This window comes from Rhipicephalus microplus, chromosome X, assembly GCF_043290135.1.
Source record: "Rhipicephalus microplus isolate Deutch F79 chromosome X, USDA_Rmic, whole genome shotgun sequence".
In the NCBI taxonomy this organism is placed as follows: Eukaryota; Metazoa; Arthropoda; class Arachnida; order Ixodida; family Ixodidae; genus Rhipicephalus; species Rhipicephalus microplus.
The window spans coordinates 192,562,418-192,634,506 of NC_134710.1; the positions used below are offsets into that span (position 1 = coordinate 192,562,418).

General features: G+C 44.0%; 7 non-coding genes across 7 annotated transcripts; 3 read left to right on the top strand and 4 right to left on the bottom strand.

Annotated features, from left to right (window-relative positions):
- Positions 1–43,220: 43,220 nt before the first annotated feature.
- Positions 43,221–43,293, bottom strand: TRNAT-CGU (transfer RNA threonine (anticodon CGU)). The gene has a single exon. It is a non-coding gene; the product is annotated as a tRNA-Thr (tRNA).
- A 384-nt stretch (positions 43,294–43,677) lies between these two features.
- Positions 43,678–43,750, bottom strand: TRNAT-CGU (transfer RNA threonine (anticodon CGU)). The gene has a single exon. It is a non-coding gene; the product is annotated as a tRNA-Thr (tRNA).
- Positions 43,751–44,134: 384 nt separating this feature from the next.
- TRNAT-CGU (transfer RNA threonine (anticodon CGU)) lies at positions 44,135–44,207 on the bottom strand. Its single transcript has one exon. It is a non-coding gene; the product is annotated as a tRNA-Thr (tRNA).
- A 384-nt stretch (positions 44,208–44,591) lies between these two features.
- TRNAT-CGU (transfer RNA threonine (anticodon CGU)) lies at positions 44,592–44,664 on the bottom strand. Its single transcript has one exon. It is a non-coding gene; the product is annotated as a tRNA-Thr (tRNA).
- A 148-nt stretch (positions 44,665–44,812) lies between these two features.
- TRNAT-CGU (transfer RNA threonine (anticodon CGU)) lies at positions 44,813–44,885 on the top strand. Its single transcript has one exon. It is a non-coding gene; the product is annotated as a tRNA-Thr (tRNA).
- Positions 44,886–45,269: 384 nt separating this feature from the next.
- TRNAT-CGU (transfer RNA threonine (anticodon CGU)) lies at positions 45,270–45,342 on the top strand. The gene has a single exon. It is a non-coding gene; the product is annotated as a tRNA-Thr (tRNA).
- A 384-nt stretch (positions 45,343–45,726) lies between these two features.
- On the top strand, positions 45,727–45,799 carry TRNAT-CGU (transfer RNA threonine (anticodon CGU)). The gene has a single exon. It is a non-coding gene; the product is annotated as a tRNA-Thr (tRNA).
- Positions 45,800–72,089: the final 26,290 nt, after the last annotated feature.

Below are 72,089 nucleotides of genomic sequence, written 5' to 3' on the forward strand. Positions count from 1 at the left end.
CTCGTAAGAACTATGTTAAACATTACCTTGCAAATAAAATTAGTATGACACATTTTTGGGAATGATGGCCAGCATGATGCCTTAGCCGAACTCTACATTACGTAAGCAGCCCTTTGTCTTGCAGCCGCGTAATATTTAAAACTGCTTCCATATATATATATATATATATATATATATATATATATATATATATATATATATATATATATATATATCCTTTCAACGCGAAAAATGTGGTGCATTTACTTATATTTTGCGACGTCAAACTGCACATATCAATTATCAATCATTTGCTTATAAAATACCCATGCCTAAACGTGTATCCACCAAGATATTTTCGGCCATGTGAAAATGACATGATTGTATCATTAATATTATTATTTATATTGTTGTGGATGTAGTTGTTTTCATTGTGTCTCGCGAAACGTCCAACGTTTGAATTCCAAACTCTGTCAATACTGTGTCGTCATGTAAGGTTTATGAGATCAGTTATATTTGTGTTTTTTTATAAGATGCAAAATTTTTTCCACTCGCAATAAATGTGCTGCGATGTGAGGCCTTCGTTCGCTCTCTCTTGACAGAATATCTCTCGACAATCCAGTTCTCCTATAGCCTTCCACAAATTGTACACCACAATATGCCGTTCTCAACTTGAGTAAATGTGCATATCTGATTTGGAATGGCCTTGATAAGTTCAGCAGTAACGCCTCTGAACGAGTCCGGAAAAAATTCACTAGAATTTACACCGATCGTTTCACTCGACTCTTTTCAACACTGTTATTATGCGGCCTTTGCCATCACTTAATGGCCGACAAATTCACGTTGAGCTGCTATTTCTTTAAAGGTAGTTCAGGGTAAGTTATTCTGCCCTTCTTGGTTGTAATAATTTTCAAATTCTGCGTAAGATATCCAGAGACAATCGACCGTTGCATGTACCTGCCAGCTTCTTCCCACACTCTATCCTTCACAGAATAGCGAGTATCTCTAACGTCAACTTTCATGATTCGTTTTCTTTTTCATAGTCCCCAGTCATCTTTTGATCAGAGAGGTTTGCCCTGTCTTAATGTAGATTTGTAGATGTACAGATTTTTCCCTTTTCTGTCTTTGAGGAAGCCTTGCGCACAGTTGTGTATATTTCGCCTTATTTTTCATTCTCGTTCCATGAATATATATTTTTTTATTTATTTATCCCAATGTGCGTAAATTTTTTTTTCGTCTGCGCGTGTCTGCTTTTTTTATTTATTTGATTTTCTGTAGACAGTTGTGTAATGTATTGTTTCTTATTATGATTTTAGTTTTGCGTGCGCTAGCCCGAAAGTCCCTATAGTCGTTCCTGCAGACGTTAAATCAATGATTGATTGATGATTGGTTGATTACATATTATTATTAAAATTATAAATGCTTGAGAACTAAGATGAAAATCTGGCTGGAACGCGTCTTGGTAGCCAGCGTACGTGAAAAAGTGACCGCAGCTTCCCCGAATGGCTGTCTCAAAGATCATACACCTGCACCTTTCTGGGTCCGCAAGGGGAAGCTGAGCTCCATTATCTCAAAAAACTTCCCTGACTGCACTGCATCTGTTTGCAAGTTTTCAAAGGATGCGCGCAGTAAGGAATGTGAAAGGGAGCCAGTCGGAGGGGTGAAATTGCGGGGAACGTTTTCTGCACACAGTAGTCGGTCAACACAGCAGACAAGAAAATGCCGCGGCCCATTTTCAGTAGTGACGAAAAAAATAGTTTGTGCAACTATTCATTTATATGGCCGTTAATTGTGAAAAGTGAAACTTCGTTCGCCAATAAGCTTAGGAAAATTTAGTTCCAGTGAAAAGCGCGTAACTGCTTGATCTCATGGGTAATGTAGGTTACACTGTCAAGCATGCCGTGCATCCATCCGTGGCATTGTTTCTTCGCTCACCGAAGTCATGCGTGTGGTGCAGAACATGCCACTTTTCATTCGTCTTGCTCTGATTTTGTGTTCAACTACTGCTGCAATTTACACAAAATAATTACGCAGCTCTCAGGAATCTACTTCGCTGTACGTGGTGCAATTGTGGATGGACGTGGAAGTGTTCTTGTGTGCTTGTGCGTGTAGGCTGCTGGATTAGCGATCGTCAACTTTTCAAGCGAAAAAAAAATGGACACCCGTGCTTAGGGGCAAGCTTTCTTTCACAACTTTTTCCAAAAGCAGTACGAATGGACGTGGTGGCCTTAAGGTGTGAATAGGTTATCTGTATTAACAGGCGCCGTGAAAGACGAGTTCCAGTTAAACGTTAAAGTAAGTTCATTTTCGGTACCGTCGCACGTTGTTCGCAAAAACGCCCCGCCGCGGTGGTCTAGTGGCTAAGGTATTCGGCTGCTGACCCGCAGGGCGCGGGTTCAAATTCCGGCTGCGGCGGCTGCATTTCTGATGGAGGCGGAAATGTAGGCCCGTGTGCTCAGATTTGGGTGCACGTTAAAAAACCCCAGGTGGTCTAAATTTCCGGAGCCCTCCACTACGGCGTCTCTCATAATCATATAGTGGTTTTGGGACGTTAAACCCCACATATCAATCAATCAATCAATCAATCAATCAATCATCGTTGTTTGCAAATATTATGATAACTCAGAAAACATAGCGCAATGCATGCTTCGTGAGTAAATATAGCTTCATAGTAAACGTGATTTTGTGATTATGCAGTTTTGTTTAAGCGATACGACATAACTTTCTTTTTCTATTTCTTCCAGACAGGATTCTATTTATACGGAAAGTCTAACCATGCAAAATTTGGGTTTGTTGCTATTACAGTTTTAGTAAAAAACATTGATGTAAATATATTTCTTTTGTATTTTTCTCGTTTCAACGCTTGAAGAAGTACCAAGGATAAATTAGTACTTGCGCAATCATAAACGAAAAACGATTGGATATCCCCAACTTCAAGGGTGTCATGAAATTGATGAGCCCGCGTTTTAATTTGTCTTTTTTTTCGCGTACTTTCTCCTTGTTTTTAAAATTACGCGTGTTTTGATAAGGACACTTAGTGAAAATGTTTTGCTAGTTTGGATCTTCAAAGCAGGGTGCATAGCTCTCGGATCGAAATGGGACAACTTAGATAATCACCCATAATTTTATTTCTATCATCTGCAGCTCGGGTCACATAAGTGTAATTTCGACTTGAATGCGTACATCACTTCCAACGATATAGTTACAGATGTCGCAACAACACGTGGTTATTTGGAGGAACTGCGCATACCTGTATACATAGTTACACAAAATAATGTAATGTCACGTTTTAATCCGTAAGCACTGCACCTTAATTTACGCAATCCGACAAATAAACTTGTTTGATTCATTAATGCTAGCTACTGTGTAAAAAATTAGGGGGCCCAATAAGCTCCGTTTTTCAGAGTTCAACGTGATTGCAATATTGTGTCTCTTGTGCGTAATTCAACCACTCCGCGTGTACTTTTTGTTGTATGATGCTACTTGAATAATTTTAATTGTGGAATAATACTGTGTAATTGAGAAGCTTGAAAGTGTTTTGTCTCAATGAAGGTTTCGCACTATGCGTTCTTTGTAAAGAAGGGTAGCACAGTTTAAACCACGAGCAATATTATGTTATATCAACTGAGTTGTGCGAAAAAATTGAAGTACAAAAGGAAGACACCTGGACACAGCACACACTAACAACTGAACTTTATCGGAGAAAACAGACATATATGTGCGGTTACGAGAACACGTGCGGTGAAAGAAAATGATTAGATGAGCAGACAGATTGTATTAATGCTGCGCTCCCAGAAAAGCTACCTCAGCAGCAAGCAACACAACCAAGGGTTGCGCGACACAAGAATCACCAGCTTTGTTGATAGCATACGCCTCTTCGATTTCTTGTGCTACCTTCAAACAAAGGCGCACAGCCGAACTCCCTGCATTGTGATGATAGGTTAGAGCATAATTGTCCTTTTATAAAAGCTTTGTGATCCATAATTATAATGGTGAATCCCAAAATATTACTTCCCACACGACAGCGGAGTGCCATACACCGCACGATGTCTGCACGGCAAAAGAAAATGATTAGATGTCTGCTCATCTAATTGTTTCTTTTACCTCACGTTTTCTCGTGACCGCATATATATGTCTGTTTTCTCCAATAAAGTTTCAGTTGTTAGTGTGTGCTGTGTCTAGGTGTCTTCTCTGTGTACTTTAAATTTTTCGCGCAACTTTGTTAAAATGAAAACCAATGCGCTCAGCAGATCGTGCTTCTCATTAATATTGTGCACCTACTACGCAGTCTTTAGGTAATACGCGCAGTAACGTGTGTGTCTTTTGTAATGGTTTCCTGTCTTTAAACTGCAAAGTTGTGTTGGTAATGACGTGTTGTTATGCCCGATGGCAATTAAATGTACGCTTGTATTATGCAATATTGCTGCGATATTACATGTAGTGCTTTGAAACCTGTATACACAATGCGTGTGTTTGTTAAACATGACAGTTATTTTTCCAGCATTTTCAACCAGAGAAAGTTATTCATACTTTATTTACAAGCAGACGCATAGGTGTGTGGTACAGCACTTGCTTGTCATGCAAAAGGCCTGCATGGTTTTGATCATCACTCGGACCTGAAAATTTTTAATATTTGTTTTACTTGCATTTTTCTCAAGTTTCGCTCACGGACAAGATGATTTTTCACTCAGAACCACCGACGCCTACACCGGAATTTCCGCGGAACGAGATCTTTACCGCTGTTGCGTTAATGATGCATTAGGACGCAAAGTGAGTTACGTGTACAAAAGACATTTGCTAGTGACCCGTTGGCAATAAATATCGCTAATAGCCTCTGATTTCACGCGCACAGAGACCTATAGACACCAGTTTTAGCAGTCACACTATAGGCCATTCCTAGTCGCAATACTTGTTCATGACAACCTTCCATGCATACCAATTGCTTTTGCCCGAACTCCATAAAAGTTCATTATTAAGTCCTTTAAACTATTCAATGTACACACAGTTCATACATTCAACAGCGAGCCAATATTTCTATGTGACTCACTGTGAACGCTCAACTGACATGCCAGAAAAGTTTCAAATGAAAACTCTGAAAAATGTCTTTACGAAACTCGAATTGCGATTGAAGTTTGTTCATGCTATTTATCATTGAGAAGTCGAAATCGATAAAGCGAAATATTTACTTCCACTGTACTATGTCTCAAACCGCGTTGACCATAGGTTCAAGATAAGAGCAATCGCATGCAAAACTTGCGTATTTCAAACTTTTTTTACCAAAACAATCAAAGAATGGAACCAACTGCCTTCTAGTATTGCCTCTATCATCTCAAATGATTTGTTTTATTCTATGTGACATTGAGTGTATTGCATTTTTTTAGTTTCTTGCATTTTTTATTAATATATGTATTTGTGTTGCGGATTGGGATTGTGGTGACTTTGATTGTTTGTTTGGCTTACTATGTATCTTTTTGCATTCTACGTTTTGTAAACGCTCCCCCACTGTAATGCCAATTGGCGCTGAGGGTAATGAAATAAACAAACATAGTGTCGATAGATAAACCTTAAGTTTAAAGACAATCAATGGGTCTCTTCAGGAAAAGTGGACTAACAGTGACATGTGCCCACCACAAACTTTATGTAAGTTGCCAAGTTACGTTTTAGCAATAATTTTATAACTTACCTCGAGATATAATGAGGATAACTTGAACAAGAATGTTGAGAGGACACGAAACACCTTTGTTTTAGAGACAATGGTGACTGCATTCAGACCTTTCAACAAACAGCAATATTTCTAGATGTAGAATGATTTGTTTTTGCTATAGTTTATGCCATCGGCACAAGTTAAATACAAGTAGAATAATCATATGAAAAGCTATACATAAATGTATGCATATAAGGACATGTTTAACCTTATATGAATGGCCCCACCACGATGGTCTAGTGACTAAGGTACTCAGCTGCTGACCCACAGGTCGCGGGATGAAATCCCGGCTGCGGCTGCATTTCCGATGTAGGCGGAAAGGATCTAGGCCCGTGTTCTCAGATTTGTGTGCGCGTAAAGAACCCGCGGTGGTCAAAATTTTTGGAGCCCTCCACTACGGCGTCTCTCATATTCATATGGCGGTTTTGGGACATTAAACCGCACATATCAATCAAATTAACCTTATATGAATGCTTCTATATATAGCTATATATTGATGATTGCCATATATAGCTGTGTCCAGAAACGTCCATATATAAGTATATAAGGAATTAGGTATATCAGGTTGTATAGGCCAATATGTGGCTATATCTGGGATTGTGCATATAAGGTTCTACAAGGTCCATATATGGGAAATTCGTATAAAGATTGATATGCCCAATTTCTGATGTAGCCATGTATGGGGATTTTTATATAGGTTCATATATGACATTTTCGTAAGGAATAGCATAACTGCACTTGATTACTATGATTACTGGATTAAGCGGATATAATTCACGCTGCCAATTGAAATTCACTAGCCTACTAATCATCGAAACCACAGTATGCAGCTTCCTTACCAAAATGGCAACGCTCATGCTGTCACCCACGTTTTTCTTTTTTTGTGTATTTCTCTGTCCATCTTTTCTAGAGTCATTAGAGTAGCTTCAAAGTATCGGCAATTCAGATTCTTTTCAAACAAATTTCGAAGCTAAAAGTTGTGTCGTGATCAGCGCTGTAATAGTTTAGTCAGATACAACTTTAGAATTTTGCGGCATTTCCTCCTCTAAAGGGGAAGGTAAACAATCGGCGCGCACTGCAGACTGATTTCATGAGCGGGGCGAGCATTTCTTTAGTCGCGGAAGTGATTGAATTGTGCGCTTCGTTCATCTAGGTGGGACCTATCTTTCAGTTTAATTGCATTTCTAGCGACTTTTCCCAGATAACATTTCGGAGGCCAGTGAAACCATCTGTGTGTGAGAAGAACTGTGCAAGCAGAACACTCTTTTTTAAATTGCAGAGAATGCGGAAGAAAAGGATCCTTCATTCATAAATTTTTTAGGTATTCATAGTATCCACGTGTCACATCGTATCGCGATTTCACTTGGAATGCGCATATTACTAATATAATTTCATCGGCAAATAACACTCTGGGTTTCTTGAAGTGTCACCTACGTCATGCACCAAAATCTGTGAAGTTGCTGGCACATCAGTCTCTCATCAGATCGAAACTCGAATATGCCTCTCCCATATGGAACCCGCCCCAAACATACCTCATTAACGACCTCGAATCTGTCCAAAATTTCATTCACTTCCAGTACTCATACGACACAGGATTTCATCCTTGAAAGCACAATCTGGCTTATCACCCCTCTCTGTTTGCCGCCGTATCGCCACCCTTTCTCTCGTTCATAATTTTTTTTATTCTTCCCTCAATGCAGCTCCTTACATTCTCCCCCCGACATACATTTTACACCGCACAAGCCATTCACTTCAAGTGTCCCGTTATCGCAACAGAACTGCCACTTTTTACGCTTCTTTTTTTCCCCGCGCCGTCAAGTATTGGAACGACCTTCCCTGCTCCATTGTTTCAACCACCTGCCCATCATCATTCGCGACATATGTTACAAATCACCTGTGCTGCGAAAATTTAAGTGTTCGAATGTTCTCTTTTCCTGTGTATCCACCCCTTATGTAATACCCCCCAGTGGGGTCTTTAAGAAAATAAAAATGAAATGAAATGAAATTTTCCTTCAATATACTATACAGTAAACTTTAAAGGTAGTGTCTACGAGCTGTAACGCACGGCGCTTCACCCAGCATGGAAATGAGTACACAAGTTTGCATAGTCTTCATTATTCCGGCTCCATTTAGCTTGTTGGGGCCTGAATTCAGTTTGCCACAAGATAAATTTCAGCAAAATTTCCGCAGTTATGCTTCAGCGCCTTAACTTTTTCCTGCTCACGAATTCAAATCGGCCCTCAATGTTGACAGTGTTTTTTTATTTGAAACAAAAAGAAAAAGTAGCTATATCAAAGCCACAAATGTGTTTAAAGCCGCAAGAACAATGAGTAGATCAAATTTGTGTACTACCCATCATTACCACAATGGCTCGAAAATCGCAGTGCCAGAGTCCCCTCTGGGTAATTGTAGGAAACTCTATGCCTTCATCTACCGGCTTCACCAGGCCCAGAGCGTGGCGCGAGTGGCTGCAGCGCCGGCGCTACGGCCAAGCCAATTGAGTCTGCAGTTGAGATTATCGGAGGAAAATTGTCCTCACCCCTTACGTGGCAAAGATGGCGTAGCGAAGTCACAAGACCAACGCGAGACGCGTACTACTAGCCTCGACAACTGAAAACATGGCTTCAGGCCGTGACCCAGAGGAATAATGAAGCCTTTTTGGCTCTTGGCAAGATCGAACGCTACAGACGCAGCTAACTGCTCCTTCGTCTCCGTCTTTCTGGTGCATGCTTATCGTATCAGCCGCGGCCCCTTTTTTTACGCAAACCTAGATAAAGTTGCATGGTTTCATAAATTTTTGCAGCAAAACTATGGTGCTTTGCCTCCCGCACCCGATGACGCCCATTTGATGCTTTAATCATACAATGCTGCAATCGCACAATGTTTCGTGACCTTTCACAAAAGCAGCGTGTCTGGTCTCCATGGCTTCCTCTAAGTGACCACAGCAGACAACACCGCCAATCAGGGCATTGTCTAAGACTATATGAGAATCGCGACAATTTTTCAGAGCAGTTATGTAGCATTCCGAACTGTCAGTGACGAAATCGTCGTATTAATTTATTGATTTCGTTGAAATTCAGTACAACAAGAACAAAAAAAAACGAGACATTGGTTGTGCCAGAGAGGACTCGTAGACTCTTGGAGCAATCCAGCCTTGCACGTCACAAGGATGTCTCAGCGTAGTGGCGCCATGGTATATACCATGGCACCTCTGTCTGCGCCGAATAACCATGAGAGGTGAGCGAAGGAATGGAGGGGAAGCGAGAAGCAGAGGCGCAGGTTATGTGGGTGAAACCAAAGAAAAAAAATTAGCCGCGGATCTGTATTCTTCGCTATCAATTTGAAATTTCAAATTGAAATATTTTATTTACCACACAAAACTGAAAGGTCACAAAGGCTAAATGCCGTCAGAACGGCTTAAAACGGCCCTGGTGACCTGTACATAGACATGGCAGTAGCGCAGAAATAATGACAAGTGCATATTATGCAAGTACAATATAAAACATGAAAATACATACTAATTCAAAAATGATTTCCCAACTAATCATTTTACACGTAATCAATTGTTGGAACAACGACTTTCCAAAAAAATTATCCACCGTGCATAGACCATCGAATACCTGACACTGACAAGCTTAAAAAAAACACGCGCATATAAGTTCAATTAAGCACACATACATTCATATCGCTCAGATAACGCAAGATAACAAGAAGTGACATGATGCCATTCATTTACATCTGACTACACTATAAAAAAAGTTCACATAGACAGTGCGAATAGTTTCTGTGCACGTTACTATGAAGCCAGAGAGCAGAGTTTTTATTGAAGTTGTTTCTTTTTGTAGGTGATTGGGCTTCCGTGCGTGTTAATTGTTGGGGGAACGTTGTACGCCAAGGATTGGCATCTATACATAGTGCAGAAACGCGATATCAACTAAATATCTGTATTTCGTGTGGTAATTGTAATGAGACGACCTTTCAAGCATGACAGTGATCTAATGAAGTTAGAGAGCTCTCTCTGTATTCGAGAAGTAAAGTGCATGCATAAGCGAAATGTGTAATGGTTGTCAGCTCGTATTACTATAAATTCTTGGAAGCTCTACGTGTCACTCCGAATGGCTCAATATTTCTAATCTTACTTTTGGCCTGAAAAACAATGTCTTTGTTTTATTTGGTTTGTGGATGTCGTCGTAGTACGATAATCTTCCGTGGCCTTCTTTTTTGCATAGCGTCGCCTTTTCAGCGCCGCTTAAGAAACACTAAGGTCGTTATAATTACGTATCTATGTATGTTCTAGTAAAGGAACACGCCGCCTAATTATGGGGTACTTATATGGTGTCTCAGATATGCGTAATATTTCTTTTTTGATCGAAAAAGTTCAAAAGTATGAACGCAGCCACCAGTTCAAGATAGCTGGACATTCAGAAAGTGATGAAACTTTGTCCGTGTGGCTGATTCGTGTGACAGACAGACAGACAGACAGACAGACAGACAGACAGACAGACAGACAGACCAAACTTTTTGCGCCGAAGATCCCCAAGAAAGACTTTCTTGATAGAGGCAAAATCGCTGTAGGCCCGTTTGCTCAGATTTGCATGCACGTTGAAGAACACCAGGTGGTAGAAATTTTCGGAGCCCATCATACGGCGTCTCTCATAATCGTATGGCGGCTTGGGGTTGGTAAGCCCAACATATCAATCAATTGATCAATCAATTATTTGCACATAATACTCCAGCTAACTTTAGCTAGAGATTCCAAATATGCCGATGAACCACGAATGCGATCACGAATATGTTCCTGACTACTACATGCAGTAAGTTACATAATTTTTGCGTTCTGCATAAATGCTTCATTTGGCCAGACTAATCAACCTAGTTATAAAGCAACCAAGCTCAGAAAAATTACAATTAGAAAAACAAGCTGGTTGACAAAAGCCAAATTAGACATTATCGGCCTTTGTATCGGCGAAGTATTGATGTCTTTATACTTCGAACAGATGCCTCCCAAAATAAAAATACCTCACAGGCCCGTTTGCTCGCCGTAATTGCGCTGCACCCTAATGCTCTGCCTTCTTAAGCGACATGCGTTGTCGCTTAAACGGCGGCAGGAGAGTGATGATAGTGGCTGAGTGATGACAAATCTGTCACTTTCGGCGGCACCCAGTAAGAACCGCTGCATCTTCTTTTCACTCTTTTGAACCACAGTGAAGAAAGCATACCGTTTGTACGCGAAACCGTATGAAGCGCTACACTCACAGCGCGCAAGCTGGCACGTCCCATACTTATTTCGTTGGCATCGGCAGTGTGGCGAAAAACACTAATACTTAGCAGATGGAAACAGACTGATAGCACATTTGGCAAGTCTATCTACAACTTCATAACTGAATAATTTTGCCACGGTCCGTTACTTAAAAAGTTAGTGATTACTTCTAGTTAAGCAATAGAGCAAAACAAAAATTATTGTGTGACTCACTTCATGCAATAGTCAGCAACATGCATTTTGTCATCCCTTCATGAAACGCGTCAGTATGTTTTAGGTTATCCGGGATGCCCCGGATAATGAGAGAAAGTTGATACTGCTGAGCAAGTATAATAATGAGAGCACGTTGATACAAGTCTGTTCTGTCTGTTTTCTTATCTACTACTGATATAATGATGGTATTTCCAACAACGGTACATCTGAGGCTCTACGACATGTTGCGTAGAGAGCAGACATTTTTATGAATGTGATGCCATCTCATTTTTCTTCTGGTCGACTATTATGTCATCTTTGCCAGCAGCCTTATGGAGGGCCATGTTTCGTATGGCCTTTAGAAGCTCAATAGTTTCACATGTAGTTTTGGTGTTTTGTTACACTTTGATTTCATTTAATAAAATATGAGGACTTATCTGGAGCTGTTCAGTGCAAGATAGAAGCTTTTAAACGCTTTGGATATGTCATAGAAATTGCTGATAAACTTTCCTTTTCCTCACTAAATTATGGGTTCGATCCTGCCTATGAAGATTTCCATTTCAGCTAATGGGGAGCTGTCGTTTTATCCGCCTCGGTGAAATAGTGGTTATCGTGTTTGGCTGCTGACCCAAAGGTTGCAGACTTGATCATAGCCAGGGTGGTTGCATTTCGATGGAAGCGTTATGGTAGAAGCCCGTGCACTGTGCGATATCAGTGCACGTTTCAGAACATCAGATGGTCAACATTTCCAAAGCCCTTCACTACGTTGTCAATCGTAACCATATAGTGGTTTGAGGAAGCAAAACTCCAGGTAATATTATTACACTGCCATTTTTTTCTTCTTTTTTACTATTCTCATTGACATTATAGTTAGGTTGGACTCTGAGCTTCCATTTTTTGATGAGCTTAAATAGCTCCACAACAATATTTTGTATTCTTTGGTGGGAAATTCCTTCACTTTTTTTTAAAGCAAACGTTTTTTCGACGATAGAAAGCTTCCTTACTTGTTGTAGTGCTTTGTTACCTTCATGAAATCAGTTTAGTTATGATTCCATTCACGACGTTTGTTTCTTCTTGTTCCATAGCACCCATTCCTTCTAAAGAGCAATCAAAAGTTCCCCGGTTGCTACCCTTTCTCTCAAGACGAAAACAAATGAATCAGTATTCGCCTCGAAAGGAGAGGCGGTTTCAATCTCGCCGCTGTTTTCATGGCAGCAAAAAATGATTGTTTTGCACACCATGAGATGACACGAGAAGAGACTGTAGTTGCTATCACTCCCGCTTGAACGCGCTTCCAGCAGCCGCTGGAGCACGCAGGCCACGTGCTCCCGTGTTCCCTTTCATGAAAATTGACACTGTACATTCAATGAAATGGACAAGTTTGTATACAACTAGTTTTAATGCAAAGTTACACGAGTATTTTGATTGGAAAAGATTTTTTAACAAGTAAACCGAGAATATCGGTGCAGAAATGTGACAGTATATTACGAAAGAGCTTCGTATCCTGTGTCATCTAAGCGAATATATTGGGCTTCATAGAAAATGTATAAGAAAACTGATGTTAGTGGCGGGTCAACTTGAATTTCCAAAGTGTTAGGTAGAGGGTCATACTCTAAGATGGTCCCCCTTGAAAACTTCGGGGGCGGGCTCAGTTGACAACATGCGTAAGTTGGGAATGAAGTGACAGCCCGCTTCGTCTCAAAACTCACGCTCACTACTTGCCTGTTAGCAAGATAGTATGAAATAGTAGCATCAACTGTATGGTGTGTCAGCTATCCTTGAGGACAAAGTATGAAGTGTATTTTCGTCATTATTATCGAGATCAGCTGTGTGCTCAGCCATGCTTGCTGAGAATTCGATAATGTTCTTGAAAACAAGGCAAAATGGCCCCGAATGTTGGATAAATCACAGCGCAAGAAGGACACAGACGAAGTACAGGACAACACGAGCACTGCGTCCTTCTTGCGCTGTGAGTTATTGAAAATGAACTATTAACAACTAGCCCACATTTTCCTTCTTGGTTCCGAATAATGGACTTTCAAAGCATCAAGAGACAAATATGAAGTAAATACAAGCTTCATTGGAGAACTTACAGCCCACTGAGCGCGCGACGACGACGACTCATCGAAGAAGGCACCACTTGGGGCTGCTCCTTTATTTTTTTTAAGACGATAGTCTTTCTCGGGAACCTTCAATGAAAAAATTTTGGTCTGTCCGTCTGTCCGTCCGTCCGTCCGTCCATCTGTCCGTCTGTCCGTCTGTCTGTCTGTCTGTACATTTGTCTGTTTGTCCGCCCTTATTGATACCTCAAACGGCACCGAAAGCCCAACCCTATCCGCAGCGTCCACCTATATTGCTCAAGGTTTAGCATTCATAGTTGTGCGATTGTCAATTAAAAAGCAATTATTGCACATATCTGAGGCACCATAACAACACGTCGATATTTCGTATGTCTGCCTTTATACTAGAAGAGGCACACACAAGTAACTCGAAGAACAGTATCGTTTATCGCGCTGCGCTGACAGTGCAACGCGATGCTCAAAAAGGTGAGTGTTTCCAACGCTTTGCTACGACGACACGTTGGTGGCACCTGTCCGTCGCTTTGCGTTCCACGCCTTATCACCTCCAAGAATGGTGCGCATCTTTCTCCGCAGATGCGCATACCTTTGTTTTCGAAGATAACTGCTAGATGGCGCTCGTGTATAACATGCCTCGATGTGCTCGTTCGCCTCCGCTACACTCTCGATGCACTCTAAACGCGGCGCCTCCAGAATATCATTCACAGATTTCCTTGCACCAAACATCGAATGAACGTTTTGTTCACTTTCTTTAGACGCAAGACTATCGTCTTTCGACGAAATTTGCAGTGTAACATGCAGATTCGGGCCATTTTTTTTCGGCGCCCCTGTACGCCCTCTACACGTCCCGTCGGCCGCATGGTGCTGTTCCAGCCAGGCTTGTGGTGGAATTCTGCTCCTGAGAACTGTGCGCCGCTCGCATATGCCTTGAATGACTACGTCTATTCAGCGGAATACTATCTATCAAAGATATTGTGCCTTTCGAAATAAGAGCGAGGTGGTTTTTCGTGCTAAATGTGTTTTGTGAAGTCAGAAAAACAAAGAATAAACTTTCGAAGAGTGGGACACCTCGTTGCACTCATGACGTAGTAGTTTTTTCACTGTTTCTACAAAATTCAGAAGGAATAAACGAGCTACTTTAACTGCAGTGAGCAAGTAACGGTGGTATGCGTGGTGCAGGCACCACGAAAACACAAATTTATGCGGCATGTATTGACACATCCTGATTAACCTCCACCCTTTCCATTGCCATGGCCATGGAGGCGTGCGTTGTACACAGTGCTTTAAGTTTCTACTGAGATAAAGGTTTCTGCAGCGTGAGTGAAAAACACAACAGATTGCATGTCGTCGATTGTCCTTCGGGATCCATGTTTCGCGTGGCTCCTTGATTACGCAGAGGACGTCTATCAGTCCTTCTCAGCTAATAGTCTGTGTCTCGCGGTAGTTTCCTCGTTTCTCCATTTCAATGCTTTATGAATAGTTGCGTTATCAAAGAGCGAAGATAAAGATCGTCAAAGTTTTTTTCTAGTGCAATGCACCAAATAAGCAAAAGACAAAACATCAGGTTCGTGTCTGCGCTGCTTACGGTAGCTAATTTTCCGTTATTACAACATTCATACACCTTGGAGTCATTTTCGAAGTAAATGACGGGGACAGATCAATGAGTGTCTATTTAAATAAACATTCAAAAACTGCAGGGATATTATACGAATTATGTAACATCTTAGCGGCCACAAAACAAAGTACTTAATTTCCAAGTCACTTTTTTGCAATAATTTTTCTATTGTTTGTTGGTCGAACGCACTATCATTAAAACTAACATTTAGATATACGCAAAATAAAAAAATGTAATTTGAAATAACGTTATTCCCGCATACAACACAAGACGGAATCAATTTTCAAGGTTCTGAACTTTTTTCAGGGAAATAATTTTATCGCATAATCCTAAAAAAACGGTACACCTAGGCTACAAAAAAATACCGATAAAAGTTTTCGCAGAAGTGACCGCAGTAAGTCAGGCTGAACATGAGTGCAATTTGAAAGTGTGTGAAGTCTGGAGTGTGCACAGAATGCGAATAAATTACGGAAAACAGATGTTAAAACACCAGTTACTGACACTACCTAATAATTTCGAAGAACATACGTAAAACATTCATTTACTTTAGGCGCATCTGTGTGATGATAAAGTATATGGGCATTTTACTTTTTTTTCTGCCCCCCTCCCCTTTTTAATATGTGTATTATGATTGGCTGTTCCGGTGCCTTTTTGTAGATTATTTCCTGTTATTTTGTACAGCTTAGAAATCTACGTCACACTTTGTGTTTTTTTTTTCATTTACTAGCTTGTTTATGGGGTTCCAGCAGGCGGCGCCAGGATCTTTCCCCTGAGGGACACCCACGTACGACAACTGAGTTCCTTCAGTGGGGCCAGGGAGGATGGGAACATATGCATCGTGTTTTAACTATGCTTGCACTCAGGGGGTGAAGGGGGGGCAAAGGGAGGTAAGCAAAACCTTTAGGGGGTATCCAGCCCGCACATACCCTCACTGGCGCTTTCCCTGTGTTCCAGTGTAGAGAACTGCCATGTGCGCATTTCGCCTTTCTGCATTTTGTATGCCATGTTTGCCAAGTTCAGGGGTGCAGAACCTGCGAAGCCTTGTCTACGACGTTTTTGGTCGGTACCCACCAATCTCTGTTGGGTATTTTTGAAGCCGAAAATAAATCCTGATTGATCAATCGATTGATTGATTCTGATAGAAAACATACAATTAAATATGCCGAGGTTTCTACTTTCACAAATATGGAAGTGAGAAGGTGAGGAAAAACGAAACACTGGACAGGCAGCCATTTTATACATTTTCTTGCATTATTGTTAAATATGTTGACAAAATGTTTCTGCAATAATGGACAGTGGATCGTAGCTGTTTGTTATAAACTTGACAGCACTTTCGCTGTGTGCTGATACATTGCAGAACTGTGCATGTGTGAGCATGATGTTGATTCTTACCCGCTATGTTCTGCAGCTTTTTCTACGCTATTAAAATATTTTGTGTTTCCTCAAGACAAAGGACCAAGGAATTTTTTTATACGAAGAGGGCGAAGCTTGGTTTTGATTATATTGTTGACATACGTCATAGTTAAGGGTCGTCGGTGCGTCTTACTGTCTAAAAAAATACCACCTCAAGTATGACAGGATTCAAATTACACTTGCTTTTGGCAGGCCTTATCCATCTTGCTGTAGCATTTTAGATTTTAGTTATAGCGTTCACGACTCATTTGTTCAAGCCAGCTTTTTGTTTCATAAAAAAATTCGGCAGGTCTGCATTTCTGAATAGACACCCTCAAACAAACTTTAACTCCGACAAAACTGTGCAGCCTTGATAAATAGCCCCTACCACGGACACCATATATAGAAGTAGGAAATCTCGCGAATAGAAGCAAGTTGACTGTTTCGCTCTTAATGCTTCTTTAAGCCGAGTATCCTGTTATGCATTGTGTATGTAAGGTTATATATTTGCCATGAACTCCTTCACGCCTTAAGCGCTTCGTGGGAAACGTAGGATGACAAGAAGATAGCATATTTTACATAATAGATCACTGCAGCTATCGGTTCGGTGAGTAATCGATTTAGGCGTCGTCCAGACAAAGAACTGACGAAGTGCAAAGTAGTGGGAGTTTGAAAATGTGGAGAACAGAATTGAAGAAAAATGAGGGAGGGCTGTTTAGTACGAGATGGTTGATGCTGGTCCCATAGGCACTTTGTACGAGAAAAACTAAAATAATCTTGAGTTCAAGGAAAGGAAATTACGACACCAACCCAAACAATGTGCTCCCTTTATTTCCCGAACGCAGTCTTCATATATTCACTGTAAAGCGTCTACATGGCTTTTGATTGTTTTGGTTTCGCATTACGGGTGACATTTTTGCCCAGCCAGCCTCTAGTTGACCCATATAATAAAAACCTGGATCTGCGCTGTCGTATCTGCGCTGTATGTGAAGGGTTAACTCGAACAATCTGTGATGTGACATATGGCGTGTTGGTGTCCACGGAGATGTGAGGTTCTTCCATAACCGTCAATTCGACAGCGGCATTAGCTCCTAAGCGTGGTTAGGAAAAGTTAGATCTCGTAATAATATGAAACTGGGGCCGAATTCACAAAGCTTTCTCTTTGGCTACGCATTTTCTTAGCCAAAAGTTCTCTTATCTGGAGGGATTACTATAGCGCGGTTATGAAATTAACTTATTCGGCACTTAAGAGGGCAAGAAGGACACACATTAGCCGATGAAACGACAAGGAAAGAAAGAAGTGTGTGCCGATAATATCAAGGTAGCACGCAAAGCGTCTAGCATCGAGAGTATACGATGATAGCCAATGATTTGCTGCATCCAAGTTTCAGTTCCGCGAGCGTCTGCTACAGCGCTTACGGAATGCCGCGTACGTTGTAATAGACGTTTTGGTGGGCTGTGCAAAGCCAAGCACTCGCCTTTATTTAACGACTGTAGCTAAAAAAATAATTGCTCGATGGCCTTAAGCCACCGAGCAATCCATGCACTATCTCGCCAAGTACAAGTAAACAACACTCCAGGTGTACCACATAAATGAGACCACACATAAATCGATGCATGCAATGTTTGAAAATGTGCCTCGAATGTCTTCCCCTATTTAACGCGACCAGTTACCTTACATTTCATTGAAGCTGCGCTGCTACTTAACTAGCTCGGTGCAATCTAGCACGGTATAGTGGTGAACGTAAGGGTGTTTTGTACCTATAGTCAAAGGTAGCCTTTGTTACAATATTCTTATTACAAGACACGTGAGCGACTTTGGTGCCTGCAGACGAATTGTGCGGAAATAGATAACAACAGTAATCAAATGAAATTGTGAGCGCAATTTCGCTGGTTCCATGCACCGCAGCGTTTTTATAAAGCCGGAATGCGAGAACGTGCATACGCTTACGCTAAGGTATATGTCTACGTAAAATGAGGGAGACTCGTCGGGAGGTGTCTCAGTGCTAATGCTTTTCACAAAACACGGTGCGAATATTTCGCCCAGCGTTGTTTGAGTGCGCAAACGAAGCAAGGGACGTGTATACGAGTCTTGAGGTCGAGAGACGTTATCACACGTGCGAAAAGGATGAAAAGAGAGAGAGAGAGACTCTCGTTTCGGCTTCGCGAAAGCTTGAAATTGATAGATAATAAAGACAATTTTATGGCCCAGCAGACGTCAGGGAATGTCTCCGCAAAGCAGGGTCAGATGCCCGGAGAGCATAAAAAAGTGGAGTACGCGTTATATGGGAGGGACAGCCACTCAGAAAGCGAGATGATGTGTGACTGTCCTTAGGTGTGAGAATCAATGCTAATTAAGAGAGTTGAGTTAATGAGCCAAAACTTTCCTAAATAACGATAATGGAAGCAAACTGAGCATTCATCTAGTGAAAGTAACACTAGTGACAGTGAACTCATAATAGTTGATTAGCGTTGTCACAGGCCGATATATATTTTTATTTTCTTATCTATATTTGGCAAACTATGAGAAGGTAGCGTACGTTACAGCCGCCTATCCCAACGTCATGACAGTAATGTACAAGAATAAATAGCGCACGCTTATACAGTCACACGTGGCGGTTTCTATCTTCTAGTAACCTTGGGAAAACGCATTCTAACTATTTTTCTATTTTTGACAAAGTTTCACGGGACGTTTTTGCATTTGGCTTCATTCGAAGGAATGATGATATATCAGCAATAGGGCGAACACAAGCACTGCTGCAGTGGACGAGCGGTTACAGCGCTCAACTACAATCTAGGAGGTACTTGGTTCGATTCGCAGAATCACTGAGCACTTTTTTTTTCAAGAGGTTGCCCGGTCTGACATTATGCGTGGTGGCGGGTACTAGTTTTTTGAAAAGTAGGCTTTCGCACTTGCTTCTTTCACTCCCCTTTTGACCCAAAAGCGCTGTACTGTGCTCCTTCAAAAATTAAACAATTGAGGGTTCATAATTTTCTCCTCCATCCTCTCTTATCGCAAAAGTGTCCAGTGCTGAAATACCAATATCATACCTGGTATATTACTTTTCACGTCTTTGGATATTCGACCAGCAATCAGTCTTCACGGTGTTTTGAAGAAAATCTACACATGCAGTGAGCTAACTGCTTGCAGCCAAGTTGACTGCCTTTGTAGGGACACGCTTTCGTGCTAATTTGGTGGGCATCATCACATGCAGCAAGACCAAAGAGCACGGACAGTTAGAGCTGACGCAGAGTGATTAGTTTGTGCCTTCTCTCCCGCTATTTGTCATGCTGCACGCTTCAGTGTAATGTCGCTGTCAATGGTTAAAATGAACTATAGCAGATAATCGAGTTCTGCTGAGAGGGTCCCCTATTGTCCAGATTGGAACAGAACAATGGCAATTTGATTTGTGTGATAAAGAAATACCCTGCTTTTGGTTACTAGAATAAATTTCTAAACTGAAGTTTATTTTTTATTAACAACAGTTGCAGTGCAGATGAAAGGTGCATGGACAAAATTCGTGTATTCAGCTTGACTAGGTTTGTGACCTTAATTGTAATTGCGAACCGGTATCACGGTATGCATAAATATCACACACATATACAACCACGGGTGATAGCTTGCTTATTCTGATTAAAATTGAAAGGTTGAAATCGACATATTCAACCAACGCAATGTGTACAAGATATGCCATGTAGAGTAGCTATGCTCGAAACTAATCTTCGCAGGTTCGTTCCATTTTACCCAATTTCTTGCCCATGACTGTAGGTTGGTAAATGAAACTTCTTCGAACACACATATTCTGTGTAAGGTTACGTTTATTTTTATGCAGTACAAAACAAATTGAAATGTATAATGGCTCAAAAGAGAAATAACTAGAAACAAATTCAGCCAAATGATTACCAAACTTCCTCACCAATGATAAACGGATTCTCATTTAAAAGATACATACATACATACATACATACATACATACATACATACATACATACATACATACATACATACATACATACATACATACATATACGCACACACACATATACATATGTACACCCATACATACATACATACACACACTCATGTGTAAATATTAAAATGAATGGCTATAAAACAACAATTCTAATACACTCATTTTGAATATACTACAGAAAGTAACTTACGAGAGATATCCACCGGCACTGTTATGTCTGAACACGGTGTTTCTCGAATTATCTCGCAAAAGCTTGATGCATAGTTTTCTGCTGCTGCCCAGTGACAAGCTGTTTTTACAAAAAACACAAGAATAAAGCCCTTGACAATGTCATGCTAAAGAAAAGGGCTGTGCATCAATATTTTGTACATGTCTGCAATATCACTCTGTTTATTTACATAGCTTGGCTCATTCACAACCCACTAACAAAGCATGTTAGGACACTTGGGCTGAAAGATGGCACAGCACGAGTAAATTCTAGACAAAACATGAATAATACAATTATAAGCTACTAAGCTCCTTGGTGCAAACAGTGTTTATATTGACAGCTATAGGTGCCATTTCGTTTCCTCAAAACACTTCTCAAAAGTAGAATCAACTTTATTTAGCTAAAAGTTTCTATTCTGGCGCGTCGTGGTGGCTCAACGGTGGAAGCGACTCTTTCGGCCAAGAAAACAAAGACCAATTAGTTTTCCAGTTCGTGAATTCACCCCATGCTAACATTGAGGGAGCTGGTAAGAGTGCTTTTGGAGAGAGGAAACCACCACATTCCCACCAGTTGTGGCCTTGGGTAGCTACTTCACTTGGACAAAAATGATGAAAAACACTCCTCAAGAAGACTTCAAAGTTTGCACATCAACACAGTTCCCATACAGCTGTCTATTAGTCTGCTTGAAAAATATTGAGTTTACTGGTGGGCAAAGACTGTACACTATGTGAGGTGATGCTCCAGTGCACTGCATGTATGTCTTGCTGCTGGCCTCAACTGCGATGTTGCTCAGCACATATGTGTAAAATAACAACTAATACTATGCCACTGCAAAGTAATTATGTGTCATTTGCATGAAACAGGGACCACAATAAAAGAACATAACAACAATGCCTTCACAAAGTTCAAAAAATGTAATTAAATTTCCACAGAGTTTTCACAGTTCATCTGAGGATAGTAATATTGATTGTAAACACATTCTTACTTCCACTAACAAACTATTTTGAGATGCCAGATTCAATATTAGAGTATACCAGCACTTTTGTAGGGCTAAACAATTGTACAGGCACCTAGAAAAACACAAGTGAATGCATGGTATAGCTACATATAAAAATAAGTATTTTTATTTCTAGTCTGAGTAGAGCTGCATAGATGATAAGTCACTTGCATTACATTATGAAGAAACCTAACCGAGCAAAGTATACATTTAAAAAGTTACACTTACACAGTAGATAAGTAGAGTGTTGAAGGACGGACAGGCAGTGGGATAATACCCAAACACTAAAATCTTCTGTTAAGATATACTAAGAGTAGTGATGATCTACTTCCTTCCAAATAAAATAATCCACATAGATTCACTTCCCAGAGCTTATACACTCATGGCATCATTGGTGCTATACAAATGAGTGTACACTGAAGGATTACATCGACTAAGTACATGATTACTGCATCCATGGCTTTACTTCTTGTACTACAAAGAATGCAGACACAGTTACCATTGCCGACCATGGATGCTGTGATTTCTGGCATGTAAATGTAGATGCACGCAGGCACTTAACACACGTGTTAAAAACTTCAGCTCAAAAATATTTGCCCACTAACACTACAGCAGCCTTTAAATTAGTGTCATAGTTTGGTATCTTCCATGCAAAATTTAAATAATTTTGAATGCAAGGAAATGAACTGCTGAATAATGCACTGCTAAGAAGTTAAGCAGCAGCTGCTCCTGACATCACAATGTGCTCTTTCTGCTGTTGTAAACTTTGAGCAGGAGAACAGTCACTGGCAGTCCCTTTATACTTGTTGGTCTTTTGTGCTCCGTTCTTGATACACTGTACATGACCGTGGAGCACCAAACCCCTTGTTACTGCTGGAACTTAGAAAAATACAGATCATTGTTACAACCATGCTACATGCAAGAGTGTATAGTTGTCAATTATGTGCTCATATTTACAGATATTGTATTTTCAGAAGCCAATGACAAGCCTCAACACACACACACACAATCAGTGAAGACTTAAAATATATTTAACATGATACAAGTGCAAAACTACAATGTTATAGATGAAGGCATAAAACTTCTGCAGACATAAAAAGCCAATAAAGTTTCTTCTATTTTGACTTTACACTAGGTGCGAGAAGCAGACCACAAATAAGTTCACTAAGAAATACAAGTTAGACTGCATTACAACGCAACAGCCAATGTTCCTAACTTTAAGGCTGTCTAACATAGCCAGCTCACCGTACTGCGTATAGGAGCAAATGGGCAGTCTAGAAGACACAAAGAACTTGTGGATTATGAGTGTGCTTGTTGCTGACATCTATTATTCTAAATGAAAAAAACGTTTCAAAAATGCACTTCATGAGGGGAAATAATCATACGCAACACACACAACGGGCTCCTACAGGTGCCACCAACACTCACCATTATTGTTGATACCAGTGTCTTGCCGGATGGATATGCTGCGTCCTGCACAGAACAACAAAGGAGCGCTCCATGACTTGGATTGCATGTGTGCTAGCTGCATCGCTCTGCTGCTGAAATAGGCTAGCCACAGACAGAGAAATGAGAAGCCATGGCTTTGAAACACACTGAACGTCACCTTTAGAGATCAACAATGCATATTTATGTCAGGTACAATTTGTAGAAAAATATATATCACTACGCAATCGTGGTGAACATGTTCGGCTGAAACATAAGCAACAGCACTGAGAGAGAAAAAGCTACATTAGGTAAAAGATGCAGTTACTGGCCCTATGTCATCTGAAGCTTCTTCAATAGGTCTTTCTCCTTACAAGTTGTGAACAGCCAGGCTATTTTCACCCACTTGCTATTTCCTTCCGGAGCACTTGATCCACAGAGGGAGTCACAAGCTCGAGAGCTCAATAAGGAATCAAAGTATTTGTGCTCGTTTCAAAGCACAAGCTTTTGAGCCTCAGATTATTGGAGTTTCATTCATAAGCTGCAGGCTTTCAGCTTTCAACATTCTCAATTATCTTGCAATTTAGTTCTATAAATGTTGAATAAGAATTATGTGTAAGAATATTACAGGTATCCACTGAAAGCAACCATGCTTGGGTTTTCAATTTGTGCACAGTAAGTGGTGTTCACGTAATCGTATGTATTAAAGAAAAACTAACCTTGCAGCCAGCCGTTAGGCAGTTTTGTGCGCTCGAAGCTCCCAAGCAGATCGCAGTCCTTCCAGATGAGGCTGCCATGCATGCTTCCACGCCCCATCCGCTGAATGATAACAGTCCCAGCAGTGACATAGGCTTGCATAGTTAGGGAGAACGCGTCCTTCCTATTTTTGTACAGGTGCTCCAAGTGATGATGAGGATTGATGTGCCAGAATGTTCAACCGATGAATCACAGGACCTTAACAAACCAATCTCTGCGATCTGTGAAGAGCCAAAAACGAGATATTTAAAAACAATCATTAAAGCACTCACTTCTAATACTTATTTGAGGAAGTTATCACTTCGTTAATGTGACCAAAATCTGCTATAATCACTTTGAAATAAACTGAAGCTTCATGTAAAATTTACGTACCGCAATATATATGTCCTACTGAAGTATAGTACTAGCACAGTGGTAATCGTCTATAGAACTAATTTTCCAAAATAACATAATTTTTTTAAGTGCAACCTGGCTTCTGAAAAATAAATTCACATTAACTTTCCAACTATCAAACGTGGTCAATCGACAGGCCCAACCTCATAATCAAACAAGAGCTCACTTGTATCAAATCACAAAAAAACTTTTTATGTATTTGCTCCATAATATATGTATGTATATAACAGTAGTAGTATATTTTTCATGCTTCAACTTACCATAGAGAAACATTACATCTGATGGGCCTAAAAACTTGCACACGTTATAGAACTGCGTGAATTATAGTACTGGTGAAATTTAGTTCTGCAAGGTGAAATCACCGATGGCAGCATTTAGTAGCCGTCGGTGTCATGAGGAACCAAATACGGCCAACAGGCAAAGGGCATCTGCAGACTGGAAGCTGCCAATGACAGCAATGAAGGGCTGGCCAGGCGTGCACGTCCATTGATAAAGTGTAAGAACTGGCCATGACCGGCTGTTGTCAAGGCTCTAGTGCCTTGAAAAACGATGGCCTGACGAACTCGGAAACCTGTAGTTAGGCGATATTGGCCTACAACTTCATCCAAAGCAAGGCACCGGTGAAATCTTTGCTTTTTCTGGGGGCCGAAGGGTAGCTTGACGTTCACGGGCTCTCGCTGCCACAAAACACTCTCAAGTTGTTACCGAAGAACAGTCTAGGCGCGCTTCCAAAGTAACACGATCCACAACAGAATGTAGCATCTCGCAGTTTTGGTTGATCACATCACAGTGCTAGGACTATGGTTATCACAAAAAGGAGAAGTGACGACTTAATAAAGCAAGGCGCCAAGCTGCCCCACCACAACTTCGCCGGGCAAAACAGTTATCAACGCTGTCTTTCAATTTTTGGTCACACGAGCACAGCTTGTTCACAAGTCTTCGAACGTCAACACAGCACCACTGTTCACAACGAACATCGTTTCACTCTCGAACAGTACATTGCTCTCAAGTAAATAGAAGCGTACGGGCTAACTAGTGGCGAAGCAAGAACCGAGCGCGTAGTTCATACGTTTCCGTACGTACTTGGGGTCACTCAAGTAACGTGCCAAAACGCTGTCGATCCGAAATGTCGCACAGCACCCAACTGAGAGACTGGAAAGTCAAGCGAACGAACTGTTACCGGCACACAAACACACATTGCAGGCTTCTCGAGTGCTAGTTGCAGTCGATACATCGACGCCGATCCCCGCTTGATAACCACACCGACGCACAGGCTTCGCTGCGCTTCACACAAAATTGCACTGCCACAGCTTTCCGCACTGCTCACACGCACTGAAAGAGCTGCTCTAATCACAACACATCCGGTCAAACGCTGAAGTAACTCGTGCAAGAAGCATTTGCTGAAAGTCGCACCGACCGATATGCTGTTTACGACGCCATGTTGTTTTCGACAACTGCACCGCACGTAAGAGAGCTCTTAGAAAGTACTTGCACTATTTTCACGGCGTGAAAAAAATTTCTCTTATGTGCGAGGGGGGTGATATGACGAACAGGACAGGCGTGCCAGATGAAAGAAGTGTTTTGGCAACGTCACGGAGTGAGCTGATGTTGAGGGTATTGCTTCACAACCAATAACAAGCTGTGCCTGTCGGCCAAGCCGTCGTCTGCTCGCGTTTGTCGTCTGCTTCGATCAGAGCATGCGACAGGGGATTCGCCTTCGCAACGCTATTATTCTCAGGTCAAGTGGTCACTACGTCGCACAAAATACATGTCAGTGGCTCGCTCTACCTTTGAATGATGTTCGTGCGCCAAGTTAAATGACTGGTAATTGACGCAGGGATGAATTCAGCCAAGGTTTGCTCCAGAATCGTGAAGGTTTGCATATTTTCGGTGTCATACAAAGTTACTAGGGTCATTTCATTCCGATTGCTTGCCATAATATCACGGTCCATATCGGTGTCTGAACAGTGAAGGTGAAGATGCATGATTTGTTTGTAGTTCCATGCGTAATCACGCGCACCCCTAATACGCTTTGGTTTACAAAGTACGCTTTGTTCCACATCGTCCCAAAGTGTATCGACAGCTGTATTTCAGAGATCGCAACCATTGGACAGTTAGAGCCAATGAAAGTACACTAGAGCACAAACTTTAGGAACCACTCACTGGAAACTTTCTCTCATTTTTATTTCCAATAGCTTGCAAAGAATGTGCTTCCATTAACCTCTTTGATGGTAATTTCCACCAATGAGGCAAGGATCTCGAGTCTCACTTTTAATTGGATGAGATGGGGCGCAACACAACAACATAACAAATAAGGTTGATCCTATGTCATGTCGCGTTCGAATGCACCGACCATTCACGTATCACATTGGTTTTCATCCAACCACAAATCTTTACATGCGTTGTTTTATGCCATTGACGCCCAATAGAATTCTTCAATTACTGCGACTTCGAACTTATTGTACGGTGGTGGTTGTCAACACCATCCACTGCGTACAAGGGAAACAACACGCGAAGCTCAAAGGGCCGAAAGAGATAAAAGCGCACCAGCAGTCATCAGGCAGCCCTTAATGGGCGTGAATTAACTCAAAACCAGCCAGGGCACCAAAGTATACCGCTGTGGCAGCAGGTTCTAAGTAGCCACATTGTTCCTAAGAGTGGTCCGGACCACTCTTGGGATTTTCTCTCAGCCATGCTGTTTTTACGCACAATTTCGCTTCGTGAATCCACTTACGAGCACTTTTCGGTGACGTAAGCAAATATAGCAACTGCATCACCATCGCCGACATGTTCCCGGGCAGTCACAGCGCGCTTTATTCGCAGCGGCCGATGTGACAACTATGGCCTCTTACGACGTTTTTTCGTTTCGTGAATCGACTTACGCAACAAAATTTCTCTTGCGCAAAAATGTTTTCGTAAGTGAGCTTTGTGAATCCGGGCCCTGGTGTCGCAGTATAGCGGTGACTTAAGAACGTGTGTTCTGTTTTCATTTTCTTTTTTAAGACGCCGTTAATCACAAATACATTGCAGTGAGATGTATTGCGTGAACCGTTACGACAAACGCAGCCTACTTTCTGGGTGCGAAATTGTGAAAAAATAAGGAATATTGACGCAACAAAACCAATACGCGTGCGAGAACAAGAGGTAAATGGGACATAAGTGTGACATCAGCGCTCACACTTTTTTGTCACTGTTCGAAATCTTGCGTTTATTTCTGTTCCTCACGAAAATAAGTAGGTATATAACACGACATATTTCATTAGCATCTTGCTATAAATAATGACTATAGGTTATGACTGGAGGGGGGGGGGGTATCCAACAATTTGTTCGGCATGGAAGGGAGGAGGAGGGTGTGATACGATTCCTGATTATGTACGTACGTGCAACCGCAGCCACGTCTGTGTAGAACACGCGAGCCGTCGGTTTTTGCTCTGCGGCTCGAAACCTTGAGAGTATAGGGCTCTGACGTGGTCAGCCTGACAACTAGATTACGCATGCTCCTGATACACCACTTCAGAGCCCGAAAGTGCCTCAAGCTTTCTCGCCACCTTGCGAGAACAGGCTGCTCACGTGTTCTACACAGACGTGGCCACGGCTGTACTCATGTACTCATGTATGTATGTATGTATGTATGTATGTATGTATGTATGTATGTATGTATGTATGTATGTATGTATGTATGTATGTATGTATGTATGTATGTATGTATGTATGTATGTATGTATGTATGTATGTATGTATGTATGTATGTATGTATGTATGTATGTATGTATGTATGTATGTATGTATGTATGTATGTATGTATGTATGTATGTATGTATGTATGTATGTATGTATGTATGTATGTATGTATGTATGTATGTATGTATGTACGTATGTACGTATGTATGTATGTATGTATGTGTGCATGTGTGCATGTATGTATGTATCGGTTCACCTTTTAACGAGGAAGCGTGCAAAAATCGGAGATGACAACTGCAGCTAAATACAACATGCATTAAAAGTTAACAAGGTGTAACGCTATGCCACAGTATAGCCACAATAAGCTTTCAGCCTTCTCACGTGCTGCGTGGTGCCAACAGGCTGAGAAAGAGTGTTCCACACTCACCGTCATGACTGCTGGTGGCGCTGACTGGCCATATTTATATGCATACATATACTACATAAAGTGGACGGGGGGATGACCACCCCAGGAGCTCAGTTGAGAGAGATTCGGACGCGTTATTCGAAAGTCGCATTCTCTGGTCCCTGCCAGTGGCAAGTTAAAACTGCAACTTGGCCTAGTTGGAATATATTCATCTTGAAATTTTTGCGAAAGCCCACAGGGACACAGAAGAGAACACAAACGGGCGCAATCAAACAACTGGTTTATTTTTTGAAAAACATTCCCTTATTAACCCTCGAATCTGTGCACTCTGGTCAAGTCAAAGTGGCCAATCATCTTTTCGTCCCCCTTTTTTTTCACGTTTGCATTCCAAATATTATAATAAAATCTCATATGCTTTTTTGGCATTGTCTGTTCGTTATCATAAGCATTTGCTTAACAGTATCAACAGGAAGATCGTAGCTTCGTTTACGTTTATAGCTTGCACAAAATATTATATTCTTCGAAAGACTTTTTGAAGGTGACAGTGCTTTCCGAAGGGCCCTTGTCGGTCATGAACCACGCATTTTCTTTACGGTGAATGGTCTTCTATCTGAAAATAACGATCTCTGCAGGTCGCCCTCTCAGCTTGATATTTACCAAAACTGTAGCATACTAGTGAATGAAGAACACAATTGAAACCCTTCCTCAAATCACGTGGGGCGCATAGCCACATACCATGCCCGTGGGTATGCAGGTATGCGCCACCGTAAAGCAACAGTGTATATTATTTTTATTATTTTATTTCAAAATACTGCCAATCCCTCAAAGGGATTATTACAGGGGTGGGAGTTGATTTATACATGAATGTACAGAAGTAATGCGGAGAGCATATTATGCGCTCTGTAATAAATAGACATATACACGTATAAACGAAAAGACACACTCTAAATTTACACACAGCAAGAGATTAAAACAAGCATACTACATCCATATCACAATAACAATAACCAGAGTGACATGTGTCTGTGTCACACAGCTCTCTCCACGAGTTCAGAGAATAATTCTAGCGTAGGCTGAGTAACAGTAATTTCATCTAAGGCATTCCAGTCTCTTACAACTCGTGGAAAAAAAGAGAAGCGAAATACATTATTAGTAGGACGAAATTCTTCTAACGTGAATTTGTGTTTGTGTCGCGTTTCTCTGGCAGAGCTGTATGTAACAAATGACCTGGGGTTGATCTTAAAATTATTTTTTAACAACAAATATAGGAATTTCAATCTGTGCACTCTCGCTCGGTTAGACAAGGTAGTGAGACCAGCCTGCCGAAGAAGTTCTGTTGGGGAATCGCTACGCCTGTAGCGATTGAAAATAAAACGGACAGCTTTCCTTTGTACGCGCTCAAGCGCAGCGATGTTGTATTTAGTGTGTGGAAACCACGTAATACTGGCGTATTCCAATGTCGGTCGGATAAGACTGGTGTAGGCAAGAGAACGTGTTTCAAAGGTAGATCCGGCAAGCGATCGTTTGAGAAAGAACAATTTATTCATTGCTTTTTTAGAAATTTGCTGCACATGCGCATTCCAGCTTAGGTCACTGCTTATCGTTACACCCAGATATTTGTACTGTGAAACATTTCGTAGTGGGGTGCCGTTGATACTGTAAGGAAAGGTAAGTGTTGATTTTTTGTTAGTAATGTTCATGTAGACTGTCTTTTCTGCATTTAACACCATTTGCCAGTCTGAGCACCATTGAGACACTTTGTACAGAGAATTACTAAGTTTTGTTTGGTCATCTTCAGTTTTGATTGTGTGGTACAGTACACAGTCATCTGCAAATAATCTAATGTTTACGTCGACGTGCTTAGTAATATCGTTTATATATAGTAAGAATAGCATCGGGGCTAATACAGAACCCTGCGGTACACCAGATAGAACGGGAACAGTATCAGATACATGGGCATTGTACTGTACGTACTGATAACGGTCTGAAAGATAATCTTCAATCCAACGTGTGAGTGGTCCTTCGCCTAATAGACATCTTAGTTTATAGTTAAGCTTCAGGTGGGAAACCCGGTCGAAAGCCTTTGAAAAGTCCATAAATATAACATCTGTTTGTAGTTGGCTGTTAACATCTTTGGCAAAGTCATGAAGCGTTTCTACTAATTGAGTAACAGTCGACAGGCCACTGCGGAACCCATGCTGATTGGAGTGTAATATGTTGTGACTTTCGACAAACTCTGTTAAATATTTCAGGATGATATGTTCCAGTATTTTGCAAGATGTGCATGTCAGAGATATGGGCCTGTAGTTAGCAGGGGAAAACGTATCACCTGATTTATGCACGGGTATTATCTTTGCTAATTTCCAGTCAGCTGGAAGATGACCAACGCGAAGTGACTTTAAATATATTAGCTGAAGGAATTTGCTTACAGGCTCAGCGTACCGTTTTAAAAAGGCATTTGGAATGTCATCTGGACCAGTGCTTTTCTTTTCGTCGAGGTTTAGCAAGAGGGATAATACACCCGCCTGCGATATGAAGGGGGTATCTAATGGTGTATCTACGCCACTTGGTCTGAACTGGTCGCGTTGAAGTAGGCCATTATCAGCGGTGAAAACAGACTGAAAGTAGCTGTTGAAATGATCGGCTGTCTGTTTTCCTCCCGGGGTAGGCGTATAGGCTTTGTTAGTATGTTTCACACTTATGTATCGCCAGAACTTATGAGGCGCTGTTTTGATAAAACTGTGTAAAGAGTGACTGAGAAAGCGCTTTTTTGCCAAATTCACTTGTTTCTTAAGGGACCTAGCTAGTGCAGGGATTTCCGACGCAATACAACTGCGTGGGTGAACTTTCTGAGCTTTTCTGAGCCTTTTTAGTTTACGCTTCATATGAATTATGTCGCGCGTGATCCATGGATTGTGCTTTTTGATGCTTTTTGTAACTGTTGGAACAAAGTTGTCTATGCAGTGCCTGACAATATTACTGAATGTTGACCATATCATATTTACCGTTGAGTGTTCATTTGAGTAGAGGTCCAAAAAGTTGGAAAATTCGAGAGCAAGGTATGTCATGATGGCAGCGTCGTCCGCTCTTTTAAAAGCAGGTACCCGTTTTGTTGTAGCTTTCGTATGAATAGCGCTTGGATATTGCAAACAACACGAGACTATTTTATGATCAGATAGGCCTTCTAATGTTTCTACGTTAATAGGATATTTTAAAAAGTGATCACTTACAAAAAAAAGATCTAGAATAGAAGCGAAAGAGCCTTGATTACGTGTAGGAACTGTAACAACTTGTGTGAGGTTAAATGTGAACATGATATCAGCAAGCACGTTGCCAGTCTTCGTCGCCAGATTCAGCGAGTCCCATTTCACTTCAGGCAGGTTAAAATCACCTGCTACAATGATTTTTTTACCGCGAAGAGCGTGCGTAAGCATATAATCGTACAGTGCTTCTAAAAATGAAACTTCAGCATCAGGTGGTCTGTAAACGACGCCAATGTAGGTTATTTCATCCTTGACGTAGAATTTGCACCATACTGCTTCGATGTCAGATGCCATGGGCATAGCTGTGTAGGGAATACCGTGACGAATTAATAAGGCTACTCCTCCTCCTCTCGTTTTTCTGTCCTTGCGTAGAATCGCATACCCTGGCGGTACTACCTCGTGGTCTAGGATACCGGAATGCATCCACGTTTCAGTGAGCGCTACAATATCAGGTTGATAAGACAGTAGGACAGCTTCGAGTTCATGTGTTTTATTGATAATGCTTCGACAATTCACATTCAAAAGTGTCAACGTGGATGGTTGCGAGTGTGTCGCGTTTTTGCGCGTCTTTGTTCTTCGTTTTTTTCAGCCTCAACGATGTCATTTCGTTCACTGTCCCAGGAGAATAGGCGGCCATTTATGCGAACTTTATCGTAAACTAATGAGACCTTCTCATGGCGCTCACGATTGACTTTTGTTTTTTGCCACAACTTTCTTCTGATGTCACGAATTGGCTGGGAGAAGTCTTCGCTAATCGAGAAGCCTGTGTCTTTGAGTCTTGAACACCGTTTTAGGATGTTAATTTTGTCACGGTAGTCCAATAGCCTTAGGATTACTGGTCTTACTTTTTGTTCGTTACCCGGTTTTCGAGCACCGAGTCGGTGAATTCTCTCTATTCCTGAGGTAGTGAATTCTAGTATATCTTGGAATATATTTTTCGCAACCACATCGTGTAAAAGTTTAGACGTTTCATTCTGTTGTTCTTTCACACCATAAATGATAAGGTTAGATCGCCGGCTTCTGTTTTCTAACTCGTCGACTTTTTTCGCCATAGCCGAGAGACCGTTTTCCAGCTCCGATATTCTTTTCGTGCAGTCTACTATTTGTTTTTCAAGCCCGCCGATTTTCTCAATCTTTTTATCTATTGCATTCAACTTTTCGTTGATTTCAGTTTTTCCGTTCTTAATTTCCTGAATGTCTTCAGCTATCAGTTTTAGCTGTTCTGCTACTGTAGGTCCCGGATTTTCTTCGATGTCGCCACCGAGAAGCAACAAAAATGTTAGAGAATTAATGACATCGTGTAACATTTCACACAATAGCGTTATGGACCGTGGGCACGGCAGCAAAAGTAGGCAGACGTCATCGCTATGATAAGATTTAGCGTTGCGTTTTCTCACCTGCATGAAAAACAGCAGCGGGTTTGAGCACTGCATCTTGGTGTTGCTGCCGAGCCCACTGCCACACGGTCCTTGCGGAGCTTGCTTTATAGCTGTGATCCTCGATGCCGATAGATCTGCCGGTTCCAAGAATTGTAGTGTAGCGCCGCCCGGGACGCCATCACATGGCCGGTAGCGAAGCACGTCATGGGGCGGTAGTCCTTCGATCGTCGTGTTAGGCGCTAAATGTTGCAGCTGTAGCGCATCCCATTGTGCCGCTGTTGATGATAACCGCAGCAAGCCAAGCAATATCTGCATGAAAAACAGCAGCGGGTTTGAGCACTGCATCTTGGTGTTGCTGCCGAGCCCACTGCCACACGGTCCTTGCGGAGCTTGCTTTATAGCTGTGATCCTCGATGCCGATAGATCTGCCGGTTCCAAGAATTGTAGTGTAGCGCCGCCCGGGACGCCATCACATGGCCGGTAGCGAAGCACGTCATGGGGCGGTAGTCCTTCGATCGTCGTGTTAGGCGCTAAATGTTGCAGCTGTAGCGCATCCCATTGTGCCGCTGTTGATGATAACCGCAGCAAGCCAAGCAATATCTGCATGAAAAACAGCAGCGGGTTTGAGCACTGCATCTTGGTGTTGCTGCCGAGCCCACTCCAAATAATAAATTGAAAGATCTACGAGACATTCCGCGAGTGATAAACAAGATGAATATTTACTGTTTGCTATGGTTAGCCTTTTGAATGCTGCGAACAAACGTTTATATATGTACGCTCCTAATTCAACAAGCTGCAGTCTAGCATTGCTCGCCACTACACGAATACGCCAATGAACCCTGCTTACACTACGTTTCGATAAAAGTGATGCCAGTCCTGCACCACGTGTGCGGGCGTTACGTGAGACAATTGGCAGCGCTTTTGAGTCATTGTTTCTGCCAAGCCCACGATATTCTCACAACTACTCAATTTGCGCATAGAACTCGATACAGCTTGGAAGACTTGGCTCAAAGTTCCACATAAGCAGCTGCCCACTTTCTGCTCCATATGACATGGATTCTCGCAATGCGTGTGATATGCGGTAGTTAGTATATGTGCTTTCGTGGCAAAATGACCTAATCCAACAAAATTCAGAGAGAAGGCCGGCTAAAGTTATACGGCTTCTAAGAAGCTGATTAATGATGCAGATGCGCGAACCCTTGGCAAAGAACCGAATGCGTGGTCTGACTCCTCCAAGAAGTAAAAGAAACAACGGCTCAAGAGATGTTTTCTCACGACAATATAGTTGCTGAAGATGAAAATGAAATAAAAATTGAAAATGAAATGAAAATGAAAAAAATGAAAATGAAATTCACTCCATAATCTAAGAATACCAATATAAGTGACCGACCCTATAGTGAAATATATCCTGCACCCTCAGGGATTCTTGTACGTCAGCACAACGCCTTAATGGCAAATAATGACTCCACCAAGCGTTTTCTAAGGCCAATATTGCATTCGATATTGCATTTTGATGTCGACACAACGTTTTGTAGTGCAATAGTCTAGCTGATAGTGTAACATGCACGGCTTTCGGGAGCAAGATCTGAATACGTGTGTATAGCAACGTCTTCATGATGTCTTCCTTACGACTACAATTATTTTTTCTCTTAGCTCCCCTTCCCCTGGCACTCTTCCACTTGCTTTTTATTGTCTTTTCCTGAATTTTTTTAGAATGATTCATTCCATTCACTTGAAAACACCATTCACACATCTTCACTAACATGCGCGCGTGCGTGCGTGTGTGTGTCAGTTCGTGTGTATATGTGTGTGTTTTTAACGTCATTAGATGCTGCAATGGCTTCCGAGTATCGATTGACATGTCGGTTCATTCACGAACCAACTAATTTTAGGGGCGAAACTCCTTATAGCGGCACCCGTTCGTCCCCCGTAGTATGTAACAAGTATAACATTTTGACCTCTAAAGTGGTGCCGGTGAGAGACTTCCGTGCGTTGTTGAACAATAAAAAATAGTGCTCAATGTACATGTCAATGGCTGCTAATGGGGAATGAGAGACAGGAGCATTCGGCTTTTAGTCACCGCGCAGGCTGCGATCCCCATTAGCAGCCATTGGCATGTACATTGAGCACTATCTGACAAGAAAGGGTTGCTACGTTATACTCGCTGGGTGTAACCTCTTTAGCTTTAGAAAGGTTTAGCGAGCGTTGAGCCGCAGTGCCATGAATTCAATGAACTTGTATATACCATGAATGAACTCGAGGTGGTTAAAAATGGGAAGTAGATACGAAGCGCAAGCCGTAAGAAAGTAAAAGCCGAATTCTCCGTCTCTCATTTCCCATTAGCAGCCATTGGCATGTACATCGAGCACTATCTGACTGAAAAAGTTTGCTACGTCATACTCGCTGGGCGTAACCTCCTTGGTTTTCGAAAGGTTTAGCGAGCGTTCGGCCGCAGTGCCATGAATACAGTGAACTAGTATATACCATGAACTCGAGGTGGTTACAGGTGGGAAGTGGGCCCGAAGCGCAAGCCGTAAGAAAGTGTGCGTGTGCCACCTCTCGTTTAGTCCTTGGAATGTCCGCTGGATGGGGGTGCTTCTATATGGGGAATATATGATGAAAAGATGCGAGATGGTGGTACTTAGAGTGTTGAATAGATGAACGAACGGACACGTAGACAGATGCATGGATGGACGCATGAACGGACGCAGGGCTGGCTGCATGGACGAACGCAGGGACGGACGCACGAACAGACGCACGCACGGACGGGCTGATGAACGCATGGACGGTCACACTGACGGACGCATGGACGGACGGACGCAAGAACTAATGGACGGACCAATTCTTCGCCCCACTCTCCATCATTCACTCCATGGATATGCTGCCATTTTTTAACGGAATTGAAGTCAGAGTGAGCGATCGTACAAAGTAATTGTATGCAAATACTATAGCAAGTTGCGCACCAGGGCCACAATGTCAAATATTACGGTGGCTTACAGCATTATTAAAGCTTTACACACAACATATTACTGTTACCTAAAAAAAATGTAACTATGTGGGGGAACTAAACTCGCTTCAAAATGATGAATTCTGAAAACAGGTGACGCCGCTTTTTTTACTTTTCGTTTGTTTCACACGCTGCCGGGAAGGGAGCATAAGAAGCTGTCGGGTGGGGTAGACGGCGTCATTTCGCAGCGAAATTTATCTCCCGTTTCGTGGCCACGATATTGAAGGGAGTTCGCTATGTTTCGAGGCACCTTGTTTCTCGCTTATTTGGGATTCACAAGTTGTTGCGCTACCCTCGCGTGTGCTAAGATGATTCTTTAGCAGGGGAGTGAGCGTTGGACGCGGGCAGTAATACCACCAACTATTACAAGGATATCAATCACAATAAGCTGCGTCAGCAAAAAGTCACACGCAAAAGATGTTTCTTTGCAATGCCAGCATTCTTCCTTTTATTCGAATGCAAAGCAATGCGCAAGCAATACGGGCAGTGAAACGCAGAATATGAAGCTCAGAACAATATCCTTGAGCCATAGAGTTTCCTAAAATTAACTAGAGGGGATTATGTCACTGCGATCGTTCAGTGACCATGGTAATGATGGGTAGTACACACATTTGCCTTGTCTTCGTACTTGCGGGCGGCGAATCGTACTCGCGGCTTCGTTTATTGCTGTGTTTCGGTTTTGTTTTGAAGCAAAGATTGAATGCTTTTGACCTTAGGGACCTGATTTGGAAACGTAAGTCTAAAAGAATAAGGTGGTGAAGTGCAACCACTGAACATTTGCTTATTTTTGTTTCGTGAGAAAACAGCTCCAAGCCACACGATCACACATGGAGCCAGCAGTAGAAAGATTAAAGAAATACGTGTGCTACATCATTCACCATGCTCGCTGAAGCGCCGTGCGTTGCAGCTCCCCTAGACACTAGCACCAGAGTTCCCTCTAATGTATATTAGGAAACTCTATACCTTGAGCCATAGCGCATAGATTCGTAATTGGTATGGCCTCGATTTTGTAAGTATGCTCACATACATAAATATACGTGCAAGAAGTGTGGATGGTGGATCAGCCGATGCCACAGCCCACACCTAGTGGTGCAGCGCACGTGTAACGCCAGACGTTGTGGGTAATCGCCGTCGTAGCTTGAGAATATATGGTGACGCACTGCTAAGCTCGTGATTTCCGGTTCAATTACCTTATATAGCGGCTACAGTTTGATACAGATGAAGTGCAAAAACACACGCGCTCTTATATTGAGGTTTTCGTTCAAAAAATCCCGGTGTGACAACTTATTTGTGGCTCCCTCAGCATGTCTCGTAATTATATTGTGGCTCTACAGCCCAAATATCTCAACATTTACCTTCAATTACTGATAGAAGTCTCGGCACCCAGCAGGGGCATACTGTTCTTTTCTTCACGTCAATTTTTTTTTGTCTCTTTAGATGATTCTTTGCACAGTTCAACTAAATTCTCTAACTTCTTTCACGCTTTCCCCAACTTCAATGTCCACTAGCTTCATACCGCTGCAACTAAAAAATAATCGAGCCCCTCAGTTCCCCTCCTAACGATGCATTAATTTTTCATTGAGATGATGGAAAGAGACATGCAATTGTGGAGGGCTTTGGTATTTGAGGGATTGTGTGTCTAAAAATCTCTCCTCACAACCCCGATAATTGTTAAGAGTTCTGTGGAGCTGGCTACGAAATTCTACTGTGATGTTGACAACTTCATAAATTCACAGTTAACGTTAACGATCTCTGTGATCACCAAATAAACCGGTTCGCGAGAGCGCTGAAAGCATTTTCTAAGCATGCAAGTCGATGCTTAGCTTCAAAACTCCTAATAGCACAATCAATTGTGCCTTTTCCACTAAACTGGCACACGTGTAGCAACTGTACCCCCCACTTGTTGTAGCTACTAACGACACCACGAACTTTGTTTGTGCAAGCCCAGATGAACAGCACGCCGGCTGTGCACTAATCCTCAGTAATGTTCAACCCGTAATGCGGGGCTGCGGGCTCGTGCTGTTCGGTAATATATTTAGATTACTGCGAAGCAGTGTGGCTCCAGCCGATCGTCGCTGCGTAAGAACGAGGACAGTTATATTGAGGTGACTGCCAAGTGGCAAGATGGCACTCTGTGACGCGAAAACACAAGTGTACAAGGCACGAGCTTTGTTATAAAAAACAAACACAACAATCGGTAGGCACTAACAGTGGGTGCTTACACATATTTATCCCATGTCTCGCCTGTTTGCGCAGTAAACCCGCAGGTTGTAGCAGCCGTAGTGCCAGTCACTGCTCCTTACGAAGCCCTTATCCAACGCATCCTAAAAGTAGCTGTGCGGCACTATCCGTTTCTACAGGCGTTGCTGTATATGAAGGTAGCATATACAGTAACTGTAGTGTAAACAACGATCTACCAGGAAATTAGTATGCTTTGTACGCACATCGTTTTATCATTCATTAGGTTTTCCGAGTACGCGATAAAATGAACAATGAGGCATTTTAGCATGTTAATAATGTTTACGATGTCATACAAACTTCTCTAGACAATTTTAACTAAAGCCAGAGCAAACGCATTCAGTGGTGCGCTACACGCGTGCAGACTAAATGCATGACCATTTCTCGCTCAAGGCCAATGCGCGTGATTTATGTTTAAGGAAATTATTCATATTAAAAAGCAAAGTAAGTTTTTATACCATCTTTAGACAGGAAAACACCTGAACGCAAACACTAGTGTCGTGAGCCATAAATACTGCGCAAGCAAGTCATTGTTCGATGCGAAAAGAAAAATAAGTGGTAGTCGGTCACTTATTAGAAGTCGCGGAGAAGCTGCAGAAACACAAAAATGTCCCTGGTGATTCGTTTCTTGAGCAGCGCCTTGTGGGCTTCGCACAATAAAAGCGCATCGAAAATGAATAAACATGAAGACGATTTAAATAGGCCTTCCATATTTCTCAGTATAAGATTTATGCGCTGATTCCACATGATCGTACGATCGATGGTAACTAGCAAGCTCGAATAATCACCCTCGTAGAATGTCACAAAGTCATGGTTTTTCTTCAAAATAGAAAAAAGGTAGTAGACTATGCCGTGCCCTGTTTAGTATTCCGCACCAGAGCAGCTTTTGTTACTTTTTTCTAGGAAAGTATGATCCGACCACGATCACAGCTGAAGGAGCAGGTCAAATAAGGCCACAGCTCGAACAAGCTAAATTGAAGCAAGTTCTGCTTGACTGGCGTGTTCTGATGCTGTCTATATGCGCAAAGAGGTGGCAAGTAACATAAACTGAACGGCGCTCAGTCTCTCGTGTTCGCGTGCCAAGAAAACAAAGAAAAAATCAGACGAAAAAGAATGTGGGTCTGGGGTTCATTCATGTGTGTGTGTGTGCTGCTGCTGAAAAAAAAACATGAATGAAAGAAAACCGATGTGACCTTCACAGAGTGCGTTGCTGCCGTCCAAAACAGCTGTAGTTGCTCATTTCAAGCTTACACTTACTTTTAGTCGACAGAGTCAACAAACCGACGGGAATCGAAAAATAACGTTCGCCGCTAAAGACGGGCGTAGGGCATGCTAGGTGGAGAAATGGAAGGCGTGCGTGCTTTCCCAAGTGAGTGACACAGGTGCGCAACGAGGGGTAATCGATCGGTCACCACGCAGTTACCGTCAATCGGCGACTACCAAATGTAAACAATTTGCGAAAGGCACTGTGAATGTTGTCTGCGATGCGCACCGAATATATCGTGCATACGCGCGAGAGACGCCAGTTACGGCAAGAAAATACTTGACCGCGAAGCTGCCGCTTTCTTTTCGTGAACTCTCGCAAGGGCAGGCATTCAGTAAGTGAAACGCCCGCTTCCTGATCAGATGCCATCTGCACGCTTCGGAAAGGTCATGTGAACGCATATGGCCTTTCAAAGCTGTTGCAGGGCTCACAAGAAGAGGTGTTATTGTCGTTCTAAGTATACGCGTCCACGGCGAAGTTCTCTCTAATTATGATTACCGGTTCGCAGTAGTTGACGCAAGTGCGAATCAGGCTATTATTGACGTCACGACGACATTGGCTGGCCGGCGCATCCGAAAAACAGGCTGAAAAGGAAGAGTGTGTTTTCGTTTTGCCCTCTCCTATCCTCCGTTTTTTTTCTTTCGCTGTTCCGCGAGTGAGTGTAAAGATGCGCAGTGTTGCACCACACTTCAGAAATCATAGCGCGCTAAACGAACGCGGGACAAAATGAAGACTGGTGCTTTGTGGTTTCTGAAGTAGGATGGACTACCGACACGACCAAATGTCTTCCTTTCTAGAAATACAAAATAAATCGCGCAGCCCAAGTAGACAGTACATGAAAAAAGGTACATAAGGGTGACAGTGTGAAAATAACGCGCGGCCACGGACAGGAAACAGACGGTAGAAGCGCTGACGTACAAATGAAGTTTTATTGATAATGAAGATCTCATGGAAAGGAGAGTGAAGAGCAAAAAAAATTGGCCCCATATCTGCATGTTTCACTGCAAATATCGTCGAAAGACGATAGTATTGCGTATGGAGAGAGTGAAGAAAACATGTATTTAATGTTCTGCGCAAGAAAAATTGGAGGACCCTTAAGCTTCTTCTTTAAGAGTTGAACGCGATAGCGAAATTCGGCCCTATTGCGCCCTTTGACCGCTGAGTGCATACTTATTAATATATTTGTTACAAACACACGTACACACAAACACATATACAGTCACACACACACACAAACGCGCATGCGTGCAAGCACGATGTATCTATAGTAATGCAGTGACTGTGCAGTGTGGCCACTTCTCTCTGCCATAAATAGTGCCCCAATGCCTCACAGATGACAGCGCATTGTCTAGCATTTGCTGTTTTTTTTATTAACGCAACACCTCCTCTACGCAGTGTGGCAGCTTGGGCTAGTTAGTATGGCATGACGAGCGCTCGTGTCTTTCGTGTCCTTGTCTCTGTGTCGTCATTTTGTTCTCGCGCTATAACTATCGTCACTCCTCTACGCCTCCGGATATGCATGGTAGGTTTCCCGCTTGATGGACATAGTTGTCCATTGTTATAGCTGTTTGAAAGTTCCCGGTTGTTTTTAGTGGCGATGGGTGCACTATCCCGGCCTTTTTCGACGTAGTTTGATGGCTCCCCAAATGCACCAACAAATCACCGAATGGGCTCGTTTTATTCTTGACACCTGTCGCACGAAATGCGTTAAGGAGACTTTTTCGACGACATAATATTTATGTAGTGTTTTTTCTTGAAGCAGCTGTAACCAACATCATGGTTCTGTGGTAGCGCATCTGCTTGCCACGCGGCCCCGCCGCGGTGGTCTAGTTGCTAAGGTACTCGGCTGCTGACCCGCAGGTTGCGGCATCGATTCCCGGCCACGGCGGCTGCATTTTCGATGGAGGTGGAAATGTAGGCTCATGTGCTCAGATTTGGGTGCACGTTAAAAAAGCCAAAGTGGTCAAAATTTCCGGAGCCTTTCCCTATGGCGTATGTCATAATCATGTAGTGGTTTTGGGAAGTTGAACACCACATATCAATCAATGCTTGCCATTCGAACAGCCCGGGCTGAATCCTGAGTGAGACCTAAAGAATTTATTTTTTATTTTATTTGCTTTTCCCCGATTTTCCGCTCACGGATGATTTTTCGCTCACCACCAACGGTGGCGACACTCACGGCGGGATTTCGGTGACACGAGCTCTCTAACGCTATCGTGTTGAGATCGGTGAATGGTATTTTGGAGGCGCTGCGTTAGAGTGTCTCGATGCGGGCAGCGCAGGCGACAGAGCGCATCGAGGCACGTCACACGTGAGACATGCGTGCTATCTGGCAGTTATCTTGGAAAACGAAGTGCGCAGCGTGCGCGCCCGTCTCGAAGGCGATAAAGTGTAGAACGCGAAGCGAGGGGTAGGTGCCACTACCATGTCGTCTTAGCAAAGCGTTGGAAACACTTGCTTTTCCGTGCAAGCGTTGCATTGTCAGCGCACCGTGATAAACGCTACGGTCTTTAAAATTACCTACGCATGCTTTTTCTGGTATAAAGAGATCCATGCAGAACATTGGCGTGTTGTTATTGTGCCTAATATATGTGCGATAATTGCTTTTAAATCAACAAATGCACTAGTATGAACTCTGAAACTTAAGAAATATTTGTGGGCGCTGCGGATGGGGTTCGATTTTGGTCATTTCGGGTATTGTTATGACGGACAGACAGACAAGTCCACTGACAGACAGACGGACAGACTATAATTTTGCATCAAAAGTTCCCAAGAAACAATACCGCTTTAAGAACACTATCTTGCGTGAGTACATGGCGCAGCGGTACGCGTTATACGTGTGCAAGACGGGCAGATGCCTAAACTAACGCATACGGGAACACGCAAATAACGTTCGTAACAGCAAAGGCAGATTCCTGGGCGTTACACGTGAGCCAGTGTGCGTGAACTCAGCAGTTCGGAAAGAGAGCAGTTCTGGATATGATTAAAGAAGAGCATGTGCGCATCGTCTGTGAGGCTGCTCAGATGGCACGTGGCAGGAGCACGTGCGTAAGCATGGTCCTCAGTTGCACTGTCAGACAGAGAGCACTGCTTTTTGGGATGTGAGGGTCGGTGCAGCAGGCCGTGGTGATTGTTTATATTTTAAATGCGGAGCACTTTTCAGTCACATGATGTCGCGCTTTGGTGTCGGCGGTGGCACCATTTACACCCTTACACTGCATGATCGCGTCTTGCGTATAGTGCCACATGCTCACGTCTCGTGCCGGCCAAGGAAGACACCCGCAAAACTGTTGCTCCCCTCCTCCTCTCTCACCTCGCAAGGATGACGCAGGCAACGTCTGCTACTAAAAAGAAAAAAAATCACAGCATATCCACAGATTGAGGATGAGTTGGGCGAAGCGACCCAGCATCCTTCCGCCCGTGTGTCTGTCCGTCCATGCATGCATCCATGCGTCCGATCGCTGTCGAGAATGCAGACGGCGCGCGGGTAACACTGACGAGACGCGGAGAAGAAAGCCGAGCGCAAGCATCTTCAACACACCCACCGCTCTGCTTCGTCCATGTCTCACCAATGATCCACCATGTACGGTGATTATCCAGATTATAGAGAGGCAACCGTTGTCCGCGTACATAGACTGCTCCTGTAGCAACCAACTGGCGAGTAGTGGTACAGCGCCATCTAGAATATCCTCACTCAACTGCCGTTTGTATGTTCTTCAGAGACACTGCCGTCTATTACACTGTACGGGAGATACTGCCTTCTTTTCTTTCTCGTCTCTTCTTCTCTCGGTTACACGAGACGCATGACAAGATTAAACTAAGAGTAGCTTCACCCCTAAAACGATCGCTCGCGCTGCGCAACCCTTTACTGGCCACCCCGTATATATATATATATATATACAATATTATTGAGATATAACAGACAGTAATGCCAAGGAATGTACAGGGGAAGTTATTAAGATCAATGGAATGTAAATAAGAAGAAAGAAAAGTGGATGAAAAAATTACCAACTGTGAGCAGGAATCGAACCTACGACCTTCGAATTACGCGTTCGATGCTCTAACCACTGAGCTATCACAGCGGCCCTCCCTCCATCCACTTTTTTGGGTTTATCTGTGAATTTAGAAGTAGGAGCGACAGTCAGCGCCATCTATAAGCCAAACAACGAGTGTGAAAACACTCTTATGCGCATGTTTGGCGTCACGTAGCACGTGAACTTATTATGAGCGGGCAGCTGATTAATTGTCCCTCTTATACAACCTAAACACACCAAGTCTGCCAGTACGAGACCCTCGTTCAATGAAATAAGGGAAAGAAGTGTATACCTAAGGGCTCGTTTTTCCGTGTTTTTTAACACAATATTATTGAGATATAACAGACAGTAATGCCAAGGAATGTACAGGGGAAGTTATTAAGATCAATGGAATGTAAATAAGAAGAAAGAAAAGTGGATGAAAAAATTACCAACTGTGAGCAGGAATCGAACCTACGACCTTCGAATTACGCGTTCGATGCTCTAACCACTGAGCTATCACAGCGGCCCTCCCTCCATCCACTTTTTTGGGTTTATCTGTGAATTTAGAAGTAGGAGCGACAGTCAGCGCCATCTATAAGCCAAACAACGAGTGTGAAAACACTCTTATGCGCATGTTTGGCGTCACGTAGCACGTGAACTTATTATGAGCGGGCAGCTGATTAATTGTCCCTCTTATACAACCTAAACACACCAAGTCTGCCAGTACGAGACCCTCGTTCAATGAAATAAGGGAAAGAAGTGTATACCTAAGGGCTCGTTTTTCCGTGTTTTTTAACACAATATTATTGAGATATAACAGACAGTAATGCCAAGGAATGTACAGGGGAAGTTATTAAGATCAATGGAATGTAAATAAGAAGAAAGAAAAGTGGATGAAAAAATTACCAACTGTGAGCAGGAATCGAACCTACGACCTTCGAATTACGCGTTCGATGCTCTAACCACTGAGCTATCACAGCGGCCCTCCCTCCATCCACTTTTTTGGGTTTATCTGTGAATTTAGAAGTAGGAGCGACAGTCAGCGCCATCTATAAGCCAAACAACGAGTGTGAAAACACTCTTATGCGCATGTTTGGCGTCACGTAGCACGTGAACTTATTATGAGCGGGCAGCTGATTAATTGTCCCTCTTATACAACCTAAACACACCAAGTCTGCCAGTACGAGACCCTCGTTCAATGAAATAAGGGAAAGAAGTGTATACCTAAGGGCTCGTTTTTCCGTGTTTTTTAACACAATATTATTGAGATATAACAGACAGTAATGCCAAGGAATGTACAGGGGAAGTTATTAAGATCAATGGAATGTAAATAAGAAGAAAGAAAAGTGGATGAAAAAATTACCAACTGTGAGCAGGAATCGAACCTACGACCTTCGAATTACGCGTTCGATGCTCTAACCACTGAGCTATCACAGCGGCCCTCCCTCCATCCACTTTTTTGGGTTTATCTGTGAATTTAGAAGTAGGAGCGACAGTCAGCGCCATCTATAAGCCAAACAACGAGTGTGAAACTTCTACTTCTAAATTCACAGATAAACCCAAAAAAGTGGATGGAGGGAGGGCCGCTGTGATAGCTCAGTGGTTAGAGCATCGAACGCGTAATTCGAAGGTCGTAGGTTCGATTCCTGCTCACAGTTGGTAATTTTTTCATCCACTTTTCTTTCTTCTTATTTACATTCCATTGATCTTAATAACTTCCCCTGTACATTCCTTGGCATTACTGTCTGTTATATCTCAATAATATTGTGTTAAAAAACACGGAAAAACGAGCCCTTAGGTATACACTTCTTTCCCTTATTTCATTGAACGAGGGTCTCGTACTGGCAGACTTGGTGTGTTTAGGTTGTATAAGAGGGACAATTAATCAGCTGCCCGCTCATAATAAGTTCACGTGCTACGTGACGCCAAACATGCGCATAAGAGTGTTTTCACACTCGTTGTTTGGCTTATAGATGGCGCTGACTGTCGCTCCTACTTCTAAATTCACAGATAAACCCAAAAAAGTGGATGGAGGGAGGGCCGCTGTGATAGCTCAGTGGTTAGAGCATCGAACGCGTAATTCGAAGGTCGTAGGTTCGATTCCTGCTCACAGTTGGTAATTTTTTCATCCACTTTTCTTTCTTCTTATTTACATTCCATTGATCTTAATAACTTCCCCTGTACATTCCTTGGCATTACTGTCTGTTATATCTCAATAATATTGTGTTAAAAAACACGGAAAAACGAGCCCTTAGGTATACACTTCTTTCCCTTATTTCATTGAACGAGGGTCTCGTACTGGCAGACTTGGTGTGTTTAGGTTGTATAAGAGGGACAATTAATCAGCTGCCCGCTCATAATAAGTTCACGTGCTACGTGACGCCAAACATGCGCATAAGAGTGTTTTCACACTCGTTGTTTGGCTTATAGATGGCGCTGACTGTCGCTCCTACTTCTAAATTCACAGATAAACCCAAAAAAGTGGATGGAGGGAGGGCCGCTGTGATAGCTCAGTGGTTAGAGCATCGAACGCGTAATTCGAAGGTCGTAGGTTCGATTCCTGCTCACAGTTGGTAATTTTTTCATCCACTTTTCTTTCTTCTTATTTACATTCCATTGATCTTAATAACTTCCCCTGTACATTCCTTGGCATTACTGTCTGTTATATCTCAATAATATTGTGTTAAAAAACACGGAAAAACGAGCCCTTAGGTATACACTTCTTTCCCTTATATATATATATATATATATATATATATATATATATATATATATATATATATAGATTTCAAGTTACGAACTCAGTCAAGGGCGTCCATACTTCGCTTTCGCTTGATGTTCAAGGCAATGCTTCTCCTTGATCCGTTAAATAAAAATATAGACGAAATAACAATTAGTCATTCTCAAACTAATCTCAATTACGAAACCTTCACGCGACACCTCCACAACTCTGCGACGCATTTACTCGAGTTCTTTCGGTGCGAACATACAGTTTCCAGAATTAACTAGAGAAAACCCTGGCGCTTCGATCGTTCAGCGAGCATGGGAATTATGGGAATGACATGGATTTGCCTGGTCTTCGTGCTTGCGGGTGGTGAGGGCACTTCTGGTTTCGTTTATTGCTGTGTTTTGGCTTTATTTGAAAGGAAAGAACAGACCATTTTTTACTTCGTGATTCAATTTCATGTGGCGAGCCTAGAAGGTTAAGGTGATGAAGCTTAACTGCTGATTATTTGCCGATTGTTGTTTTGTTATAAAGCAGCTTCAAACCACGTAAAGCCAGAACGAACGTAAGGTTCGGAGACTAGGCAAATTCATGACACAGCCATAATTTCCATGCTCGCTGGAGCACTATGCATATTGCAGCTCACATTGACACTAGCGCGAGAGTTTCCTCTAGTGTATGATTAAGAATCTCTATGCGTGAGAAAATGAGGACGGCATTTTTAGTAGTTTAGTATTGCACCAAATTTTATTATCAATTTTTATCTTTTTGCAGTTTTTTACTTTTCAATCTTCTTTTGATGAAATATTTTTAATAATAAAATTTCACTTGTAAGTCGGTGCTTATCCCGTCTGTTTCCTGTTCGTGGCCCTGTATTACTTTTGCGCTGTTAGTGTCCACAAGCATCTTTTGCGCTGTTAACATCCACAAGCATCTGACAAATTGGTAGAAAGAGTCACAATGGACGTGCATTGAACGCTCTACCCTAAAAGATGCTAGTACCTCCGTCAAACGGCATATCTAATGTCATTTACAACGAACAACATTCGTTTGTAATGTCATTTGTTTGCTGTCACACGGCATATATAATGTCATTCAATAAAAAGTATATGTGCAATCGAATGAGTTAACGGAACTCATTCGCATTCGGTTTCAGACCGAATGACTATAGGCTTGACGTCAGGGGCCTTTTACAAAAGTCGCTATCGGGCCGTGTGTATGTAACTAAGTTAATTTGTTAGTACTTTATTTTTAGTATATTAGTCAATAATTGACTTGTGGACAATAAAGCACACCCAAATGTTTGTGGGAGAAAATTGCGCTGAGCTACAGACACTAGATGGCCGGCATGTTTAAGTTCGCTGTGTTGTCACGGCTGTTGTAGTTGCCTCGATAGCCGGTTCCGTGCGGTTTGTTTGTGTTTAACAGCTGATATTCGCATGTGCGTTTATCATGTGTGAGCCGGAGCCAAGAGCCTGCGTATACAATGGACGCAAACGAAGACGTTTGTTGTAAATAAAATTTGGTAGGATCGCATTGGTGACCTCCCGAGAGCTGAAGGAAATGGAAAAGTGTACGCGGCGATAGTCGAGGCGCTCCAGCATTGGGTGTTGTTATGAACGCGCTACGCGTTAGAGGGTGCTCCCTCGCCCTCCTTGCTAGCCTTCCTCCAAGAGATACTAGATGCGTCCGTCGGAGACACAGTGCGTGTTCCACAGAGACGCTAGACGCTGGAAAACGGCTGCGCATATAGGCACCGTTCAGTCTAGTTTTCCAGCCTGACTGCAGTGCCAGAATACATAGCCTAGGATATAAAAAAAGAAACCTTGAGACGGCATCGGTGAAAATGGAACGCGACGCGCTCGTCTCGCGCCCTGCATCTGTCGGCAGATTGTGCCCGGGGTACATTGGCAACGACACCATGCGTCCTTTTCTGCGTGCCCCTAACGGGGAATGTCTGAAACTTCAAGAAAGGGAAATGAGAGCAACGCAGCTCCCTCTGTTCAGCATGCCGTGCCTGTAACTTTGAAGAATTTTTTTAGTGATACAAAAGATATTTTTTGAGGGTTCAAACGTGTTAGAGACAAGATTAGATAGTTGTTTCTCCGAAATCCGCAGCTTGAGAGAGCTAGGGTCATAGTCATCAATTTAAAATGACATTTCTTTTCGTCATGTGACAGCGCGTAGGTAAAATGACATTAGGTCCACTTAATGTCATTCGTTATGAATGACATTAGATTTGCTGTGTGACAGGGATATAAGTCACGCATAGCAGGGCTGGTGAACGAACGAGCTGCTCGAGTATCACTGAAGGGTTTGTTGCGTAACCTCCACTTGCTTCATTTTATTTCAAAATAAACGCAGGGTACGCTACAATTGATTGAAAAGGAGCTAAGAAAAAAAAAGGTATCTGAGAAGTACCTCAAGCTCTGACTGAAGTTGAGAAGGTTGATGTCTCCGGAGTTCATTTTGACAGTGTAGTTCGGATTAAAGGACACGCCGTTGAAGGTGCGCAATTCAAAACAAGTAATAAATTTGTGCTTTGTGAAATAAAGCTTCAATGAAAGAAGTTACCTGTCAAGAGGTGTTCGATAGGTATAAAACAAAACACTGTAGGATACGCGAATATTCTTTGGATTTGTGTCGCTGTATGAAACAAGTAAGCTGGAAAGCATTCAGGAAATTATTTTAAGTGCTTTTATAACGAGCAGAAATCCAACGTTTTTCCCAGAAGTCCATTCGAATTTCGTTATAATTTTAGGCCATACGCTGGATTACTTGTATTCCTGAGGTCATTTATCATTTGTTCGAGATACTGATATTACGACCTATCAGCTGCTTCTAAGGGCATAAAAATTAGTGTTTTGCAAGGCAGCTCACAAGCTAAATCATTCATCATGGTTATAACTTCTACTGCATGCAAGACTCCTCCTGTTCTTCTCGCTCTAACACCATTGGAATGTAGATAAAAGGCCAATATAAAAACATTTGGGGATCAATATGCTTCACCTTTAAGAGCTGAACACGATAGCGATATCTTGCCCGTAGTGCACACTTTTAAACACCTGGTGCATTAAATGTTTACAAACTTGCTATGCACCCTTAACGTTGCCTTAAGAGAACTGGCGCAGTAATGAGTGTTTTTTTTTCTGTAGTTAGTGATCAGATTTAAACCATGAAGTCATTGTGATAATCAAATGTTCTAACGCGCGATGACGATTTTCAATCAGCGTTATGTGAAACCGGAACAGCGGCAAGCCTTCGCGATAGTATAGGTCATGCTATCATCCTATCAATATTAACAGGCGTGCACATCCTGTTCGACGGCTCAGCGCATATACGATCGCCGGTCAATGGCGATAAGTGTATTGCACGCACTATACCACCACGAAGGCTTGCCGCTGTTCGGGTTTCACTTGACACTGATATCACACATGCACCACGAAATATTACTGCAATATTTCATGTTGTATTATAAAACTTGTATACAGGACACATGTGTTTGTAAATCGCGAAAGTCACTTCCTCTGCATTTCTAAGCACAAAATATTTTACTGCATTCAAAAGCATCTGCGTAGCAGTGTAGTAGGACACCCACTTTCGACGCAAATGACCAGTATTTAATCCCTACTGAGACCCATAACTATGATTATATTTTATTTTATTTCCATTTTTCTCATTTTTTTAGTCACGCACAAGAATTTTTCGCACACAACCAAGGACACCGACGATGCTGACTGAATTTCTGCAAAACGACATTTTCAACATTATTGCGTTAAAATTAGTGGCGCTCATGACACACCCTTTTTGTTTGAAGACTCGCAATCATTTTGTGCCAACGGCAACGCGCACTTTATTCGCAAACACGTATTGAGTGCTTCACTGTAGAATAGCTATGCACGAGTGCGCTGGATGTTCACTGCAATGTACTGGCGTCACGGTAGTTACTCTGTGTTCATATGCATAGCACAGAACGTGACTAAGGGACGGCGCTTAGTGTAAATATTGTAAGGAATGAATCTATTTTTTATTCGGAACACAGCGGGGCCTGAGTCGTTATGAAAATTACCCAGCAATTTCTATAATAACACTTCGACGAGAAGTGTTCTTGCGAATATTTATTGGCTTTTACTCCGTTATTGGGATGCAGCCAAGTTGCCGGACTGCTGAGCTCGAAGCCGCGGGTCTGATTCCCGGCCACGGTAGCCAAACTTCGATGGGGAAAAAGCAAAAAACGCCCGTGTAGTTAGACATACGCGCACGATAATGAGCCTCAGCCAGCTAAAATTAATTTGGAGCCCTCCGCAATGGCGCGCCTCATTATCACATCGTGATTTTGGCACGCGAATTCCGAAAGAAAATTATGTTTTTTGTGCTCCTTTAGTGCGTGAATTCATTGGTAAATAAATAGTAGTTCCATTCTTCTGCGAACCTTAATGACGGTTCGCCCCGAGCCTGCATGGGTCGCATTCTTATCAGAGGTGAATACAAAAGCGCTTGTTTATGCTTTTGTTTATGTTCCTGTTACTGAAACCCCATGTGGTTGAAGTACGTCCGAATCTTTTCATGGCACAACGTCACTCCCATCTGAATATTCAACTTCGGCTTATTAAAATAAACACTTGCTCTTTTCACGTTTCTTCCTGGTTCGCCACGGTGGATCAGTGACTATGATGCTGTGCTACTCACCCGAAGGCCACGGGTTTGATTCCAGCCGTGGCAGTCGCATTTCGGTGGAGGCCAAATGATTCATGACTGTGTGCTGTGTGATGTCACCGCAGTTCGGCGTTGCTGTGTGACGTAGTGTGACGCTGCTGCCCATTGTGGAAGCGAGTACACCCTGCGGGTTCAGATGGGGGCACGGCTTGACAATCGTCCAAGTTTTCTGCGTTAATAGATGGTTGCCATGATGTGGGTGGTAGTTCAGGGTCATTGCCTCGGAAGTCGGCAACGTAGAAACGGCTGATTTCGTGGCAGCGGAGCAGTTCTTCCCGTACAATATGCCGTATCGTTCACAAAAGGTGGAATGGCGCACTAGCAACAACGCTCGCCACTGTAGGTAAGTTAGCCATGCAGCCGAATTTTGGCGCCAAACGATGCATCTTCAGCGCTTCGAACGTACGGCAGTGTTGCATCACCTCGGCCACAGATGTTAGGTTCTCTTTGGCTATAAGAAACTGATACACATTTTCAGCAAACCCTTGAGAAGATGTCCCACACGTTCACAAGAGTGAATAATGCCACCCCAACTCCCTTCGCAAAAGAGGGGAGTGAGTTGGAGAGAGTGGGACGCCAAATTATCGTTCGAGTTGAGATACATGAGTGATCTCGGTGCTGCGGCAACGACGACCGGGAGTCGGGCTCACAGGAGTGAAGCGATAGTTTACATCCAATGTTTGTTCCAGCATGGCCTATGAACCGAGGTACCCGTGAAGGAATATTTCATACAGCCCAGCTGTACGAACAGGTGTCCACAGGAGCATTTCGTCGCCAGGGCGGAACGCACACTCTAAGGCAAAAGGGTGTTAAAAAATGTGTGGTTCGTCCTTTTGGGGACTAATGGGGCTACCAAAACAACTAATTCGTTTAACGACTAACGGCACCGGGTCTACAAGTTAGTCCCCATAGACGAACTCAAGGCACTAACATTTAGTCCTCACATTTACACCTTAGTGAGTAACTGTTAGTTCCACTATTCACCTCAAAGGACTAATACTTAATGCTCACATTTGCACCTTATAGAGGAACTGTTAATCCCCACATTTACACCTTACCGGGCAACAGTTAGTCCTCACAGTTGCACCTTGCCGGACAAACGGTTGATTAACTAAGATATTCCAATCGGATGAACTTTTGTCCCCAGTTCAAATATAATTTTTTGTTTATTTTCCGCCAGGCTTAATACCTTTTTCGCCTGTTTTTCTGCGCAGTGAGTGACAAATTGCGCAGAAAAGAACACGCGAAAAAGTAGCTAGCCACCTAAGTGTAACTGCTTTCGCAGCCACGGAAACAACGAAAGACAAAAGTGAGACATTGAAATGTTTTATTTTTCTACATATACACGAAGTTTCTCCTTTCTTTTAAGTGAATTCATGGCGAATTGTACGAGCCCAGTCAAATGACAAATCTTGTTCACTCCTTGGGGAGCTCCTCCGACGGAAGCGATAGATGACAGACATTGCAGACGCCAGTGCACGCAGCCTTCTGCCTGTTGTGTTCCCACGCCTGCACGTACAATAATATAGTAAAAATTGTTAGACACACGTGACAGAAGATGAAGATGCACGCATATGACAAGTACGTGCACGTTAATACAAAAACCAGCGTTCAAATATGACACACAAATAACTATACCTTCACATCTCGCACAGTCCTTTTGAAGCTGCTCTGACGAAAGATATGGATGACAGGCATCGCAGACGCAAGCGCACACAGTCTTCAGTACGGTGTGTGCCCACGGCTGCACAATATGTAACATAGTGAGTCACACGCGAGAGAGGATGAATACAAATGCATATGAAAAATACGTGCAAGGTAAAATGAAAACATACGTGAGATAAGACATGCTAATGAATTCACCGCGATGTCAGACATCGTCAAAGGCTCATTTCGATCAACGCAGCGCAACAGCTTAGGAGCGGTGGCCGCAGCCACAGCTCCGCGCACCACCGTGCCGCTAACAAGTCGGCGAGTTCTAAGCGAGCGACGTCGTTCAGCTCGAGCAAGTGAACGCGAGACCAAACACGGCGCTGCACGCGGAGTGTCTGCCACCAGCGAACTTCGAACAGGAGAGCGAGCGTACGCTAGGCCGCTGCCACGAACAGCGCCGAGCTGGTTTGGAGCAAGCGCCAAAGAAATCGACGATAATGCGGCCTTTTCCCACTAACTCGAGCGAGTGCAGCGCGCAAACGCGAGTCTGCCGCCGCGGCCAACGGGCGGCACCAAGCTCCTTGCGACCGACTGACGGGAAAGCCAAAAGTAATGGCGACCAATTTTCAGTGAGTTTCGACGCTAGCAAAAGCCCCTCCAGTCCATACTGGTGCACTTACAGTGCGCGACATACTACAACCAAGCTCTTTACGAGAACCCGCAACGTGTTTTTGACGACTCCCAACACAGTGACGAGGTCTCAGCCCAATATCGTCAGCTCGGAGTGTAGTGACGTGCCCGGGTAGCGCGGACGCCGCTAGCCGAGCCAAAAGTGGGCATGAAGCCCGCGAAGAATGACCCGACAACGCGTAGTTCACAAACAGCAAAAAGCCCCGTTTAATGCCCACCGATGCCTTTTATACAGAGTGGGGGCGCCACCTCCCAGTTACTAGAAGCAACAGGTGGCGTCCTCTACATCCCTCCTTCCGGAGCTCTCAAACACAAGTGTTCCAAAAGAGCACCATCAAGAAACAGTCCTAGCAGCAGTCTCACAAATTCAGTCTCCGAGGTGGCACCACGCGCCGGCCGTATCGTGTGTAACGGTGACCTTGCGATCCTGCAGCAGGTGCAGGAGCTGGAATGTCCGATGCGTTAGCGGTTGCTGCCTGCTGTGGTCCGGGAGATGGCGCCGATGTCGGGGCCGCAGGGTTGGGGATTCCCGTCTCATCTGAGGGGGCCGACTGAGGATTGCTGCAGAAGACAAGGTGTCTGCGGTTTCTCACTAGTATGCCACTGGGCGTCTGGACGATGTACGAGCCGGGCTTAGGACCGTCGCCCTTGCCCGCGTGTCGCGCACCCAGAGTTCCTCCCCATCGTCGAGAGCACCAAGGTCATGCGCTGCGTGTCGGTTATTGTAGTTTCTCTGTTGTCTTCGTCTCTGGGCGGCATCTCTGTCATTGAATTCTTTCACCTGGGGCCAATCTGGAACAAGGCTTTGAGCCGTGGCTGGCACACGAGTTCGCAGAGAGTGTCCCATGAGCAGTTGGGCCGGGCTGTAGCCTGACACACCGGGAGGGTTACGGTATGTTAGCAAAGCCAGAAACGGGTCTGTGGCCTTCAGAAACAACTACTTGATCGTGCGAACCATGCGCTCTGCTTTGCCGTTCGAGTGCGGGTAGCGTGGACTGCTCGTGACATACGTGAAACCGTATGTCTTCCCAAAGTCCTCAAAAGCTGTGCAGGAAAACTGTGGCCCATTGTCGCTCACAACAGTCACCGGGATGCCGTGTCGGGCAAGTGTGCTCTTGATCGCAGAAATAACGGCTCCCGCAGAAGTGGACCGGAGTGTGAGGACCTCAGGATACCGAGAACCGTAGTCGACAACCACCAGGAACTCTTGATTAGCAAAATGAAACAAGTCAATGGCCACCCTTTCCCACGGAGCTGATGGTGTCTCGGTCGCAATAATGGGCTCACAGCGTTGAACGCGTATAGAAGCACATGCTGGGCAGTTCTCTACGGCTGCTTTAACCTGGCTGTTGAGACCGGGCCACCACACAGAGCCTCGGGCCACCGCCAAGCACCGATTGACGCCTTGGTGACCATCGTGCAGCAGGTTCACGATGTCTCTGCGTAGTGCTGCGGGCACAACTAGGCGTCCGCCCATGAACAGCATGTTCTCGCATACAGTGAAATCTCCCCGGTGGTCCCAGTAACGCGTCATGTTGAGCGGCAGACGGTCTCGTCAAGGCCACCCTTTCATGCAGTATGCTTTAAGTATTGAGCACTCGCCGTCTGAAGTTTGGCGAGACATGAAGTCTTTAAGACGTACGGCCAGGGTTGAAGGAAGGGTTGCTACGACCAGAGACACAAAAATTTCTGTGCTGTCCTCTTCGGACGTGGAAGAGCCTTCGGGATCCCTAGAGAGAGTGTCTGCCGTGGCCAGGTACTTTCCTGGAACATACTTGACTGTGAACTGATATCGCATGAGCCTTATGCGAAATCTTTGGATGCGAGGGGGCATGAGGTCCAGATCGGTGGAACCAAGCAACCTAACGAGCGGCTGATGGTTGGTTTCAACGACAAAGCTGAGTCCACGCAGGAATTCCTCAAACCTCTCGATAGCCCAAGAGACACCAAGCGCTTCTTTCTCAATCTGACTGTACCGCTGCTCAGCGGTAGTCAGTGCTCTTGACGCGAACGCGACAGCCCGTCGCTTTCAAGTCTGTTGCTCCTGCAAGAGAACCACGCCTAGCCCGAACAAACTGGCATCTGCCGACACAAGGGTGGGTAGCTCTGGATTGTAGCTGGCCATACAAGCATTAGATGCCACCATTCCCTTCAATGTCTCGAAAGAAGTTGTTTGCGCATGGTCCCAGGTCCAGACCGCGTTCTTGTTCAACAGGAGCCGTATCGGTGTAGTGACGGCAGACAGGTTCAGTAAAAATCTTCCTGTGTGGTTCAGCATGCCCAGGAAATGACGGACGCCATGCGTATCTGTCGGCGGCTTCATGTTCACAATAGCAGATACCTTGTCAGGGTCAGCCGAGATGCCACTGGCGCTCACCACTACACCAAGGAACTTGACGGATGATACCCTGAAGGAGCATTTAGAGGCATTCAACGTAATGCCCACTTGTTCTAACTTGCGAAGGACTGCTTGGAGTCTGCTGTCGTGCTCGGAACGGCTCCTGCCGAATACTAGAATGTCATCTACCATGTTCACACACACTTTCAGGTTCTCTAGAATCCGAGACATTTGGCGCTGAAATACTTCGGGAGTGGACGTGATGACGAAGGGCAGGGGGTGGTAGCAGTAGCGTCCAAACGGTGTTATGAAGGTAGTCAGCTCCTGACGGCTTTCCGATAGCCTTACTTGATGAAACCCCGATTTTGCATCAAGTTTCGAGAAGACCGCGGCATTGCCAAGACGGCCAAGTACCTGGTCCACTGTGGGCATAAGGTGTCTCTCCCGAAGAACTACTTGGTTCAACTTCGTGAGGTCAACACAAATTCTGTATTCGCCATTGGCTTTGGGTACCAGCGCAATACCAGCACACCACGGGGTTGGAACTGTGACTCGCCGGATGACCCCGTCCCTTTCCATGGCATCTAAGTCCTTCTTGAGAACGCCTTCGAGGGGAATAGAGATGCGCCTAGGAACGCCGAGAGAAAATGGAATCACTCCCGGCTTGATACGAATGTGGTATTCTTCAGGCATCTCGCCAAGGCCTGAGAACAGCGAAGCTGCGGCCTTGTTTGACGTTGGGGGCCTATTCAGAGCATCCGCATCTTCCACGGTGTCAACAAACTGGACGACTCCCCGGTCCACTACCACCGTGTACCCCAGCAGAGGAGAGTCAATGTCTGCTACAACGTACAACGTTTTGCAAACCGACCGGCCTCGCCACGACAGGGTAGCAGGAAACGTCCCAAGCAACCTTAGGCGGCAGCAGCCTGGCCCCATCAATCGCTCATTATCGGGTTTGTCAAGGTATACTGGGCACCCGGCGAAGCTCGGAGGTACGACCGAAACGTCCGCCGCAGTATCCACTTTGAATTGAAGGGGGCGTCCGTTGACATGAACAACAACGTGCCGGCGTTCTGTTTGCGAGGCATCCACGGTGCAGAGCTGGATTTGGCTTAAATGCCTAGTATTATTCGAGCGGCAAACCACCGCGAAGTGTCCCTTCTTGCGACATTGGTTGCATGTGGCCCACCGTGCTGGGCACTGAGATCGCGGATGAGGGGCGTGGCCGCAAAAATCGCACGCCGACTTCGGGCCAGCGCGGTACTCGGGAGGCCAACAGACGTTACTTTTACTTCGGGCAGCTTCGCATGCTGGAGCGTTGGCCATTCGGCACTGGTTGTTCGCAACGGCTTCGACGTTCAGTGCGTCTTGTGCAAGGCAGCTGTCCCCTGACGCCGCAATTTCTCATTTTCAGCGTCTTCGTACTGAAGCGCTTGGATTAGCGCCTCCTCCAGTGTAAGCTTTGAATTGCGGCAGAGCTGGTCGGTCAAGCGAGAGTCAAGCAAACCTACAATAAATCTGTCCCGAACCAGCCGGTTGTCGATTTCCCGAGAGGCGTAGTTGCACTTCTTCACGAGATTTCGGAGCGCTGTGAAAAACGCGTCGACTGACTCGCCTACCGCTTGCGTGCGCTTGTGGAACCTGCTCGACTCGTATACCTCGTTGACGGGGTGTAAAAAATATCCCGAAAGACTTGTTGTCACGCCGGAGTACGAGCGATAGGCCTCGGCGTCTGACATGAGAGACGAAAGCACCTCGTGACCTTGCGGACCCATACAGTAGAGGAGCGTGCGTACCTTGGTTTCTTCGGGGGTGGAGGACAGTCCTAAGGCGAAGGAGTAATCCTCAAATTCTTGAAGCCACGCCGTCCATTAGGCTGGGTTGTCAAAAGTGAACTGCGGCGGAGTTCGCAATGTGAAGCTGGCGGTCACGGCGGAGGCGGCGGCTGGGTTATCCTGCATGTTGCACGGTTGTCGCAGTATCCCACTTCTGACGCCGTGTAGTGACGTGCCCGGGTAGCGCGGACGCCGCTAGCCGAGCCAAAAGTGGGCGTGAAGCCCACGAAGAATGACCCGACAACGCGTAGTTCACAAACAGCAAAAAGCCCCGTTCAATGCCCACCGATGCCTTTTATACAGAGTGGGGGCGCCACCTCTCAGTTACTAGAAGCAACAGGTGGCGTCCTCTACACGCAGCTCATCACGGCGGTGAAGACAGGCGAGCACTCGATGAGCGAGCGTACGGGAGGCCGATGGCAATGGCGGCCGATTTCCAGGCGGTCGCAAAGCACAGGCGAACTGCAGACGCCGAAGTGACCTTCGCAATGCATTTCGTGCGTGCAATATACAACACGACTGATCCCGTTGCTGGCAAGCACGATCCCTATTGCACACTCGACAAGTAGAGTAGAATAAACAATGATAACCTACTTGCCTTAAAATCCAGCGCTGTTTTCTGCCCTGAGTCGGACTGAAGTATATATACGATAGGCCTGTTGTCTTCTCGGCCGCCATATTGGCCTTCCCAACTGTTGCTGTCGTGTGTTGGTCGTGACTATCTTGAAGCCAGAGATATACAGCGCGGCATGGTAACGTGTCGAGACTTGCTCCAGACTTCATGGGTGCAGCGAAACGCAAAAGCAGCAGCCCACGCTTATCCAAGCGTACACACAAGCACCACGTCGTAAATCGTAGATCGTCGAATCCTTTTTCGGGTAATTTTGCCTTAGAGTGTAATGACTCCACATTTCGCATCAATGCCGACTTTCCTCTTGTCCTGAATAGTAGTGTTTCAGTATTATCTTCATCGATTTAGTATAACTACATCAGACAGGTGTATGTGTGGTGCACCTTGCTTGAACGAACAGACAGCACTACTTCAATAAATGGCCAAGCACGCAACAGATTGCGACCTATTTACGCGCGCGAAACAGTGATACAACAGTATACCGGTGCATTCTTTTGTGATACTGACCAATGAAAATGTTGTGCACATCTACTTCAGTTGGCGTCTGTAACGTACAACTCGGTTCTATGACATACAAATGACGCACATTGTCTACCAACAATTTATCAAGACGTCGCTTCATACTCCGAGTCTCCTTATTTGCTATCGTAGTCTATCATAATTTTCGCGTGAATGCTCTCGATTATGGCCACAGTTATGCCAACAAAGGTGGGGGAAAACCCTTGCGACTGATAACATCTGCAACGCTTGCGCGAGTCATTATCCCTGGCTCCTTTTCCATTGAAAAGCATGCCACTATTTAAACTGCTGCCTTGTCCAAGTTGACAATCGCGAGCCGGCTGCTCAAGGTTTTCTGTAGCATCGCTGAATAAAACGACAGCCCGCTGTGCCTGACTACACTGCTGCTGGTGAAGAAATGGACTCCGGCTTCTGAGAAACTAGTGCTACCATCTTCAACGCTTAGCCCATCCTCCAGGCCACTGGATCGCATCCAACCTCGTCGTTTTGCTTGGACTTTCCCGCATTCAACGGCAACGCACTTTAAACACACACACACACACACACACACACACACACACACACACACACACACACACACACACACACACGCACACACACACGCACACACACACACACACTGAACTTAGGGAAATACACTGCTGCTGCATGCTGACCTGCTCCTTTCTGAGATGCTAATCGGTATATTGCATGCACTTGCATCCCGCACTCATTATGTATTACCCTGATTATTATTTTTTGAACAACTTGGCTTTTTAAAAAAGAACTAACTTGGGAGATTTCCCCTCTTCATTTATGTTAAATTGGCTTGAGCCTGTTATACCTCCAGGTGTTACGGGCTACCCCATCTTTTAGTTATTCTCATTTATAGGGCATGAAAAAAAGCACAAAGACACAGACAAACTGAAGAACAAAGCCCGCCGTATTTTTGTCCCTTTTTACTCAATGCTCTCGTAACCAAAGCCTGTTGTTATGTTTTCATGTGCTATTCAGCAGCGGTACAGTGTAACTTTTCTCGGCTTGCCCCGCCGCGGTGGTCTAGTGGCTAAGGTACTCGGCTGCTGACCCGCAGGTCGCGGGTTCGATTCCCGGCTGCGGCGGCTGCATTTTCGATGGAGGCGGAAATGTTGTAGGCCCGTGTACTCAGATTTGGGTGCACGTTAAAGAACCCCAGGTGGTCAAAATTTCCGGAGCCCTCCACTACGGCGTCTCTCATAATCAAATGGTGGTTTTGGGACGTTAAACCCCACAAATCAATCAATCAATCAACTTTTCTCGGCTTAATGCAGTACACTTACCCGCAGTGTCCAACGCAAGCAAAACAATGCTATGAACGTTACACAGGCCAAAGCGCACCCCGTGTTTCTTGGCTTACCTCTAAGCGTATTGATGATGGCTTCTATCGCCGTCACGGAAGACCTCACTACCAGAACACACATTGATGTTGGAACACTCGGTACAGATATAAAGCATTTTCTCGGACTTCCCGCCGCCAACTAGCGCTTTTGCGAGCAGCCAGGCTACGCAACTTTTTTCACGAAACATTCCTATTTTAGTATTTTGAGCCTTTATCAGCATGCTTTATCAGGTAGATAACTGGGAGTCTTACAACGGCAGATGTATAGTCAACGGCTTTTACACAGCTGGTTACTACATCGAGTCATATGTATACCCCAATGGCTCCGTTTTGCTGAACAGCTCAACCACAGCTGTCTTGTGCCGAAGAAAGTCTTAACAATCAAATTCAAGTCCCTAGCTTTAAGACATCGACGGAAGTAGAGTACACTGGGCTTCGTGTGGAATAACGTTTTACTATTGATAAGCTGACACAAAAATGGACGATGTTCAGTGACTGAAAGGTCGCATTGTGAAGTCTCTCAAAGGTGAGACCACCTGGGAACTGGTACTTGAGATTCCAGAAGAGACGCGCTATTTAATTGAGAAAGGACATGAAATAAGTTTTCCTTTTCGTTGGCTTCCAAGTCACTGTTGGATAATAGGCAATCCACGGGCCCATCAAACTGTTCACTCATTGTATACAGAAAACGGCCAAATATTAATACCCCCCTCTGCGACTGATGCCGCCTTAAAACTACACATGCTTGTAGCATGACATATTGCAAAACTGCTATAGTATGACAGGACTGCATGGCAAAGATAAGTGACACAACCTAACCTGGAAATAATGACTACGCGCCACGCTCATGGTGTGCTCGCGGCCATTTCGCTAGCTTCACATACGCCAAATTTGGTATCACGGGACCTGAATAGACGTCAAACGTAAACGACACGTCCAGACATGACAATCACGGCATGTGTGTCATGTAAAACATGACTGCGTGCTACGCTCATAGTGTGGTCGTGGCCACTCCGCTTAGCCCCACATATACAAAATGTGGTATCACGTGACCTGAATAGACGACTAAAGTAAATGACACGTTCAAACAGGATAAGCAAGATATTGAAGTCATGTACGGCATAACATACGTCCGCCTCGTAACGTTGTGCTGATTTTGAAGTGACATTGATAATTGATTGATATGTGGTATTTGACGTCCCAAAACAACCATATGATTATGAGAGACACCGTAGTGGAGGGCTCCGGAAATTTCAACCACCTGGGGTTCTTTAACGTTCACCCAAATCTGAGCACACGGGCTTACAACATTTCAACCTTCATCGGAAATGCAGCCGCCGCAGCCGGGATTTGAACCCGCCACCTGCATGTCAGCGGCCGAGTACCTTAGCCACTAGACCACCACGGCGGGGCAATTTTTGAAGTGACATACAAACATACTTCATTCGTGCTTCGCTTATCTTCGATTCCAAATGTACGTGCGATCAGCCAATTTAAAAGCGAAGAATTCCTTAGCGAACTTCGGCGACTGAGCCTATCTATCTATCTATCTATCTATCTATCTATCTATCTATCTATCTATCTATCTATCTATCTATCTATCTATCTATCTATCTATCTATCTACCCGCTTACGACTTATAGCTCTTCTGACGATTTCGATTGATTGATTGATATGTGGTGTTGAACGTCCCAAAACTATGATAAGAATATGAGAGATGCCGTAGTGAAGGCGTCCGGAAATTTCTATCACCCTTGGTTCTTTAACGTGCACCCAAATCTGAGCACACGGGCCTACAGCACTTTCGCCGCCATCGAAAATGCAGCCGCCGCTGCCGGGATTCGATCCCCTGACCTGTGGGTCAGCAGCGAGTACCTCAGCCGCGTGACCACCTCGGCACGGCTTCTGACCATTTCAATAATATTATCATTGACGGTTTTCCGCAGTGGCGAACGCGTGCTGCCATGTTTGAATCCTAGATATATTAGATATAATGGCCTTCTCCTTTCCACTTCTTCACCGTCACCGATGGCCGGCCGATTAGGCACAGCCACGCCCAAGTTAAAGGCCAGCAAAGCGGGTGCAGCCCATGATCCATGCCACCCGTTTTTCTTTTCCTCTTTATTTCTTTCTCTTAGGCACTGCGCCGTGTCACCCTATCACTGACAGAAATTTTCTCGCCGTAGGCTACACAGCAACGTCCGCCAAACTCCACATCGTGGCCGTGCCGCTGAGGAGAGGGCCGTGGCACTTGAGTGCGATGATGCCATTAGGTTTTGCGTAGACAAACGTGCCGCGAAAAATAGTCTATACCAAATTTTGTACGCCATAACATCACTGTATGAAGACCATATTTGACTAGTCATAACATGAAATTCACGACATTTGTATCATGAGTTTTATGATTTACATTTCAGGGTCTTGCTGCTCTTGCGGTAGTTTCGTTCACATGGCATATTGCAAAACTGGTATAGTATGACATGACTGCATGGCGAATATGATTGACATACGCTAACGTGGAAATCATGACTAAGGACTAAGCACCACGCTCATAGCTCGCTCGCGGCCGTTTTGCTAGCTTCACATACGCCAAATTTGGTATCACGTGACGTGAATGGACGCTGAAGATAAATGACACGTCTAGACATGGGAATCATGACATGTGTGTCATATAAAACATGACTGCATGTTACACTCACAGTGAGCTCCGGGCCATTACGCTAGCTCCACATATACAAATTGTGGTATCTCATGAAGTGAATAGACGACGAAAGTAAATAACACGTCCAAACAGGATATTCATGAGATGGAATTCATGTACGGCAAAATTACCGTCCGCTTGGTAACCTTGTGCTGATTTTATGTGGCATATTAGCCAATTTTTATATGCGAAGCAGCCTCATGATCATACTGTGTAACGCTGTCCCTCCGTCTGCAGCACTCCCCTGGCCGCAGGTGTTAGAGCGGGGTCAAGTAGGTCACCCCCTTTAAGGAGTGCGCAGGCCTGCCACGCGCTCGCGGCTGCTGATCTCGCTTCACCTTCTCTGCTCCCAACGCTCGCAGCTGTTCTCGCTTCACCTTCTCCGCTCCTAACGCTCGATCCCGCTTCTCACGTGGCCATCGTTTCACTCGCGCTGCCTCTCTCCATGTGTAGACGAGAAGCCGCGAGTCGGCGGGTGCACGCACCTAAAGAATCTCGCGGCGCCGACAATGTGAACAGTGCACTGCTGTTTGCCGCGCGATCGCGCTGACGGGCGGGATGCCGTCGAGACACGCTTCTTGGTATTGTGCGCGCACCTTTGCCGGCTGTCGCCGGCGTTGCGAGGGTTAGCGAAGCCGATTACGTTCTCGACTGGCGACTTCAACACCGACAAGGCGCGAGCCACAGGAGCCGAACCCATGCGTCGGTAGTTGAAGACCAGCGACACCGACGAGGTACGAGTCAAGAACAGCTATGGCTTTGGAGAACAGAGACAGCGCGCGGCAAAACCGACTAGACGCGAGCCAAGAAAGCCGAGCGCAAGCGTCTTCAACGCGTCCCGCCTCCCATGTTTTTGCGTTTAAAACAAACGTTTACTCGAGTAAATGCTACACTGATTTCAGCTCCAAACCGTTCTTTCAGCACCCACATAGACGCCCGTTTCAACCGGGTCAACACCATGAGCACCGCTGCTGCATCGCATCCCATCAGGGTTTCCTTTTCGGAAACGGTCCATAGTTTTTTCATGTTTTCTGCAACTTGAAAATGGGATTTAAGAGCTCGCAGGTTTTCTAACTTGCTTAGCCACATGCCTCCAGTAGACTGTGTTGAAAAGCGCATAATAATTTTTGCTGTCTGCCCACTTCTGCCCAGGAGCGGATGCACATTCTCAACATCATTTAGTGTCAAGTACGAAATTTTAAGAGAATTAGCGATGGCATTCAACATTTCAAACAGGTTTTGATTCTGTGTTATTGGAATACCATGAACCTCTTGGTTTAATTTTCTGCTTCACCACTCAAGCTCGTGAAATGCTGTTTTAGAATCAAGATTTTTTTCTGCGGTCTTTTTCAAGCTTAGTTACTCTCTTTTGTATATCTCGGATTTCACCTTGTTTCGCCGGTCGTTTAAGAATATCGTAATACTTCCCTGACATCAGGTAATGGATAACTTAACGTCCTCAAACTGCGACGGCATATCGGCAAGGGCACTAAGCCTGCGACTTATGTCTGTTATCAGTAAGGTGATATGGAGGGCAAGCTCACCTTGTCGTTACTTTCTGATTTAGGTGTGCGGCGCGCTGTGCATAGCCATGTTCGGTGGCCCTTTTCGGCTTTAGCTTTGAGTGTGGCCTTTGAGCAGCCCGAGCATTCGCCTAATGGTAGGCGTTTCCACAGTTTGAGCACTTCATCGCTCGTCCATTGCCTGGGAGAGGCTCATCACAGTTTCCGCAAATCTGTGCCATATCAGAGATTGAAGGAAATGACCGCTGCCGAACAACGCGTAGTCATGAGCTGAGAACCCCGCAGCAACAAAACGGAGCATAAAACACGTAACAAGGCATCGGCGGCGATAGAATGGGATAATATAGTTTGCGGCAAAAAAATAATTGTTTTACCAACCTGGAAAGATGGAAAGCAGAAGATCAGGTTGGCGTCCGTCAAATACTACCACTGCCTCACGTGTGACTAGCCGTATACGCCCCAAAATCGTCCAAAGGGCACGGAAGCACAGTCTTTAGCAGGGTACGAGAACGTCCGTCTCATTGAAGGCGGACTGCAACGGATAAGGTGGTGGGTAGCTCACGCATGTAGATACCTGCAGTCGAGACCAAAAGAAAATGTTGCTTGGGATTCGTTTGCCGTTTCTTGTTTTTTTTTTTGATAATAGGATCACCAGAACAGCCCCTGTAGTGTCCACATTTGGCAGGCAACCCATTTGGAAATGTACAAATTAGGTGGACGAAAGAAACCAGGACTCATGCAGGGCTTTATAAATCAATATGTCTTGTTATCTTTCACCCGGTTGTTTGATACGCGTTGATACGCCCAGCAGCACATAAAAGCGCCCATGGGAACCCAGTACAGTCACGGCCACGTCTGTGTAGAGCACGCGAGCAGCCGGTTTTCGCTCTGTGGGGTGAAACCTTGAGGCAGTATCGGGCTCGGACGGGCTCAGCTTGACAACTAGGTCACGCATTCTATTGTAACACCAACTTAGAGCCCGAAAATGTTTTATGGTTTCAACCCGCAGAGCGAAAACCGGCTTTTCGCGCGCTCTACACGGACGTGTCCATGGCTGTACCCGTGGGTATAAAGGTTTCACGGAACCGAAAGGCATTCACTGGCAGCTGGCACCAGTAAAAACGATGCGCGAGTGAGTACGGGGAGCATTATATTGTTTGATGGCAGCAAACCAGAAATCGTACTTTAACGAAAAAAAGAAAATAATTTTATCGTGTTAGAATCATTATCAAGAGTTCGCAAACGGCGCACCTTTGTTTTTAAAGGACACGAACTGCCTGATTTGTGGAACTATCATTCAAAAGCGGTCTTGCAAATCAGCGTGAGGAGCTTCAATGACCGCTTCGAATTACAGCTCCTGCTTTCGCGGAGCACGGCTTAACACCCCTACTTCTTATTGCATTACGACATAGTGCGGTCAAGCTGAGGAGAGCCCTGCTTTGGTGGTCTAGTGACTAAGGTACTTGGCTGCTGACCCGCACGTCACGGGATGGTATGCCGGCTACAGCGGCTGCATTTCCGATGGAGGCGGAGGTGTTGTAGGCCCGTGTGCTCAGATTTGGTGATTTAAAAAAAACAAACCCGGGTGGTCAAAATATCCGGAGCCCTTCACTACGGCATCTCTCATAATCATACGGTGGTGTTGAGACGTTAAACCCCAAATAATAATCAAGCTGAGGACTCAAGAAGGTGGTGTTTTCGCAAGAAAATCATGGTGGAGTGAAAGTCGAGAGAAGCGCAAGCATTTGAACACGTGCAGAATCAGTGCAAATGCACAGTGCGTAGTACACAAATGCACAACACTGGCAGCGATAACAAGGTCTGAGAAGCAGATCACCAACAAAAAAAAACAAATATGCCTGCACTGGCCAAGAGAATTTACCTGCCATCGCTGTAGAACTTGCAGAAAGCGATGCCTTCACCGGTATAATAGTTACTGCGGCACCGTACAGCAGTACAGTGACTCTACCTACACCGACTGCAGTGACTTACACAAGCGAATGATAAAAAAGCTTGAAAGAAAAACATAACGTCGAGGACCACGTTAACCATCAGATGAAAACTAACCGTGCGTATGCGCATAAGCTGCTTCCGTCGAACAGCGGCAGCGCACGTTTTCCACATCTGCACCGCCACCGATGAGAGAATACCTAGTAGAACTCACATGGCACCACCATCGCTAAAGAAATATAGTGCTCAGAAGTAATACACACAGCGCGGAAATCGAATGTTACCTTTCAATTATGTAGAAACCAGAGCTTTTTTTTTTTTTTGCAAAAAGAGTTGCTCTTTTCGCTTTAAACTTTTAGTTTACAAGGTGCCTCTAGCGACTTTTATGGCATCCCCGAGGGTAGATTTGAATAGAGCCACTATGACTCTTTAGCTGTCGGCTTTTTGACCCCCGTTCAGCAATCGGTGGAAGTTGAGACTTTCTGAGGCCTGGTGATCTACCGTGTGCGTCCCAAAAACGTCCGAAGTGCAGGAAAGCAAATGGTTTTTGCAGAGTATGACAACGTCCGTCATAACTGGCTGGACTGCAACGGATAAGGCAGTGGGTAGCTGATGCTTATTGATCTTTAAAACGATGCATATTAGTACATTAGGTTGACGTCCGTCAACCACTGCCGCTGCCGCACGCGCCTTCTGGTGCAATCCTACGCTTCTGCCACGTAATATTTCACGCATAATTGGCATTATTTGAAAGCCACAGGATCAGACCCTGTCGGTGGCGACTTGCTTTTCAACCTGACATCGCCGCTCCGTAGGACGTCCCGAGAAGCACGCTGCATATATTATTGAAAAATGGTGCCAACATTATACGGCCTTCCGGTGCCCACGAGCATTCACAGCTGGTTAAATATGTTTTATTTGCTACTTAGTTCAATACCACGTTTTCGTGCCTACAAACCGTGCCTGCATATAATCACCATCCCAAACAGCAAACTGTGCCAAAAAATGAAGCATACAAATATCTGTGTACTGCTGTAAGCAAGGTTTATTCTTTTTGCATTATCGTAAAGCAGTGCCATAAATCTGGCTTTCACATTAAAATTCGCATTGAAAACATTGTAAATTGCTTGAAAGCTTGATATTGAAGCATACGATATATCCAATTAGCTCTATTTTTTAGCGAATTCGAGTTCGGCTTTGTGTGAGCGTGTCCGCGTGTTGTGTGTGAAAGGAGGGGGACTGTACACGTATAAAACTGAATTTTCTTATGCACTAATTCAAACTAATTTTTTAGTTCCCCTTTTCGGATACCCTTTGTACTTGCACTGCCTATTTTGTAGCTCTTCCTCGTTCTTTTTATTTCCCTTTTGTATTGCTTTCATACTATTTCCTAGACTGAGGGCAGCAGTGATTTACGTACATATATAATTTTGAGGTATAATAGGTTTTTATTTCGCTTCTTACTCTTTTTTAGCCGTATTTCATCGCAATATAAAAAAAACAGGAGAAGGAAGTGGTCAGGACATTTTCCCACAATTACTTACCACAGTTCAAGCTAGTTCAATCGAGCGCCTCTATATAATTTAAAAAATTGAATGATTAGGACATCTGTTGTTCCAGCCATATATATGTAGTGTTTATTTGCATAAAACTTTCGTTATGTTTGGTTGTATTTGGCCACAAACCAGTTAATTCAGACAATTATCGGCATGCGACAAGTACAAAGCGCGGCGAATGTGCGCTGCAAAGGGGTAAAAAAGGCGTTGGCGAACAACTGAATCGAGCGCCGGTCTTTAGAAAGGCGTCGTCGCCATCCGCTATCCTTCCACAATCGCGTTAGGGACGACCAAGAATTCAGCGACTGTGTGAAGCTTGTTTCGTGTTCGAATTTATTTGGCGCATGAGAACTGCATGGGTGTTACCTACAAACCCGTCGATAGTGACCTAGCTCAAAGCCGTGAAAAGCAGTAGTTTCTTTTTCGTCGCATGTATTCAGAAGTGTGTGGTCTCCATCTATGATTGTTCATTAGCGAGCCGGGCTTATTAAGCAGCAGATGCGCTGTTTAGCGGTTTCGACTCTGGAGGTAGGCCCCGCGCGTGCCTCATAACTGTGTGGACGCTATGATCCTGTCCTTAGCGACCATTGTATCGTCCATAGCGGATACGGTACTCAGTAGCTTCGGCATGTCTTCTGGAAATACATGCGCTATATATATATAAAAACTGAGACAGTGCAAGTTGCTGAAGATGGAGAACTTCAGCTGTGGCCAACATGCTGGCAGAAAACTCGCTAGCTCCCCTGTGATTGATCGCTGCCGGTGACTTTTCCAACGAAAACAAATAATTGTAACGTGTTCAAGGTGGTGTCATATTTGTGGCGGCACGTATTAAAAAATACGTACAGAGCGTTTCTCGGAACAAACCACCGGTTTCTTGAGCCACGATCATTTTTTGCGGAAAATCGGGAATGATCAGAATTGTGGCTTTAACACTTTTTATAAATTGTAAGTACTGAATTAACGTATTCACCAAAAAAAATGAAAATGCATTGACGTGAAGAACACTTGTTCGTTGTTGTCGTGATACTTCCATTCATTGGGAATTCACTTTATTTGGATGTTTTCCTGGTCCCTGGAAATATGAATTAACGAGCTTTTGCTATGTGAAAATGAACTCAGGAAACGTAAGTGCTTAGTCAAGTTTTCTTAGTTAATGATGTAGCTTTTTTGCAATATCCTAACTCTAAACTGAGCGATGTGTTGGCTGTGACGTGTGTTTAACATTTCAGTGGGCCATGAAAACAACCTCATGGACTCATTTATCTTCATGGCGAAAATCTATACAGAGGGATTCACCGCTGAAGCCCTCAACGCTCGGGCTTCCGCGGTGAACTCGTCAAAATATTTCGAAATGTCAAGACATAGGGCTAAAGATAAGAACGAGTCAGATGTTTATGCTACAAACAAAGAAAAACAATCGGCCCGTTTGTCATGCGTCTTGAAGCGCCAGTTTTCCGAACGTTTCGTTCGGCCTTTCTTGTGGATTGTTTTCTTCTTCTGAGGTGGGCACCTGTTCTTTGCACCGTTTCGGTATTTTTCAGGCTTTAGACTTTGGTGCGTACCTAAAGGTAGATTTATTGCGGTCTCAGGGTCAAATAAATATCCTTGCATAAGGCATCTTTTTCTTGTTGGGCGTAGAAGAAGAAGAGACAGGAATGGGTTTAGTTGTAAAGAAAGGCACTGAGCTGTGACTGGTTAACGTAGGGCGTTGTTGTTTCCTGGTACGCTCGGCCGAAGTACGCGCTAGAGAAGCAGAAAAACAGAAAAGAGTAATGGTGATAAAAGAAACATAAGCGGTAACGATAGATTGAAAGAGCGCTCATGTGGTACTATGAATTCTATTATGAGGCTCTAGCTCTCAGTTGAGGAAAGCGAACACATGGTCAGGACCCCCCACAGCGGCGCGAGATCATTATCTGGCCAGTCCTTGTCTAAAACATGGGGCGTGTGCTAGGCTCGAAGTAGAGTTACATCGCACGCGGGAGCCTTGCTTGATTTAGGATGTTTGTCGTTTCCTACTTTCTTCCTGAACAAGAGCAAGTATGGTGCCGCTCTCCAACCAGGAGCAAGGAGCTACGCTTATAAGACGAGGCTTTCGCGCAACCCCAGCGGAAAACCACAGGGCACGAAAAAAGGAGACTGTAGAATTTTAAAAGAAGTCGAAACTAAAGGGAAAGAACAACTCCCTCCGTGAGCGACAGGCTCTCCATCACAATCACAATTTGGTTATTCTATGCCACCTCTCCCAACCACACGCTTCACTGTCTCAACCTTAGTACGACTTACGATAATTAATATTAATAGAAAATACATTCATGAAATATTTGCTGTCGTACAAGTGACTGAGAAGTACAACATTTTTAAAGTTACACAACAGCCCAGCTGAACCGCTCTTCAATCTTTAGGACATGCCATATTGGTCTATGTTTACGTTTTCGCACAACGCTCTAGCGGTTCTGAAAGAAGCCAGCAAATCATGGTCACTCTTGAGAATGACATCACCTGTTTGTATGGAAAGTTCCAGTGCAGCGGTTTTATTCTTTATTGGCACATGATTTCGTTCGAAAAATAGCAGAATCCACATAGAGTGGGAATCTATGATATGTGAAGCACGAATGAGGAAGGTTGATATGTCGCTTTAAAATCGGCACAACGTTACGAGGTGGACGTAAGTTATGCCGTATATGACTTTCTTTTTTTATTTATTTATTTTATTTAAGTATACTGCAGACCTTCTCGGTCCAAGCAGGAGTGGTACATAGGATATACAAACAATGATGTCACGTACAGAAAGACACCGACACAATCCAAGAAGAAAAAAAACTATTGAATTCCAAGTAGCCAAAACAACAGTGTCATAATGCAATGTTCAGAATCATACTTAAAGGGCAAACCAGTCTAAGGGAAAGAAACTGCTCACAATAAATCCCTATTCGTACATTTGCGTCTATTGTTCAAAACTTATAGTTTTAATCTTTTCAATAAAGGATTCTACGGTGTCACAGTTCACAGCTATTAATGGAAGTTGATTCCAATATGCAATTGATGACGGAAAAACAGAGTTTTTGTGAATGTTGTTGTGACTTGTGGGCAGTCGTATTGTCTTATTGTGGTTAGTTCTCGTGGAATGCCTGAAAGGTTCAAGAAGATAGTCTGACCTGGATATTGTATATTTCCCATGATAAAGAAGATACAGGAATTTAAGTTTAGAATGTATTCTCCGTTCGGAAAGGCAATGAAGTTCGGCTCTTTTACGCAGATTAGTAGCACTGGTATACCTGGAGTAATCGAAAAACACAAATTGAACTACTAAGTTTTGCACTCGCTCAATTTTACTAATGAGAAATTTGTGATGTGGACTCCAAATTATATTGGCGTATTCTAGTCATAGTCATTCTTTCATGTCATAATTATCATGTCCAGACGTGTCATTTACCTACGTCGTCTATTAACATCCCGTGACACTGAATTCGGTGTAGGTGGAACTAGCGAAATGGTTGTGAGCCCGCTTTGAGCATAGCATGTAGTCATGTTTCACACGACACGCATACCATGGCTATTATGTTTGGACATATCTTTACTTTCGTGGTTCATTAACGTCACGTGATGTCAATTTTGGTAGATGTGAAGATAGGGAAACGGCTGCGAGCATTTTATTTGCGCATTATGTTGCCATGTTCTTATTCGACACACATTTTATGATTATCATTTTTGCACCAGTCATACACCTTCGCCATTCATTGACGTCACGTAACACCGAAATTAGTACATGTGAAACTATAAAAACAACTACAAGCGCATCATGAGTGTGACATGTAGTCAAGTTGTGACATGACATGCATGTCATGATTATCATGCTTAGTCGTGTCATTTACCTTCGTCGTCCGTCCCGTCACGTAGTACCAAATGTCGTAAATGTGAAGCTAGAAAAATGCCCGCGGCCGCAGCGTAAATGTGAAGCTAGAAAAATGCCCGCGGCCGCAGCGTAGCATGTAGTTATGTCTTACATGACACACATGTTATGATCATCATGTTTGAGCGTGTCATTTACCTTCGTTGCCTCTTCGCGTGACTAAATACCCAATTTAGTATAGCGGAAGGTAGTAAAACGGCCCCGAGCGCATCATGAGCATAGCATGCATGGATGTTACATCACACGTATTTCATGATTATCATGTTTGCACCAGTCACATACCTCCGTCATTCATTCACGTCCCGTAATACCAAATTTTGTATACACGAAGCTAGTCAACGCCTCCTCTATTTTATCAATGCTAGCCAGATGCGCCCGATCCATATTGTTATGAGGCTCCTCCCACGATACACAGGGTCTACAAAGTTCTGCGCAAGGTCACCGACGTCGACTACCTCATCACTCCCGTTCAACCACACTCATCTTCTGCCACACCACCTACTGATGTTGTTCATGTATCGCGACTAAAACGCTACTATACTGCCAGTCCTGATAAACGTAGCGGTGCCGTGACGGCGCTTCGTTCACTGGGGGTGATGTTACGAGGCAGTGGGCATGAAGAACGTCTGGTTACATCAGCCCCGTCCGCCGGGGTTGATGTTACAAGACGAATCTATGAAGAAGAAGCGGACTCACCGCGCGAGAGGCTGGCAGCGCTGGGGTGTCACACTTACCTGTAATCATTGGAA